Source organism: Cupressus sempervirens, chromosome 3 (assembly GCF_028749045.1).
Source record: "Cupressus sempervirens isolate cs-2001-9-10 chromosome 3, ASM2874904v1, whole genome shotgun sequence".
Taxonomy (NCBI): domain Eukaryota; kingdom Viridiplantae; phylum Streptophyta; class Pinopsida; order Cupressales; family Cupressaceae; genus Cupressus; species Cupressus sempervirens.
The window spans coordinates 722,623,947-722,686,210 of NC_143120.1; the positions used below are offsets into that span (position 1 = coordinate 722,623,947).

Here is a 62,264-nt window from a genome sequence, read left to right on the forward strand (position 1 = left end):
CATCAGATGACTTTTTTATTTAATTTGAATCATGAATTTAATGTAAGGATCATGCATTGGGATGCATGAATATTGTTAGGAGGTCGGCCTTCTCTTATGTAAAGATCTAGATTTTTTTTAAGTTGTTTTGGCAAGTATAAGTAGAGGTGTCTAGGCTTAGTTTAGGCAGTGATTAGAGAATTTGGAGATAAATGTGAATGATCATAGAGGAGCAAGTTTAGAATTAGAATTTCTAGAGATCGTGGAATCATTTTGTTGATTGTAACCTAGAAGGCCTCACATTCGGCATGTTTACAGATAATTTGATGAATCAATAAAGATAGTGTTCTTTCTTCTCTTCTTGGTGGTGTTCTTTGTTATTTTCTTCTATTTTGTTAACTTTGCAAGGTGTTTGGACAATTAGGTGTGCATTTGGCCCTAATTTTCCAACCATCCCTATGTCAAGTGGTATCAAATATTGAGGTTTGTCCTTATGGAGATTGCACTATGTAGAAACCTGCTCTATTTTTGTTGTAGGGTGACAATTCTATCAATTTGACCTATAATTGGTAGAGGGTTACAATCTTGCAAGAACTTATTCATCAAAATGGTTTAAGGTAGGGTAAATGTTGATAATGCCATATTGGGCATGTTGAGGCAGATTGCGCCCAGATTAGATGTTATGGAGACAACCCAAAGAAGAGCAGCACATCTTGATGATGAAGAAATAGCACCAAACCCTAATCTAGAACCTGAGGAAGATCAAGATGTGGAAAGCATTAGCATGAATGATATTTCTTTGGGGGAGTATCCTAAGCATTTCCAAAGTATGTGGATATTGCTAGCATGTTTCATTCATGACTGTGTTTTTCATTGATGACAATATGGTATGATTTATGTGAAGACTAATAGAGTAGAAAATAGACAAGGAGGTTGTACGGACAATGTACATATGGTAAAGTGAAGTGTGGTTGAGGATGTGTTCTATATTGTGTTCGAATGATGAGGTTAGGTGAATATGAAGTAAGTCAAAGACATACAAAAGATATGACTAATTTACAGAAAGCACTATATAGACAAAGTACCTGATAAGAAGTTTCTGATGATTGAATTGTATCTCCTAAAAAAGATAGAATCATAATGTGAAAATTTATATGGTGACATAGAATAGTTTGATGATGATGTTAGCAAGAGCACAAGTTATAGAATCACACATGTGAGAAGTTGTAAAGACTCTAAGTCGGCAGTATTGTGTGATTGTCAAATAATTAATTATCTTAATGTGGTCCTATTATAATTAATTGGGAAAGCCTCAAGGCCGACTCAAGGAATTTTTTTGAGGACAAGGTATAAAAGAAGGTATTTTCCTTTATTGTTAGCAAGAATCATGATTGAGATCAAGTGAATAAGAGAAGATTATTTGCTAAATGTGAGTAAGAAATCCAAGGGATTATTGGATGCAAAGTTGTTGGTCTAGTATTGAGATCAGAAGAATAGCAATAGTTTGGTTGATAGGACAAAGGAAGGGGAAGTACAAGTCTAGTTCATTTCTATTATTCTATAAACAGTGGGTTCATTGGTCTGACCCCTAAAGCTGTTTGGACAGTGGGTCTATATGCCTTCTAAAAATCCTAACAAGATTGGCACAACTCCTAATAGGGATTCAAAGTCTCCTAATAGGGACTAATATGTACTAAATGTTTTTACTGACTCCTAAAAGGGTGCATCCTCTAACAAGGAACATTTATATTAGTATATCATTTTTTGGGTACCATCCCCACCAGCGTTTTCCCTCTTATCAAGGGTTTCCCTAGTTAACATATCTAGTGTTATTGTGTATGAGTATCTTGTTATGGTTAATGATTATATTTCTCATATGGTTAAGGATTAATAAGGTTGATAATTATTATAATAGTTGGATAAATTATTCACCCCCCCCACCCCCCCCCCCCCCCCCAGTTATATTGGTGGACTTTACATTCTAACGGTTGGTATCAGAGCATCAGGTCCTTGAAGAGAAAGCTTAATAGCTTTAGGAGAATAATGGCAATCACTTCAAAAAAGAAAGCCTAAGGTTTGATGGAGGTAATTTTGACATTCATAAGATGGAGCTTCTTGGAGAGATGTCAGAATTGTGTACAAAATAGAGCATTGAGTTTTCAGATTCATAATCTTTTTGTTGCAAACAAAAGAATAGAAGCATGAGTAAAGAAAAATCCATATCTAAAGAAGAAAAGATGATCAAATAAGGTATTGATCTACTTATGAAAGAGAGCCAAAAGGTACGAAAAACTTTTTTTGTTGGACATGTAAAGATTTTGGTCATTTTTCATTCATATGTCCTAAGAGAATAAGAAAAAATAGAAAGAATTCACTTTCTGATGAGGATGAAGAATTTAAAACGGGTATGGAATGATTAGTGAATGATTATGATGATAAAGATAATGAGCTTGAATTGGTTAAGAAAGATGAAGTAATAGAAGAGATAGCTTTGGTGACTATTGTTGATCCAAAGGCTAACCATGAGAATATAGAATTATTCTTTTAGACTAACAATGACTTGAAAAATGATGTACAATTCATTGAGAAAAGAGGAGAATAGAGATCTAAACCAAGAGAAGAAATAAGAGTTGAGTTAGCAACTCCTACACCTAATAGGAACCTGACAAAGAATCACCCTGTAGAGTAGATCATTGGAAGCAAAGACATAGGAGTGATGAAAAGAAATAGATTAAATGAGGAATTATGTATGATTTCTCAAGTGGAACCTAAGAGTGTAGATCAAGCATGCAAAGATGATCATTGGACTCAAGCAATGAAGGAAGAACTAGATCATATTGTGAAGAATGAGACATGGGAACTGGTTCCTAGGCCTAAAGACAAAAATGTTATAGAAACTAAATGGGTATTTAAAAACAAGATGAATGAACAGGGAGAAGTTGTGAGAAATAAAGTTGGACTAGTATGCAAAGGTTATTCACAACAAGAAGGAATAGGTTATCAGGAAACATATGCCCTTATAGCTAGAATGGAAATAGTAAGAATGTTTTTAGCTTATGCATCAAGTAAGAAGTTCAAAGTGTATGAGATGGATGTCACATCAGCCTTTCTAAATGGAGAACTTGAAGAAGAATTTTGCATTGAATAGCTTGAAGGATTTCCTTTGACAGAAGATAAGGATGTGTTATACAGATTAAAGAAATAAATGTATGGCCTAAATCAAGCATCTAGAACCTGGTATGCAAGATTAAAAAGTATTTGGTAAAAATTGGATTCACTAAAGGTACAATAGATAGTAATCTATATTTCAAATAAATTGAGAATGGTTTGTTGATCATTGTGATATTTGTTGATGACATAATCTTTGGAGGTAATGATGAAGCAAGTGATCAGTTTGCTAAAGAGATGAAGAATGGATTTGAGATGAGGATGATTATTAAGATGAAGTTTTTCTTAGGTTTAAAAATTGTGTAAAATAATCATGGTGTTTTCATTTCACAAGCTAACTATTTGAAAGACTTGTTGAAAATATTTGGCTTGGAAAGTTGTAAGCTTGTTGGTACACCAATGGTAACTAATCACAAGTTATCTAGAAAAGATGAGATGCCTACACACTTGAGCAGAAGAAGTATAGATTAATGATTAGAGGTTTGCAATATCTAACTCACACCATACTAGAATATAGCAAAAGCAGTTTGGATTGTAGCTAGATTTCAAGTTGATCACAAAGAGTATCATTATGCAGCAATAAAGAGGATATTCAGATATTTGAAGGGTACACCTTATTATGGTTTATGGTATGATAGATCAAGTCATTTCACTTTATGTGCTTATACTGATGTGTATTGGGTGGGAATTATGGCTGACAGAAAAAGCACTAGTGGTGAAGCATTTTTTCTTGAAGGAAGATTGATTTCTTGGTTGAGAAAGAAACAAGATTATAATTCATGGAGTATAGCTAAAATAGAGAATGTGGCAGCAGCAAATAATTGTAATCAGGTCATTTGGATGAAGCAGATGTTGAAGGATATTGGGATAGAATTTTTAGATCCTATTATCATACATTGTGATAACACAAGTACATTGAGTATGTCTAAGAATCATGTATTGCATTCTAAGACTAAGAATATATCTATTAAGTATCATGTTTTGAGAGACAAGGTTGCAAAGAAAGAAATCATATTATAGTATGTAAGTACAAAAGGTTAGATTGCAGATATCTTTATGAAGCCTTTGCCTCAGGATATGTTTGAGTACTTGAGAGGTATTTTTGGGGTTATGCCCCTACCTACTTCGAAGTAGATGATGTAGAGATTGCAACAATCTAGTGGTACAAAGCACTATTTTTTGACTAGACTAAATTTTGATGCTTCCAGTATGGGGGAGTATTTAAGATGAGCAAAGTCATCTAGGATTCTTGGTAATTAGTTTTGAACACTATATTTTGACACTTGAGCTAGTTGAAGACTTGGAGAAAATGATTGACATAATGAAGCCTTTATCATTGATTTCAATAAGGGAGGAATATGCATGAAAAAAATCTCCTTAGTACTATGGGGAAGAGATTGCATAGGGAAGAAATGTGTGTAGGGGAGAATATTATCTAATGAAGGGAAGATTGACGTATGGGGAAGAGATTGAGATCTCCTATGTATGAGATAAAAGTATTGTTGATGTCAATGGGAATAACATTGGATGGGGGAGAAATTGAGAGTTTTTTAGTGTGTGAACAACTAATGTGAGTAAGAAGAGGTGCAGAACAAAGAAGTGTTCTAGAGGATTTCAAATTTGATTGATGAAGAGGATTTGAAAAGAGGAGAACAACAATTGTTATAGCAGAGTGTTGGTTTGGTATTCTTGGAACTTAGATGTTTTTCATCTATGTTACTATCAATGCCAAAGGGGGAGATTGCTAGCATGAATGTTAATGGTATTCCTTTAGGGGAGTATCCTAAGTATTGCTAGAGCATGTGGAGATTGCTAGCATGTTGCATTCATGAAAATGTTTATCATTAATGATAAGTATAATTTTTGTGAAGACTAATAGAGTAAAAGACAGAGAATGAGGTCGTATGGACAATGTAAAAATGGTCAAGTGAAGTGTAGTTGAGGATGTGTTTTACACTGTGTCCTAATGTTGAGGTTACGTGTGCATGAAGTAATTCAAAGAAATAAAAAAGATATGATTGATTTATAGTAATCAAAACGAAAATAAAGTATCTAATAAGTAGTTTCTGATGATTAAATTGTATCTCCTAATAGAGAAAGAATCATAATGTGCAATTGTATAAAATGAAAGAAGACAATATGATGATGATGTTAGTGAGTGTGCAAGTTCTAGAGTCACATGTGTGAGAAGTTGTAAATACTGAGCCAATAGTACTATGTGATTGTGAAATAATTAATTTTCTTAATGTTGTCCTATTACAGCTAATTGGGAAAGCCTCAACGCTGGCTCAAGGAAATGTTTTGAGGGCATGGTATAAAGGAAGGTATTTTCCTTGATTATAAGCAATAACTTTGATTGAGATCAAGTGAATAAGAGAAGAGTATAATTTGGTAAATTCGAGTCAGTGATCCAAGGGATTATTGGATGCAAAGTTGGTGATCTAGTATCAAGATTAGAAGAATAGAAGTAATCTGGTTAATAAGATAGAGGATGAGGAAATACAAGTACAATTAATTTCTACTATTTTACAAGGAATAATATAGAGATAATTTGGACAATGGGTTCATTGGTCTTGCCCCTGAAGCTATTTGGACAGTGTGTCCATCTGCCTTCTACAACTCCTAACGGGGTTGGAATCTCCTAATAGGATTTAAATTCTCCTAACATAGATTGATATGTACTTAAAGTTTTTATTGACTCCTAACAGGATCCATCCTCTAACAAGGAATAATTATATTAGTACAACATTTTGTGGGTACCATCCCCACTAGGGTTTTTCCTCTAATCAAGGGTTTCCCTAGTTAACGTATCTGGTGTTATTGTGTATAAGTATCTTGTTATGGTTCCTGATTATATTTCTCATATGGTTAAGGAATAATAAGGTTGATAATTGTTGTAATAGATGGATAACTAATTCAATCCAAGCAACCAATGATGAGAGAGGAACAACAAAAATCACTCAGTCAAAAGAAAAGAATTGAGTCTTATGAATCTACAACCACATTTAATATAGTAAAATGGTAAAAGAAACCCATGTTTGGAGAAAAAAAAATTATACATAGATCAACACCCTTGCCAATTGAAATCATGTTAGACTTGTGCAAAAAAAGTCTATATCACTACCGAAAAATATTTAACCATGTTCTTTCTCTAATGACATCACTATAGCACCAATGATGGTCTTAAGAGAAACAAAAAATAAACAGATAAAATGAATATAACTTAGGGATTTGAGAGCTTTTTGAGTCATTTGGATTTGGGCCCTTATCCAATTATAAAACCAAAGCTAACAAAACTTTATTTTTAAGCCCTTAAAATTTTCCCACACTATTCTTTTTTAAAAATGACTAACATTCACCAAAATTCTAAGAAAAATATGACTTGTTCAAATTCAGGCAAACATTGGGCAATTTTATTTTTTTAATGAAGTGTATCTTTCATCATAAAGTTTCATCAATTTTTGCAATCAAATGGGTTGGTGCATCTATGCTAATCCTACGATAATCTCATATTTTGACATTGTAATCATCCACACAATTGGCCTAATGGTCTTCTATGGGGTCCATCCTTAAAATTAGCATCAATCACCTTGTTGAATGTTCCAATTGTGTCCAACTTCCCTCTTTTGGTTTCCAACTCATCTAGTAGGCACTCATTCCATTCTAAGCATATTGGTTTTTCCTCTTTGATTCTTTGAACTAAGTAAGCTCAAATAACATTAGGGAATTTAAAACATGGTTTATGATTGTTCATGATCAATCAATTTTGATAACTATATTCAAATTTCCATTAGACTAATTGGTCTAAGGGATACCTAAGACAATTTAGGTTGCAAGGTGCAACTAGCTACCCAATGTATGTGAAAGTTTAGAATGGAGTGAAATAGTTTTATAACCGTCTTGATTTGTGCTATTGCCTCCATGGTTTTCCTTTAGAAGAAAAATTACAAAAAGTTGCAATCAGATACGAATAGAAATTTTTAGGGAAACGTTGCAGTCATGCCCAATGGAAACATAAAAACTAAAAAATATGCCTCAATCGCTTTTTTAAGAGATCTCGAATAGTCTATAACGAAGACCCTCATTTTGTCAAAGTGCTAGCCACTGAAAATAACCCTCATGCTAGGAAATGTAAACAATGAGATTGAGCGAGACTTTAAGATAGAGATTCCTTTTTTTCAAGTTAAAGTTCAAAGGACACATAAAATAGAGACCAGATTATGCATAGAAAAATGAAAAGGAAGCCGACATCAAAACTATAAAGCTAGTATTTATACCCAAAATGGTAAACCCAAAGCTAACATAGATCTTTTTCAAAAGTAGAGATATATAACAGTTGAGAAACTAGTATGTGTTGTGCAGAAAGGAGGAAGCCCTCATTTCAAATAGAAAGAATAAACCTACATATAGAAGCTACCAATGGCAAAAGCCTAATTATGATTTTAACCCTCATTGCAAAATGTGCACAAAGTTGTTCCGGCTAGAAGATAAATAATGAAACACATGCAATAAGCATGTAAACCAGAGTTATGTTGTCATGATTAAAATAATAAAAACCTTATTTTATCATAAAAGACATGGTGTCAAACACAAGGATTCTATCTTTTCCATCCAAGCAACCAATGATGAGAAAGGAATAACAAAGATCATGTAGTCAAAAGAAAAGAATTGAGTCTTATGGATATGCAAACCATATGTAATACAGTAAAATGGTAAAAGAGACCCATGTTTGGAAAAAAAATTTATGCATTGATCAACACCCTTACCAGTTATATTCATGTTAGACTTGCGCAGAAAAGGTTTGGATCACTACCAAAAAAATCTCCAACCATGTTCTTTCTCTAATGGTGGCGCTATAGCAACAATGATGGTCTTAAGAGACACAATAAATAAACAAATAAAATGAATATGACTTAGGGATTTGAGAGCTTTTTGAGTCATTTGGATTTGATCCCTTATCCAATTAAAAAAAACAAAGCTCATAAAACTTTAAAAAACCCTTAAAATTTGCTCGAACTATTTTTTTTAAATGACTGACATTCATCAGAATTCTGGTAAAAATATGGTTCCTTGAAATTTTGTCAAACATTAGGAATATTTAAAAAAAAATTGAAGTATATTAGACAACTCGTCTAATTATGCATCTTTCATCATAAAGTTTCATCAGTTTTGCAATCAAATGGGTTAGTGCATCTATGCTCATCCTGCAATAATCTCATATTTTGACCTTGTAATCATCTTTACAATTGGCCTAATAGTCTTCTATATGGGCCTATCTTTAACATTAGCATCAATCACCTTATTTAATGTTCCAATTGTGTCTAACTTCCCTCTTTTGTTTTCCAACTCATCTAGTGGGCACTCATTCCATTCTAAGCATATTGGTTTTTCCTCTTTGATTCTTTGAACCAAGTAAGCTTGAATATCATTAGGGAATTGAAAACATGGTTTATGATTGTTCATGATCAATCAATTTTGATAACTATATACAAATCTCCATTAGGACTAATTGGTCTGAGGGATACATAAGGCAATTCTTAGGTTGCAAGGTTCAGCTAGCTACCCAATGTATGTGAAAGTTTAGAATTGAGTGAAATGGTTTCTAACCTTCTTGATTTGTGCTACTACCTCCATGGTTTTCCTTTAGAAGAAAAATTAGAAAAAGTTGCAATTAAATATAAATAAAAAAATTTAGGGAAATGTTGCAATCATGCCCAATGGAAACATAAAAACTTAAAAATATGCCTTGATCATTTTTTAAGAGATCTTCAATAGTCTATAATAGAGACCCTTATTTTGTCAAAGCACCAGCCACTGAAAATAATCCCTGTGCTAGGAAATGTAAACAAGGAGATTGAATGAGATTTTATGACAAAGAGACTCATTTTTTTAAGTTAAAGTTCAAAGGACGCATAAAATAGAGCCTAGATTATGCATAGAAAAAAGAAAACGAAACCAACATCAAAATTAGAAAGCCAAATTTATACCCTATTACACTTGTATTTTTCTTCACCCTTAAAGTCAATTTCTTAAGTCTTGGGAGTGCCTAGGTTGAAGTTGAAGTTTAACCTTTGAGTCAATTCAAGTTCAAGTTCAAGTTTTGTCACTAGTGCGAAATGTTAAAAGTAGGCCGGTCATTCTCCTAGTCGTCAGCCTTTATATTCACATATGGGAAAGTTGAAGTTGAAGTTGAACCTTCGGGTCAATTTAAGTTCAACTTCAAGTTCAAAATTCAAAATCGGTTCAGTTCAACTTCAAGTTCAAAATTTGAAAGGTCATTTTGTTATGCATAAAATACAAAGTAGATGTGATATTATAAGTTGCTCGAAAGTCCAAGATCCAAGGCCAGAAGAGGGTGGTGGATAATGAGATGTACAACAAGGAAACTCCAACATGTGATTCATGTGCAGGTATTGGTGTATATATTGTTATAAGTTTTTATATAGCCTATAACCATAGATTTCTGTCAGTATAAAAAATAACAGTCACAATGTGGGGGGCATAACTTTTAGCTCCACCATTGGATCTTATTGAATTTTGGATATGTTGTCCACAATCAAGTTTTCTCAATCTGTACCAAAGCAATCAAGTTTTCTCAATCTGTACCAAAGCGATCTTCAAAATTTGGCCAAGGTCAAAAGTTACAATGGACTGTATGCAAGTATGGCAACATACGAGCAAATAGAAATGTGTTGCAGTTAGAAAAATAGTCATGTTGTAGGGGCCATAGCTTTTAGTCTAACCATTGGATTGAGCTGAATTTTGGATATGTCTGAGGAAACATAATTATCTAAATTCTCTCCAAGTTGTTTTGTAAAATTCATCACGGATGGAAAGTTATAACTATTTAAGTGCAGTAGTATATAAATTACCAATGACTGTCACTAAGATAAAAACAATGATTTTTTTTTAAAAGCTAAGAGGAATGATAAAGAGTACATTTGAATGATGAATCAGCATAGTAGTGACAGGTGTCCATAAGAAGAAACTTGGAGGAATGTAAGCAATATCATAATGTTTTATTAAATATTATGTTTATCCTTGATGCATTACCCTTCCTCGCTAATAGATAATAGAATACGTCATTCTATTTAAAAAGCATATGAGGACAGAACAAGCGGGTGAATATTTGGAGATGCAAGCAGTTTCAAGAAACAGTTATTCAAACTAAAATAGAACTAACAGAAGGAGAAGATAAATAAACCACAAAATGATGGGTGGAGGGTTCTTCTTTTTCTGGTTTGCAAGTTCTACAGCTGCTACAAGAAAAGGGAGTTCTAGTTTGTAATATGGAAGGGAGAGTTGTTTTATTTTCTGCAAACTGATTGTAATGGAGGGATGGACTAATACTCTTGTTATTTTGTTATGTTTCTGAAATAAAAGGAATATGCATGTATTTGATCCTATGGTTTGTGCATTCATATTCTAGTTTTAAAAGGATCTTGTGGTCTTTTATTTCTTGTTTTAGATACAATCCTACATTATTACATTAGATACGTGATGTACATAATCTTATGGTCCACATGCTTATATTTTGCATAATGATATTTGCAACTCTTCCTGTCTCTTTTGTAATGCGGAAAGTCAAATAGGTGATCATAGGGTTATTTATTTTCTTTCTCTCTTTAGGTGTTAATCTAATAATCGCATTTATTCGATATTAATGGATAAATGTTAGAAAACCCTTCGTGTCTTCAGGTTAAAGACATAATCAATTTGTTGCATTCATTGTATATCTTTTATGAGGGAGTTGTACTTCTCAATTCCGAGGAAGATTATCAATGAAATGATAATCTATCCAATTGTTAGTATATTTTGTTCTTCTTTTAAAGCATATTGAGTCATTGTTTGCATTTCTATCCAAAGGAAAAAACTATTTACTAACATACCCAAAATGGTAAACCCAAATCTAACATAGATCTTTTTCAAAAGTAGAGATATATAAGAGTTGAGAAACCAACATGTGTTGTGCAAAAAGGAGGAAGCCCTCATTTCAAATAGAAAGAATAAACCTACATACAGAAGCTACCAATGGCAAAAGCCTCATTAAGATTTAAAGCCTCATTTCAAAATATGCACATAGTTGTTCCAACCAGAAGATAATTAATGAAACACAGGCAATAAGCACGTAAACCAGAGTTTTTGATTAAGTAAAACAGGTTTTGAAGAGTGCCTGAAACCTTGTACAAGCCTAAAGATTTTCAGTGAGTGCATAAACAAAAGTTACAACAAACAAACACAGAACTAGTCACCCCCCAGTCTAAGGGAAACTTTGGTGACAAAAAGCTAGTCACTAGCCAAAAGAAAAGATCCAGCAAGGAGGCAAGGCCAGATACATCACGATTCGCCCTTTGATTTAGAGCCTCCCTTGCATGATCGAAGATTCATTTCTAAAGGGGGATTAGATGGCCTAGTTTTCTTTCTTTTTACTACATTCTAGCTATCCTCCACCTCAGCTGCCTCAACAATCCAATCCCCAGAAGAAATAGAACAATGGAGCCTAAGGGAATCCGAGAAAACAACAATCTCCCTAGAAGAACCCAAAGCTAGTTGGCCCCCCACTGAAACAAGAGAAAAGTCCATAACAGGAGCGAGGCCAGGAGAGGGTACAGGGTCTTGGCCCCCAATAGGACCAAGAGGAACAAAAAACTCCTTCTCCATCAGAGAATCATTTGCAGAGTACACATCCGCAAACAAAGGTAGAACAAAGGAGGTCTCTAACAAAGGGGCCACAGGAGAGCCAATCAGGACAGCAAATGTGGCAGCCACCAAAGATTCTTGAGGAGAGTCACCATCCCCAACAAAGGGAGCTTTGAGGATAGTGTAATGATCATCTGACACATCCTTCCACCAAGAAGGGGACTTCTTCTGTCTAGGTTTTTCAGAGCAACAAGGTGACCAATCTTGTGGCACTTCCTGCATCGAAAAGGGATATCTTCATAATCAAGACACTAGATCCAAGATCCAATTGGAGAGGCCAAACAAATCTTCGCTAGGAGACCCTTGGAGATGTCGACCTCAACTAGGATCCGAGCATAAGTGGTGCAATAAACATTGGAAGAAGCATAATCCACTAGCAAGAAATCCCCAATTGCCTCCCCCACCGCCTCTAAGACAGAATTCACCCAAAGGTGAAGGGGAAGATTCGGCAACCTGACCCACAAAGAGACCTTGTTAAAGGATTCCGTCAACGGGTCAAAATTCGGGAACCAAGGTTTAGCCATCAAGGGATATTTCTCTTCCCAAGAGAAACCCCGACGAAGAATAGCATTTCTATCTTCAGTTGAATCAAACTTCACAATGAAAAAGCCCCTAACAACTAGGTATATCTAAGTTGTACCTGAGATGAAGGGTTCCCATAGACGACCAATCCATGCATGTAGGTCCAAAAAGGAGGGCCAGAAACCCTTAAAGTGGAAAATAGCGGTAGTAGAGGAGAAACTAACCAACTTTTCAAAGATATCCTCAACAATGTTTGGTTCTAACTCCAATACCAATGATTTGCCAACAGCAACAGGCTCAACAACCCGAACCCTGACCTCGCCTTCGGGCCACCAATGTCGTTTGGGAAGCCCGTCCTCATGACGTCGTGTAGTTTGGCCTCAAAAGTAGCCACATCAGCAAAACAGCCTCGCAAACTAGAGGCCGTAAAACCCTTAGAGGCATAGGGTGAGACCGAATCAACCAAAGCACGAGCACCAACAGGAGAACCCTTCCCATCGACGGTGCCATCCCCCGTAATAGACCCCAGCAAAGGGAAATCATCAACAGCAAAATTGGAAGCCGAAACAGGGAGGAAAGAATCCACGTGCGCGGAAGGTTTCAAATTTCTGCAAGAGCGGGAAGCCATTCAAAACGGAAGAACTTTTTCCAAAAAAATTATTAGCTTGCATGTAAACCAGAGTTATGTTGTCATGATTAAAATAATGAAACCCTTATTTTATTATAAAAGACATGGTGTCAAACACAAGGAATCTCTCTTTTCCATCCAAGCAACCAATGACGAGAGAGGAATAACAAAGATCACGCAGTCAAAAGAAAAGAATTGAGTCTCATGGATATGCAACCATATGTAATATAGTAAAATGGTAAAAGAAACCCATGTTTGGAAAAAGGTTATGCATAGATCAACACCCTTACTAGTTATATTCATGTTAGACTTATGCAGACAAGGTTTGGATCACTACTAAAAAATCCTCAACCATGTTCTTTCTCTAATGGCGACGCTATAGCAACAATGATGGTCTTAAGAGAAATGGTAAGTAAACAGATAAAATGAATATGACTTAGGGATTTGAGAGTTTTTTGAGTCATTTGGATTTGATCCCTGATCCAATTTAAAAACCAAAGCTTAGAAAACTTTTTTTTTAAACCTTAAAATTTTCCTGTGCTATTCTTTTTAAAAATGACTGGTGTTCGTCAAAGTTCCAACAAAAATATGGTTTGTTGAAATTTTATAAATATTGCACAATTATTTTTTTTAAATGAAGTGCATTAGACAATTCATCTAATTATGCATTTTTCATCATAAAGTTTCATTAGTTTTGCAGTCAAATGGGTTAGTGCATCTATGCTCATCCTATGATAATCTCATATTTTGACCTTGTAATCATCCACACAGTTGGCCTAATGGTCTTCTATATGGGGCCGATCATTAAAATTAGCATCAATCACCTTGTTGAATGTTCCAATTGTGTCCAACTGTCCTTTTCTAGTTTCCAACTCATCTAGTGGGCACTCATTCCATTCTAAGCATATTGGTTTTTCCTCTTTGATTCTTTGAACCAAGTAAGCCCAAATACCATTAGGGAATTGAAAACATGGTTTATGATTGTTCATGATCAATAAATTTTGATAACTATATACAAATCTCCATTAGGACTAAGTGGTATGAGGGATACCTAAGACAATTCTTAGGTTGCAAGGTGCAACTAGCTACCCAATGTATGTGAAAGCTTAGAATTGAGTGAAATAGTTTCTAACCTTCTTGATTTGTGCTACTTCCAAAAAGAATAACTAACGAACTTCCAAATTAATAATGAGACATGAATCGAGAATAATTAAAAAATCAAATTTTGAAATTACAATCACAATCTCTATAGCTTATTGTGTAGAATAGTTGTTCAAGACCATGCATGTGACAACCTCCCCTCTAGCCTTCTTTCAATAAGGTGAATCTAATCATGCTTGACACAAATATTGTTTCAAAGAAGTTAATGCACCAATGATGTTTTACAATGTCAAAAAAGTTATTGCAAAACTTGTGAAACCAAATGTCACCAAATCTCTCATGAGTATGCACCCTCACCAAACGTAAAACCCAAAGATGGTATTAGATATATTTTGTGATCCTCCTTGCATCTTTCACAATTGTTGTCAACTAGTCAAGTTCTCCTATGTCCTCCAAAAGGAGGTCAAGGACATGCAACAAGAAATGTCCAAAGAAGAGGGGTGCCTTGCATGGAGGGTTCTATATGCCGCCACATATGCATAATAATTTGCACCACTTTCTCTACTTTCACTTCCATGGCAATGCTCTCCAATATCAATGCCAATTTTCTTTTGCATTTTTCACCTTGCTAAAGGTATCAACCAATTTCAAGAACTCCACATTGTTCTTGCGAACAACCAAAAAATTAATAATGCTACGATGTTTTGCTTCTATAGTATAATACCTCACCATTAGCATTGATAGTTTAACTTTAAACTTCAAGTAAGCATATTAGCCCCAAAAAAAGAAAAGAATAAATAAAATGATGCAAGCAAATTCCTCTTCATTAGAAAGTGAGTAGTCTTTGTTTGGCTCAATGACCACGCGATAACAAGGCATATGGGACATTAACATCTCATGTGATAATGCTTTGATCATCAATGGTGATAAGTCTATATGTCATCTCCCCTTGTTAAAAGTTTCATAAGAATATTAGTGACAATGTATCCATCCACAATTATGATATAATGAACAGGAAAAATAATTTAAATTTAAAAATGAAATCAAGTAGACTATTTACTAACCTCACACAAGAATCCTTGCGAGAAGGGGCCTTGTACCTTTTTCTTAAAACTATCATTGTGTTAACCAAATTTAGCCAATAAAAACTCTCTTCCACATTCAATGTGATGTTGTCAAAGAGCCAAAAATCAGCAAATGTAGTGTATGTTTTCTTATGTGCCTCCCTATTCCATCTAGTGGTCTCTAATGATGGATGTGCTTGTGTTCCAACATACAAAATAACCACATATAGATTGGGTCTCAGATGGTGATGTAGCAACAAGCACTCTACTAGAAGAATCAGAAGTGGTAGGCAAGGGGGTGTTAAGTTTGCAGGCATGTGTATCACAGCAAAAGTTTGTTGTGCTCACTAGTGTTGCTTCTTTGATGTCAATTGAAGCACGTCAAAATTCAACTATCATTACTCTAAAGCTAATGTTGCCCTCTCCCTTTACAATATTATCTTTTAACAACTACAAATGTGGCTTTAATGTCTCTTTTTATCTTTCTATGGTTTTATCACATATCTTGGACTCATGTTTGGGAAAGTTGCTAAGGTGATAGCTGAGGTGGTTTATGTCTCTACGAATTACTTTCTCACATTTAACGCAAATCACTATCATAGGGTCCAATCCTTGATAGGCATACCTCAAGTCCTACATCTATCACCTTTTAAGTGGATGCATATATATCCAAATGGTTCTAGCGATCAATCATTTTGTACTTGTCATTGTTAACTTGCCAATACAAAATGAAAAGACATAATTACTATTTTACTTAAACAATTAAGCAAACTATCTAAATTAGTTTTAATAATTTGAGACAGCATTCAAAGTTTGATTATTATTTTTTAGAACTAAAGATTCTTTAAAAAGATAGTGAAAGATTAAACAAAATTTGTCAAAAATAGTATTAAATCTTGTTCTGACGACACAAAATCATTTTTAACTACTTAAGTATTATTTGTTATTTATCTAGATACAACATAAAATAAGTTAAATATTTATAAAAATAAAAAATAGAAAAAACTTATTTTTCTTCAAAACCACTTCAAGAATCAGTTAGCAGAGCTTGGAAAACTATTTTTTTCCCTCAGCCAAATAGATGCACCCTACGAGTATGCCACCTATGGTGTCAAGTATTGAAAAAACTTTTTATTACAAAGTAATCTTAAACATGATTTAAAATATCCACTTTGATCTTTGCAGTCAAGGGAGCAAATTTCAATAATCAATATCTTTGAAATACAATTGAAAATGAGCATCAGGGTTTCCAAAACAAGATATACTGAAATTATGCAGCTGCTTATGTTATTTAAATTAGTCGCACTGTAGATAAGTGGTAAGGTATAAAAATGTTACTTCTATACCCTAATTTTATGCCAAACTCATTGAAATCAGAAACATCAGAAGCTTCTACGTTCTATATTCTAAATTCTGATGAACAGCAGAAATAGACATTACTCATTGACACTGCCTTACAGAAATAAGTCATAGATTCCAATTCTATATGTGCTACCATTAAGTCATCTCTCTTTCATACATATATTTCATGAAATCAAAGATCCAACGAATGCTGCTTCCTCCATAAAACATTAGAATGTGACACAACTGTAAGTGGCAGCAAACAACTTATGCTGGTTTTTCATAGGTAATCTTATTTCGAAACTCAGCAATTTGATAGCGGATCAGATCAGCGGCATTAGGCTGCACAAACATGTGAGTGCTGTCGAGCACCTGTATGATGAATTTCTCAGAACTAGGCTTTGAAGCATTCAAATTAGCAATAAACTGAGCCATTGGTACATCACTGCAAAAACAAAATTGAAATTAAAAAACCCATTTTAACAAATAATCAGCAAATCAAAACAAGAGCATTGAACTGACCCATAAGTTGTGCAATAGCAGAGTCTAAACATAACAATGAGTTGATCTCAAATTTTCAACTGGGTTAAATGGAAAAAAAGGAAATGAGAGAATTAATATCAAACTGTTTCATATTCCCTAGATTTGTCCAAGCAGATAATAACCTCAGCTGGAATAATCTTAAAATTCTTAAAAGCAACTTACCAAGTAACTAAAAGGCCTTTGATAGCATTCACCATCTTCTAGTGCTTATGTGTATATCTTGCCAAAATACATGTACCAAGAAAGTTTCTGTAACCAAAAAAGATTCATGCACAAATATTGAGGATCATCAAATGCATATTCCCGACTGTAAGTTTCATGTGTTGGGCATGCATGCTACAACACCTGATGTACTGTAATGAAGAAAGGAAATTACATATTCCATTTGACAACAATTCCTATTTAATTGAGAACTCCAAGCACAAGTACATTTCTTTGTCCAGATACTTCACAAACTTGTACAGGCTACAACCCAAAGTAATGGGCATTGATGATGAGGTTTGCAGCCTTGGACCATGAAGTGATCTAAATGGAATGATCTTTTTAAGAAATTTCAATATGATATGCAACTTTCCTGTATGGAACAAAGTTCAAACCAACTCCACAGAGATTCAATATTTATTAACAGTTTGTTTTATTACTTAGTCAATACTCTTGTGAAGGAAATGAGAAAAAAATATCACTCAACTTTTAAAGCAATTGTTCACATCTATATCCATTTGGAGTTTCATGATTATTTCAGATCTTTATCTTTCTTAAGAACATTTTTCTGATGATTTGTAGGTTTCAAACTTATAGGAAGGTTATTATAGTCCAAATATGGCATAGGACCTGCCTTTCACTAGGCAATTGAAACTGAACTTTGATCTTAATGAATAATGTTCTTGGATACATCAAGGAAAACATTACAGACCATGAGAAAAGTAAATGATACAGATGAGTGGCTTGCGTATCTAAACTCTCCACTCCTTGCCCAATGCTTCTGTACAAAACTGACCAATGTGAACTTAAATAGATTTGTATCCTGAATGAAACTTATCGGAGCTTTATCAACCAAGCCAAGACTGTCTCTCCCTGAGTATGTGGCAGGTTCAGTGGCACTCATTATTACAGTCCCTTTATCATTCTCGCCGAGGCCTCAATAGATGTACAAATCAATTAAATTCCTTATGCATTCTACAAAGTGAATCGAAATGAAGTCCTAAGTTGTATCTTAGAATGCCCTTGAATGTGGGTTGGCTATAAACTGCGGGTTGTAGCTTGTGCACTGTTGAGAAGGACAGAGATGTTACAACTTCCCTTTTCCTAGAATAAATTTCATCCTGCTTCTCCATCAACACATCCGATGTACATCATGATCATGTTTGTTAGTAAAATTAGGAAAATAGAGCTTATAAGGCCTCAATAGAAAAGAAGTAGTTCACCTATAAACATTGATGACAGATCCAAGATTTGGCTCCTAGCTAATCCATGCTTTACAACATGCATTAGAGACAAGTGAGCTCAATAAAACATATGGCTTAGGGGAATGTTGGAAGGTCAAACCGCAGCATAGCAAATACAGACTTTATAAAGGGTAAATAGCTCAATCATTGTGCACATTGGCATGCTGAAGGGAGCTCCTATGTTTGAGCACTCAGTCAATAACATTTTCAATACTATATCAAAGCAAGGCTTGGTGAGCTCAAGTGGATGTGTGGCCTTAAATAAGGCATTTGAAGATCAATCCAAACTCCAAGAAATAAAACCTATGAGGGGTTTTAGCTCAGTGGTAGTTGTCAACCAGATGATGCAAGGTTCTAAGTTAAAGACCTAGATAGTCCATATTTTTCAACAATCCTCAGCTATAACCAAATCAAAGGAAGATTTTACGATTCTAAAGCCTATTTTTGATCAAGGAGAAAATATAGTTAAAGCATCTTGATCTAGAATAAATTCTCTTCACCTTGCCACTGTTAGCCAGGGATGCATCTGTTGATGTGAGTATTAATCGACTACAATATACAGAATCAAACACAATGTTTCAGAATGAAACACCAAATATTCAATCATCTTGATATAAGGTCATCTCTCATGGTAAGCTTGCAAGGTAAGATCATGAAATGGCTTCAAGGTTCCATTAACTGTGGATACTCGCTCAGTGAAATGATGTGATTTGTTGGTGATCATTAGGGACTTGTTCATTCATTGCATATTAATTGCTTGCATTTCTAAAGATTTGACTTCATAATGTATAATGAAAATATATTTTATTTTCCAGTTTCCACTTCAACTCAAACTTCCACTTCTATTTCTATCTCTAACTAAGGATGAAGGGAAAGTATGAAAGGAAGTACTAGATGTAGCTTAATCAGCAACTTCACCCACTTAGTGCAAGCTTCTAAGGAACACATAAATGGTTTTCAAATCAATACCTCCTCTTTAATCCCACCAAATGGATGCAAACTAAAAATTGAATATCAATTGAAGTTCTTCCGATCATCAGCTAACTACACGAGGCACACTTGCAAACAGCAAGAGGCTAGTGGCCCAGATTTGTCATTTCAATAAAGCAAACATCCACAATTAGTTTCATTTAACTAAACTACTTCAACATGAAATAAAGTGTACTCCAAGTGAAAGATTGAGGACCGTGCAATACTTCAAAGCAATACTAAGTAATTCACCATGAAAAACCAACAATGAATCATCAATCAATTTGATAGCATCATAGAAACAATTTGATCAAGTCTCTCCCTTAGCTACCGTACATTTACTCCTAGCTCTCTCCAAGCTCTCTAGCTTCTAACTCTCTACTCTAATGAATTATAGCTGTTCAATAATAATGAATGGCCAAGATCAATCCAAAATGGAGGCCCAAGATCAGTCCTAGAAAAACCCGATTAGGGTTGCCATAATATCAACCACTTACATGAAGGCAATACCAAGTGGACCAATAAAAAAATTACAAAGCTTTTGATAGCCAATGAGGAAATTGGACACCTGACATAATGTGATTAACTATACTTGAAATTGGAATTTTCTGATTGGAGAGGACAACTAGGTGCCACCTCGTCGCCTTTATCTTGTGGATCTAGTCAATCTTTTGATGAGGAGAAAATATCTCCTAATACTCAACATCTAACTCTAATTAACAATTCTAAAATAATCAATTTATTGAGGATGATTGCGATGGCTCGTATTCCCAAATTGCTTCATCTTTCAAGTCTTCTCCACCCTTTGAAATTTTTCTCGTGGCTTTAACTTGAATCATTCACACCTTCATGAACTTGATCTTTATCTTAAACAAATGAAATCTCTCGTGCACTTATATCCAACAAATGCAATTGGGATTTCCAAAGAAAATTCAAGTTATTGATAAACTCCTCTAATCTCCTCTCTCCTTGTTGTCTTGAATTTGTCTAATTTGAACTTGCCTTCTCACTTGCAACCCTCAAGCTTGAACATGAAGCCTTGAAAGTTAAAACATCCCACTTGAAGTCCTATGGTCTCAAGCATTGTCTTGCTTCTCCTACAACAAAGATCATCTTGCAAAACAAAAGATAGGTTAAGCTTACAAAATGATAAGCACACATGGACGATATCGAAACCTTTATTGAAATAAATTTGCATTGTTATCAAAGTGGCGAAATGAAATTTGTTAATCTTAAGATCAAACCTTTCCTCCTCTTTTTGCAAAGTTTATCATATGGGCAAGAATTCAAATTAGATTTTGTTGCATTGTAATCCATCTTAATTGAATTCCTACCAACTAAAAAATTCATGTGAACCGACTTCCTTTGCAAACACCTAGCCTCCCTATATAGTCCATGCCTACGATTATAAATTTGGAGGGGTCCAACCTAATTAAGTTTTGGCCCTTCATCCCCTAGATGCTTAAATTGCTCTAGACCTTAAGATTGTTTTTCCAAAAAGAATTTAAGTAGACATTGAAGGAAATAATTTCAATTGGGAAATTGTGTTGCTTGGTAACCTGGGCGCTTGTTTCCATTGCAAGCTTAATGGGCATACATGGCGGGATTGTTCGTCCCTAAAAAGTATCCAGAAAGCCTTCAATGTCACTTCTGAGTTAAATGAATCTATTAACCCTTTGAGGATGGAAAATTCTGGTGAAAATAATAACTCTTTGTCTAACAAAATGGGAAATGAAGTTGTCTCCTCTTAATGTAAAGAGTATGCCTAGCAATGGTAATCTAGAAGGAATGTTTGTTACCTTGTCTAACACTCTCTTCAAAGAGGACTTTGATATAATACCTCCAAATGGATCTAAGGTGAGTGTCTTCCCTAACCCTTTCAATTGTCAACTTCAATATCTCTCGGTCCCTTGAGAGATTCAAAATGGTTATATGTCCACCAAAAACAATGTGCAACAAATTGTGCTTGAAAACATTAATGAAAAAGCAAAAAAGGTAAGGAGAAATGAACAACATTCTTCAAAGCAGATACTTGTGTGGATGATTTTTTTCATAGAATATTAAGTTAAATTTTTATCAATATTTAATTGATTATTTTTGAAAAATAATCAAAATATATATAAATTAAGAGAAATTGAATTGGTTTTTGCATTAAATCAAGAAAATTAATTAAATAGTGATTTTTTATAATAGAAAATTAATTAAATTTCAAAACAATTGAAATTGGATAAATCATGAATAGCTTCCTCAAGAAAGCTAAAAGCATCAAATTGGAAACTTTTTGGAAATCAAGAGAAAATGTGACAAGTGGCACAAAAAATTGGAATCTTGGGGACTAAGTAAAGCAGCGACCTAATTTTAGCCTACAGCTTTAATGGCAGCTTTTCTGAAAGATGGCTTATATAAGAAACTCGTTCATTCATTCCTTCTCACACAAAAGTTTGTAGAGTGGAATTCAAAGGGCTTGTGAGGAAAAACTTGAAGTAATTTCCCCAAGAAAGCATGAAGGTATTCAAAATCCTTGAGAAGAGAACAAATTTTCTTGCAGATTGTGAAAGGAGGATTATGAACTTCATCAAAAATGGAACTTTTTCAGTGAGTTGGAGAAATTTGCAAGTTTCTTGAGAAAAGTGTGAAAAGGGAATTCTGAGGAGAAGAATCTAGAAATCTTGACAAAGTTCCAAAATCCTCATCTTTTGGGGGAATTATTCCTGCTTTTTTGGTATCAACATTTTTTGTTTTGCAGGAAGGAAGAATGGCGAAACTTTGAGGAACAGAAGAAACGCGAGGACAGTTAATAAAGAATGAAAAGAGAGGATTCTACCCTGAATCCAAAATCATGTCAAAGTGGGTAGAAATTAGAGATACAAGCCTTGGTGGCCTAGATTTGAAAGAATTCAATCAGAGAATCTTTGGATACAACAACCATCATCTTACGCACCTAGCTACCAGAATCATGAGAAGTGGAATTGTTGTTGCAGCTGGTTTCCCTCTTGCCTTTCAGCATCCAGAGTTGATTGTGAAATGTGTCAAACACTATAGTCCCAGGGACAAAACAATCAAGGACTTAGACCAAAGCATTTGGGATTTCTTCACGCCCAAGGATGGTCATGAAAACATAGGAACAAGCACTCAAAGTCTACACTGTTGCAATTCAATTTTGTGAATAAATAATCAACAAGAAATGGTTGAAAAAGAATAGATTGAAATCATTCCAAGATATCTAAGGAAATAGTATAGCTCAACTTGAAGCAAGACTAGAGCGACATGATCATGATGCTTAGTCGCATTTTTGGCATACCTCATTCCTATAAATTTGAACTTGGATGTGGTACTTCATTGAGCAAGTGGCAGAAGAAGGTGATAGGATAGAATGGGTTGGACTCATAAGTGATAACCTAAATGAAGAGCACACAAGAAAGTTTTACATGAGCACTTATGTCATCTATATGCTAGCACGAAGGATGAATTATGATGGACTAAGATGCAAAAGACCGATTGGGAGCGGAACCCAACACCTCAAAGTTCATGAGTGCTGCCCACAATTGCATTTATATTCTAGGGATGATTATGTAAGGGTTAATGATGTCTTTTGCATGTGCATAGTGAGGACCTTGCAAAAGAAGTTGCATATAAGATATCAGTTGGCTCAATGAAGTTGGTGGAGGACTATGGCACTTAGTTCATCCAATTTCCAACCTTTTCATACATTCGAGTTCAGGGATTTTCCATGGAGCCACACAAACTTCCAAGGTACCTAATGGATAAGATGGTCTTGTTGGAACCCACTCGACAACTCACAGTCCATGACAAGATTCAGAAAGGGATGAGGAAGTTGGGATTGCACTTCCCAATTTCCATAGGAGAAGGAAAAATTGAGATGTGCCAATGTTTGAAGGCAGCAGAGAGATCATCAGATGAGCTCCACTTCTTTCGTCTTCCACTTTATCCAAAAAGGTCTGATTTTGATCCTTACAAAAAGAACGCATTAGTAGTGGGATCAAAGTACCAACATAAAGTTCACCTTGAGTATTTTGGGGCAAATGTTGTGTATGAGTATGAGATTAGAAAGAGGATGCATTCAAGATGTCATTGAGCATTGTTAGAGCATGCAACATATTCCAGGTTCCTGATTAGATGGAGGAAAATCCAAATGTGATGCGCAAAGGATTCAATCCAAAAAATGACAATTCAACCATATGATTGGAAAAATAAAGAGGTCACAAATCTAGACACCCTTTCAAGGCCAATTGTGGATTTTACAAAGTGGTGGATTGAGCGTAAACTCACTAAAGTAGTTCTGCCAGCAAATGGATTTACATAAAGATTAATTGGCCACCGATCACTCAAGGATGAATGACCAAGGCAAATATTTGAAGGGACTATTGAAGAAAGAGGAACTCTATCAAAACGTGTAGAAACCACGAAGGGGAAAGAGGTAGCTCAACAAAAGCGTCCTAGGAATGAGACAGATGTTCTAGAGCCTCAACAAATGAAGCAGAAATCTGGAAATGTTCCCTCTTCTACGAGTTGCACTCAGTGTTTAAGAGATAAAAACGTTTGAAAGGTAGCAAGTAGAGACGAGCATAAGAAAATTTGAGTGAGAAAAAAATTTGTGCAAGGAAGAAGAGATCAAGATTGAGCTACGGAGGAAAGTCTCGCTGCAATCTTAGAGCAAGAAATGATGAAGGGTGAGGCTTTTGTCTAGAAAGGAAGAAGAAGCTCCTACAGCAACGATACAAATTCCAACTGTAGAAGATTTCGCTCCTGAAGTGATGATGGATAGTCCAGGCGGTGAAGAGGAAATCAACTTTCAAGCGATCCAAAGGAAAGAACAATTGGTGATCCCAAAACATCGGAGTATACCCATTCTAGAATGGTTAAAGCAACGAATTCAAAAGAGTCAACAAAAGGAGGTTGATCCAACAATTGAATTACAAGAAATTTTGGACCAAGCAAACCAATCTAAAGAGCAAGGGAAAGCAAAAAGATTCACTAAAGTTGTCAAAGGAGAATCAAGGTCTAGAATTTTTGCAAATTGCAACTCCTACAATTGACAAGGGTAAGGATTAGATCAATCCATATGAGTACCATGTCCCAGAAATCAATCTTGGTCATGCCTCTCGTGAGCAAATCATATAAGAATTTGATGACTCCACTCAAGCTTTGAAAGATAGATTAAAGAAGCTAGAAGAAGGATAACAGAAACAGAAAAGAGAAATCAAAGCGTTGTGTCAGTACATCAACAACTTGCCTCATCCATTAAGGGAGGAGGGTTCATTGTTTGTCCCTCCGATGGGTATTTCAGCTGAAGTAGTCGATAATTTTGACAAGATCAAGCGGAGTGCTCAATGTGTGATGGTTTGGGTTGAAATAATTCGGGAAGATGCATTCAAACATGCGGAAGAATTGGTGCAAGTTCATACTAGGGCATTATTTGTACTCTTCAGGATCAAGTGCATAGAGGAATCATGAGAATATGAGCATATTTACCAAGATGAAATAATCTCCAATATTCAAAGTTTGATGGAGACCCAAACGTAAGCATTGATCAATGGTCAAGTTATCAGTGAAGGAGATGTCTATGATTTCCTTTGATGGTACAGTGCAGTGATCACAACTAAGGAAATGTTTGAGAGCTTCACCAAGGAATTCGCTTGATGCAAGAAGGTGGTTGACAACATCAATCAAGGGGTGTCCAATACAATTGCGTCCTTATTGTCACAAAGATTGGTAGAGGAGGAAATGACAACGGACAATTTGAAAGTCAAGTTGGAGGAGTTTTTTCAATTGAATTTTTTTGAAGAGATTATTTTGAGAACTTCATCCTCTCGAATACCATGCACACTACTCAGGACTTGCTACAAGATTGGGAGGAAAGTTTAGGTAAGGCAGAAAGAGCAATTGCAGTTTTAGAATTCAAGCAAGAATTGATAGCAAGCATCAGTACAAAAGAGTTGGAGATGGTATTGGATCGATTCCATGCCTTCAAGCGGGGGAATCAAGGATAGACATATTTAATGCATAGTGGGAGTTCTTAGTGGTCATTTATTCCACTCCACTCCCTAGACAGGCATGCATAGTTGGCATTTATTACCCACTATAGTAGTGGATTCCTTATTGCATTAATGTAGATTCCTTTCCTTTTCCCTAACCCTAATTAGGGTTGATATGGCACGATCTAGGCCATTGGTTATTGTGATCATCTAGGCTATCCGTTGTAATCAAGGACCTATATAAAGGCCTCATTTCTCATTTGTAAAAGGAGGATTTTCTAAGATTGTTGCTATGAGCTACTAAGATAATAGAGTTTTCATTGAAGCTTCGTGAATACTTGATGTATCTTGGTACTTGTTTGTTCTCTTAAATTCCTTCATCTAGATTTAATTTAGTTTTAGTGTTGCGATTGTAATGGAGAAGATGGTGTATTGATGAATTCCTTTGGTTCATCCTTTTGACGTTTTGGTGATTCCAAATTGTTGTGCAAAGTTATCCTAAACCCCTTTCATGCATATGTTTAACTTCTATCATTCATATACATTGTTCTTTATGATGGTGTATGTGGTGGTTTGAAAATCTTTCGCATAACCCTTGAAGATTGCACAAGTTCAAAAGTAGTTGTGTTATAACTTGACGAAGCGAATCTCTATAAATTGAAGAATTTGTCCACTAGAGTACCATTTGTTGTTATCACTACCCTTAGGAGTAGAATAGGATTCCTAAACTCTATCTCATTTCATTTTCGCATACTTTGTGAAAATCCAAAAAAGTACTTCATTGCAAAACCTTTAGATAGCTCCCACATCCAGTATGGCTTGAAATGAATTTGAGTAAACATGCGTAAGGGATCTTGTGATCATCAGAAAATCACATCAACCACCGAGCCTATCCATAGTCAAGACCTAACGTTGAAGGAAAATTGAAGTCATTGTATGATTTTCTAGTAATCTTCGCATACACAAGACTTTATTCAAGAGAGGATAAGTTATTTGGGTATTTTGTTCTACTATTTGGTGGGTTATAAAACATGCATCAACAGGACTGATTTCAGAATTTTCTAACTTTTAATTTTATCCCTAAACTTCATTCCAAGACATTGGCTACAAATGGAACTTGGAATTGAAATGCTAAGAACAATGTCCAAGGACAATGCAAATGAACAAATTAATTCTTAAATGCCCCAAACTTGCAAAAAGAAAACAAGACTTTGAAGGTTTATGTTTACCGTACAGGTAAAATAAATGAACGCATAGACAGTAGATATGAATAGCAGAACTTCTTATTATTATTCGCATATGCCAACCAGTACATTATGCTTGAATGATAAGATGAATACAATGCTTCCTGAAGGGGTTATAAATACTTTCCGAAGAACTTTCCCGAAGGAGTCCGTCGACCACATACAACATGTCGCTACATAACAAAAACCTTTCCGAAGGGACCCGTCGGCTACATAACAAGAACCTTTCCGAAGGGACCCGTCGGCTGATACACAATTTCCTTTCCGAAGGGACCTGTCGGCTGATACACAATTTCTAACGACGACAGTTTAAAAAATTTTGAGGACTAATTCTGAAAACCAAGTATGAGGACTAGATATAATCATACTTCAAAATCATGAAACCATGCCTTAGATGTCTAGATTTGGACTTCAAAATGCATATGTCAATTTTCATCATTATAACCTTAGTTCTAATTTTCTGAAGACTGACGTATAACAAATCTGAAAATGTCATAAAATCCATCCAAATACACTTCAACCAATGACTAAGGGTCCTAACACAAATATGAAGACGTCTTATGAGTTCAAACATGAGAAACAAGCCACTTTTCCCTAATGTGAAATTTCTAATTTCTGAAAACTATGAGACATTCCACCTTTACTGATGCTTTTTTCCCTCAAACTTGGTGATTTGGTGCAAGATTAATGCCCCAACACTCAGCAATGGATTCTATGAACTTTCTATGATTTTTGAAAAATATCGAACCTCTTGGGAAAGTTTCAGACTTAAGTCAGAATACATTTGCATTCCCAGCTTGTATTTGGTTTTGGGGTTTGAATTTGATCCCTCTAAATGGTCTGCAATGAATGCCTACAGGGATTAGTGACTTGCAGCTGTACACGATTTTTCAAAAAAAGAAAATAGTTGAACTTCTCATGGGTTTCAGAGTTTCAAGTCTGCAGACATCACACTTACAGCTCTCTTGGTTGCCTTAGCTTGGTCTTGAAACTCAGATTTGTATCCTTCAAAGAACCTTCAACAAGTTTCCATGTGATTTGGTGACTTAAAAATTTCTAAAGATTCTTATAAAAAATAGCCCTTATGGTAGAAGTTTCAGAATTAGATGTGAATACATTCATGTTTCCCATAAACTCATCATTTGGATGCTTACCGTGGTCTGGAAAAATTCTGCTTTTCTTCCTTCACAACTTTCTTGCTGTTTGATTTCCTTGTCTACCTCTGATATTTTCCTCCTTGATGAGTTCAACCTTTAGCTCTCTTTCCTTCTTCCTTTAACCAGTTTTAACTCTTGGAGCAAATCCCCTCTTTGCTTTGTATTTTTTTTTTTGTTGTAGGAAACTCTTTTAAATTGAGGATTTTGGTTGAAATCTTAAGCCGCACAGCCAATGTGGGATTAAGAATATCACCTTGAAACTTGTGTATACAGTAATTTATTTAACTCCTCTTATAATTTCATTTTATTTCACCAAGGGGAAATCAACCAGCTTAGGGACTGCATAATCCTTCAAATTTGCCTAGTCCCAATTTAAATAATCTTCCTTGTCCATAAGGGGGAGAATCATCCCTCATAGGAACTAATATAATCCCAATTCTTGACATTTTCACTTAACAAAATGACTCTCAAAGGGAAAATGACACTCATCTTGACTTGGGGAAATTTAACATGCATAAGGACAAGTGGAGATTCTTCGTCCATATGGACTTTCCTTTCCCTAGCTCAAAAATATTCTAAATATAGGATTCAAGGAAATATAGTTCAGTTACACAACACCAGGTTGGACATTTTGTGAGTGATTTATGGTCAGAGGCTTTGCAGATTAAACTCGATGACTTAGTCAGTAGCAGGCTCGTTGCAGAGCATTCTAAAGAAGGGGGCACCCTTATCTGTTCTTTTCTAGATAAATTTTGGCTACTCTTGGTCATTAACATTCTGCAAATCCAGGGAGGGCCTCCGTAGCAGCAAAATGTTTTGAAGAATTTATGACCACAAGACATGTACAGCCTTCTGTAGAGTACTTGAAAGAACACCATTAAGGGAGGGTATTAGAATATTTTTAGTGTCCTAGGTTTTTTCTATATTTAGCTCATTATTCTAGAACCTCATTTAGGCTTTATTTTTAGTTTTCTTAATTTGGTCTATTTTTAGACACCATATTTATTTAGACAATTTTTCTTTTTAGTTAGAGCTTTTATAGCATCTGTATCTCTATATATTTGTGTATTATTAATATAATTTTATTTTACTTTTTAAAGTTTCAGCATATCCTTGCAATTGTAATCAGAATGAATTTAGAGTAGGTAGACAACTTGAACAATTGGAAAATAGCAAAAATCGAGGGAAGGCAGCTGATGACAGCAATTTCATTGTAGTACAATATTTAGCCTATCAATATTGGCTTCTATTGTGTAAGTAAAAATAGACTCAAATAAATTTAGAAATAGAATCATGCCAAAACTCCAAGCCAGGTCAATATTTTAAAAGTCTCGGAAATATTTTCTCCTTTAGACAAGAGTTCACATAGGATATTGTCTGAGCTTGGCTTGCTTGTTCCCCTGTACATAAGGTTTGTGTGCACATGAGTTGACTTTCTCACCAAAAAGTTTGGGCCTGAATGTGTGTTTGATGTTTCTAAAAGAAAAGCGAAAAAAATTCAAAAGAAGGGGTTTGTGTGCTAAAGAAAATATTTGAAGTCAAAATATTTTGCCTGATTATATAATTTGGACAGCTTCCTCTGAATATCTCAGGAATATGGCTTGTGAGGGATAGCTAACTAATGGTAAAAGAGCCTATCCTAAAACCCTTAAAATAATGGGTCTCTTAAGAAACCCTGAAGACAAGGAGCAGGAAGATTAATATGAGAAGTTTCACAATGCGTGCCTCCCATCTTAAGACAGACTTTTAAAATTTCATTGAATCCATCATAAGGAATCCAAAACTTTGAAGTTGGAAGGAGTGATTGTATGAAAGTGCAAGGCAAGAGGAAGAATCCAAGGGGTAGATGTGGACAGCACAGCATGAAGAATGGTTCACGATCCAAAGCTACTACTAATGGAAGCAGAAATATATTCGATGTCACCTCTAACATATTGCAACAAGAATCCTGTTTAACATGGCATGACCAATTTGTTATGTGAAGATCACACCTGGTGGACCTATTGCAAAGCAAGAGGACCAAGCACCAGATTTTGTTGAGTAACAAGGATCACTTCTGCAAATGTACTAACATGGCCATTGTAATTGATGTCTTCCAAATGCAGATTTGGATCTCATATAAATATGAGAGGAGGAGACATATGTCCCTATAGTTAATCATCATCAGTTAATAAATAACTATATGTATAACTCACCTTTAAGCATATATGTAATATTAATATATTAACTATATATATAATATATTATTATATTATTATATTATATTACATAAATAATATATATTATATATATAAGATAGTTATCTTGAAGATAATTTACCCTCAATGAGGTATCTCATGATAAAATCAATCCAGCAGAAGCTACAATCTTAACAACAAAGTCATGTCCCGTAGAGACATGACTCTACGTGGCCAAAGGTTACGTAGGGTCATGTCCATATTTGATCACCGTCAGTGTATGTAAGAAAACACAATTGGTTTGCTGCTCAATCAACAATCACGTGGTGGTAAGACAATTACATTCAGAAACTCCATAACATAATAGTCTCTTCTGATTATAAGAAACCGATTTGTTAATTAAAGTCATTTATAAATAAATAGACATATATATTCTTATCAATAACATGAGACATAAAACAATGTTCATATAAATCATGAATACAAATACTCAATGTAATGATGCTATACTGCAACAGATTCAAGTTGTAGAGCTCAGCCCTTCCAATGACCCTTGCAACTCGCTTGGTCCACCTATTTAGAATAGCTGCAAATATGATGAGTACATTGACAAGGATGCATGGAGGATGAAGAAGATGGAAATGTTTGAATTTGGACACAATAACTTATAAGCACCATAAATGACAAATTTAATAAATTAGCTTTTCTTGGTTGGCCCTGAATTTCTGCCTAGAAACACAGTAGTGCTTTCTGAGATATACTTGAACTTATTAAAAGTATTAAAACTTGTTAAATAATCACTTTTGGTGGGTCTCTTTTCTTTCTTTTGCAGCCAGATTAAAGAGAAATCGTCATGGAAATGAACAAGTAGAATTGCAAAGAGTATTTTTTGTTTGAAGCTCTGGATCACAATCCACATGTTGTGGTTGTTTCTTGCATAGCTTGTTGTAACACTACAAGAAAGTTTGAGATAAATTTTCACCAAGAATCCCATGTGTACCAATGGATTAAAAACTGGTGAGAAACAAAGAGAAAGCAAAGAGAGAAAGTGGAAGAAAGCAAACTAGCTTTTCAGAATTCCTAAATAACTTTCTAAAACAAATAAAATTCCATTGAAAGAGAGTGAGATTGTAGAAAAATTTGCTATAAAGGAAAGCAATTTAAGAAGTAAAGAGTTGTCAAACTAATTGGAAGAAAGCAAACTAGCTCTTCAGAATTCCTAAATAACTTTCTAAAACAAATAAAATTCCATTAAAAGAGAGTGAGATTGTAGAAAAATTTGCTATAAAGGAAAGCAATTTAAAAAGTAAAGAGTTGTCAAATTAACTGCTATTATTTTACTTTTCTTACTACTTGTTGCCCCACTTTTCATCCTCTACCCAAGTAGTAAAAGTGAATTCTTGTGTCCTAGTAATTTTCTTTTTGTGTTTGAGTCCAAGTCTCAGCCCCTTAGGTGGAAAGAGTTTTCATTGGATTTTTCATTTTCCCCTTCTCCACATTTCATAGCCGGGTGGTTCTCCTTTTTGAAAGAGGGATTTTGCGGGTAGCTTAGTGCCTAATCCGATGGAAATTCACCTTGCTAATTCAAAGATCACTAACAAAGTATATCTGCTTACGGTTTATCATTTTCTCAATAAAAATAGAAGCTTGCGGGAATCCAGACTCCATCTTCTCCTCATCAGGTTCTCAACCCATGAAGACGATTTTTCGCAAAGAGCTCTAAATGATGCATACAGGTCAAAGTAAGAAAACAGCGAAGTGCCCCATGGCAAAATCAAGTTCCCTTTACAATTATCTACCTCAGGAAATGTTCAGGATTCGTCATAACTCTCATAATCATTCTAGGCAGAAAACTCAAAACCAACTTCTCCTCGGCGGGTTTTTAACCCATGAAGTAGTTTTCCGCAAAAGGCAATTCTAAAAGAAAGGAAACAAAAGGTGGGTCCCTAATGAATTTTCGCACTCCTTTTAGATATTTCTGAACCCAAAGAAGACAATAGTCTAAAGGTAAATTAAAAAGCGAAGCCTAGGCGAAGAAATGGAAATTGTCTTCTCCTCAACGGGTTTTCAACCCGTGAAGACAATTTCCCAGATTTTAAAGAAAATCAAGTTTGTAAGCGGAATGGACTCACATTTTGTGTGCAAGACATCTCAAGATGATAATAGAAATAATCTAACCATTGCAGGAAAGAGTTATTAAGCGGAATTCAACTCAGCGGATATTTTATCACGAAGAACTCTATTGGTAACTTCCCGAAACTTAAAGGAAAACGGGAAAGTAAGTATGGAAAGATAGAAAGTTACCTTGGGCCAACGGTACAATGAAAAGACACCAAGATATCCGTTAAAATCATGCATTTATTGTTTCAACGGATCTCTCCAATTCATTCATGTGGCACGAATTCTGAAGATCAATGGATGAATTGAAACTCCTATATAGATGGAAACATGAACAGTTACACAAACTATCGCTCTTTCTTGAACTGTTATTTTTTTAGTTTGCATAACTTTTTCAAAAAGCCAGTATCTGTGCATTTGCTATTCTTTTTCTTTTTCTAGATTCAAAATTCATTTTCAAATAGAATGACAACTAGATTTGCGGGTTTCGACGGGTTGAACGGAATTAAGTCTTCACTGTAGAATTTCACAGATACTTCTCTCCGTTTTTATGACATGAAGGATTTTCAAAAGAGAGTGAACTCGGAGCTGATCCATCCCACTACTAAGAAACTCCAAGGATGCGGGCTAGTGGAGGCAGTTGGTTTTCCAGTTGCAGTCCAAGCTTCGGAATTAATCTATGAATGCATAAATCATTACAACCTGGACACCAAACAAATTGTATTGTCAGATGACACAGTGTTGATCTCCATTGATAGGCAAACTGTGGTGAATTGCCTTCGAGTTCCAAAACGGGAAGAATTTTCATATTTGACATTTGGAGAAGCCATTTCCGAGTTCTCTGCGAAGAAGATGATTCGGAGAAAGGAGATCATGCAATCATGGTTCCAAAAACCACTGAGTGCCAAGAGTAAGGTTCCTAAGACTCTATTTGGGACTAATCTCAAACTTGAGATTGTCGACATCATGGTCCTCTTACACAGATTGAAAGGTGAGGTAGAAGCTTTAAACTTTGTTAAGCAATATTTCTTTTTGGTTCAAGTCATCTGCTCTGACACCCAATATATTGATTGGGCTCACGAGGTAAGCGAGATTCTATCCAATGCTCTTCGTGTTGCAAAGTTCTACAACACATTCTACGTGTCCTCTTTCCTCATTTACATGTTAGCTTCTCTACAATTATGGCTAGGCCTCCCAAGGGTGGAAAATTTTCCCGATGATGTGAAGTCTTATGAATTCTACCCATGTTTACAATTGGAAAATAGTTATGCAACGTATATAAGAGTTAATGATGCATTCACTATGAGAATTTGCAGGGAGCTACAAAGATGTCCAAAGAGGAGATTTAGCCCTGAAGCCATGGCGGCCATTAGCCAATTTGGGAGTTATTTCATTTAGTTCTCATCCTTTTCATATTTTCATCTCGCAGCTTTTGACTTGAAGCTGCCGAGATATCCTAGTGATATGATCGTGTTGATTGAGATCGTGCAGCAAGCAATCCAAGTGAACGTGTTAAGTGGGAGTTTGAAGAAGAAAGAGTACGAAGTTTCCTATGAAGGTGGGAGCTTTTAGTTGTGAGTCTCGTTCCGATGCAAAGGACATGCTAAAGGTGCTCAAAATGAAATATAAATTGGAGATGTATGAGGTCTTAAGGCCTATGTTTGATCCGAATGGATATGCAAGGGAGGTGTTGCAAATTGGAAGTGTGATCAAACACATCACCACCATTGAAGACTACTAGGCTGATTGCAAGGATGAGTTTGAGAGCCGTGAACGTGCTTTCGCCAGGCTTACAGTGGACCAAGTGAAGATGTATAATGTTAATATTGATGTTGAGGGAGTAGAGGATGATGGACAGAATATGTACAGTAACACCTATCTGACAAAGCTAAGAAGCACTCCTATCAGCTCCGAACCTTACGAAGATGCAAGAGAGGAGTTAGATATCATGATGGCCCGGATTATCAAAAGGATCGTGAAATGGGTCGAATAGACCACAGCCAGAAGGAGTCAAAGTAAAAGAACACCTGCTCAAGCTTCTCCAATAGCTGCAGTGGCTTCCTCCTCTCAAGGTGGCACATCAAGTGTAACTCTGGCTATCACTCAAGGACCGGCCCAACCATTAGATGGAGGTGACCAGCCTCCCGACAAAAGTATCCCCTTGGCTAAGACTTGTTAGGACGACTCCTTGCCGATGATTGGAACTCCATCCGAAGTTGAGAAGAAGAAAGTGGAAGAACCAAAAGATGGTGCGGTCACCTTAGCCCTCTCACCTCATAGCAGCCCAGTTCCATCCATAAGTGCTGCACTTCTCCTACCAAGTAGCCCTCAAGTGCAGGTAGTGGACTTAGGAGATGGAGGAAGTAGTGATAGCGAGTCTACTGAGTTGGACGAGGCAATGAAGAAGACCTCAGAGGTAGAGAAAGGCCAAGATTCCTCAAAGCTTGCTTCACAAACTCCGAAGAATCCTTTCTCTTTGACTACAAGAACAACCACCCCAACCAAGAGAAAGATGTTTAGCATTGACTCTCTTGGGACTGCCTCCAAGGTAATAGGCACTAATTCATGGTTGGAAGACACTCTGGATAGGAAGAGACAGAGGAAAGATGAAGGTGCCCCCAACAAGGACACCTCATCTCTTGTTGTCCACTCTAGATCAGCACTAAGTAAGGTTAAGAAGCAGAAGACCTTGTCCATCCTCGAACAAGACCTTGAAACAGGGCACTAACAATGGAGATAGCAAAGCCTACCAAAGAGGGAAAAATCGAGGATATGTCTACTGATGATTTTACTTTGCATTCAGTGGATCTCGAGGAAGCCAGAAATGATACCAAAGTTGGCTTATGGAAGTCAACAAATGAGGTGATTGAAGGACAGTTAGAAAGCCTTAAATTGTCAAAGGTCAAGATGAAGGCGAAAATACAAGAACTGAATGGCTTCATCAAGCAATTGATCACCCCATTGGCGAGCATCTCCAAGATGCCTATTACCAGTGATCCTACTGCTGCGGATGTTCAAGCGCTCATCTCTCAACTCCAAGAAGACAAACACTTTGGGCAGATCGGTAGAGAGTGGAGTGGGAAACTCAAGTTGGAGGGACTCTCCATTATTGAGCAAATTGGCAATGCTATATTGAGGCTGGAAACAGAGAAGGATAACATTTCAGCGAATAGAACCACCTTGGTTGCGGAGAAGACTAAAAGTGAAGATTGCGTCACTCTGTTGAAGATGATTATCCACATGAAGGTGAAGGAAGATGTCGAGGCGAAGATCTTGCCTAAGGGAGATGAGCCTTTACGAAGATCTTGCCTAAGGGAGATGAGCCTAAGTGGCTTCAAAGCATGCAGTTCAAGTCCGAAATGATTATGGCAGCAGAGGAAGGACTTAAGGAAACTGAAGCTAAAGTGAAGAAGGACCAAGATAGAGATTATGAACTCTTGAGAGGTTTGCATACAGACTCGCAGACTAGTGGGCAAGGAAAGGGAATCATTAGAGTAATTGTCATGCAAACAAATTTCTCCAACTTCATAGATAGTCTAACAGAGATATCTTTCGATCATCAGAATAGAGTTTGCGAACTCCAAAAACTTGGTGGATGTGTACACGTGGCCATGGAGGAAATGCAAGACCATTTGAGTGTTGTCAAAGATTTGGCCAAAGAGCATTCTAAATGGCTCTTAAGATATACTAATGTACATGTTCATAGGCATGAAGAGTTGGTTCCAATTATTGTTGCCACTAAGGCTTATAGGACAAAAGCAGAAAAGGAAAAGAAGGCGAAGTGATCCATATTCTACCTCTTTCATATTTTGATGTAATCATTGTAAGGGACAAACTGGTTCTTTGCCATTTGTCATTTTAGAGGAGGTGAACCGATTAAACTTCCTTTGTAACGATCATCTTGAAATCCTATATGTATTGGAATAAAAGATTAATAAAGGGTCGACTAATTTTTGGTGTGAAATACTTGATGTTGCAGAGCCAATTGAATAGTATTTTGTGTCAATTATTTTCTGTTCCATTCTATTAGTTGTTAATTGTATGCTTTCTGCTTTATCTAAATTAAAACAAGGAACAAACAGAGTTTCATTCCCCTGTTTTGAGGCAACGAACTGAATATGATAAGTATTGTCATCGTAGGTTCAAGAGAGATCCCTTAGGGCCCATTTGGTCGCAGGCATAGGAATGGAGAATAGGCATGTAATATTGGGAATAGGAATGGCTATTCCAATAACAGGTATTTTTTGGAATGGGTATAAGCTCATTTTAGAGGCAAAATGGGAATACGTATTCCTATTCCCTGTTCCAAGTGACGAAACAAACAGAAAATGGAAAATGTATTCCAACTTTTCTATTCCTATTCCAGCAACCAAACGAGCCCTAAAGGGCCCGTTTGGCGAGCAAAATAAGAATACGTATTCCAAAAAAATTGAATTCCTTGTTTGGATGCACCAAAACAAAATTGGAATACGAAGTAAAATAGGAATACGTATTCCAATTTTGGCCCAAAAAAGGGGTTTTGCAATTCCACCCAAATAGGTGTTATTGGAATACGTATTCCTATTCCACTTTTTTTTATTTTAGAAAACATAAATTTTGGGGTCCGCGAATTCCCATCAAATATTGGCTGAACCAAACGGAGAACAAGAATACATAGCCCCATTTTCTATTCCAAAATACGTATTCCAAAATATCTATTCCTATTCCGCTCGCCAAACAGGCCCTTACGTATTTTCCTTCAAGTTAATCTTTCTTTCTTTGTATTTATTTTCTTACTGAATCAGTTTAGTTTGGCTAGTATGCAATATTGAATCGTTAAGCCTTATGGGTTCATAAGATGTGTGGATTCGTAAGCTTAATTAATCTTTAAATACCATTTCTTGCCTAAGTTAGATCCTGTTCAAGCCTGGCTCGATTTACCTCTCATGTTCTCGGGTTAAGAACATACCCCACTTTAGATTTAGGAACAAACATAATTCATTGCAAATCTGCAATAGAGAGCTGTACCTAATAATTCAGAGGAAAGTTAGTCTTTTGAGAAGCAACTTTCCAACTGTTGTAACCAGATATTGTTCATAAATTTGGGCATCTAAGAGTTAAATCAAAAAGAACAATTTGTTTACCAACGCTACTTTGTTCTACATAAGTTTATGTTAAACGAGAAAAAAGAGTTTAAATTAAGATTCCAATCAAATCTTGAATCAAGAATCTAAATAAGATAGAAAAGGTAAGGAAAATATGACAAAGCAGAGTCATTATATTCTTTATGGCTCTATCCACGCATTCCATTTGCTATTTTGTCTTCAGTATTAATCAGTAAGGAAGAGAGTACAGAACACGACAAGTGATTAGCCTATTGAGTAGACTTTAAGTTGCAACATTCTTTTAGCTTTATAATTAGTTTATGTAAAAAATAAGCATGAACTGTAAATGCAACAAAACGAGGGCTCCGCGCTTTATATAAACTGAAAAGCCATTATTGGCATGTCTTAACATAGAGACCAAAGCCCTCAGGTGATATAAATCAATCTTAGAGTAATAATAGTGTTCTGGCTTAGATGAATGGCACCATTTTTACATTAAAAATTTCAGCTTTACTCAATTACTGGCTCCTGATGTCTACCAACTCCTACAATAATCATGGCTCATCAAGCATTTCTTTGCGGAAATTTTTAGGTCCTTTTTCCTGACAGAGAAGTAGCAGCAGCCACTTCTGCATCTTGTTACAACTATTTTGAACTGGCATGATGAGATAAGGATGTTGGTGGCACTATAGGTGCATATTCCATCCCTAATAAGTATTTCATGGCCACTACGGATTTTGCACTTGAGGCAACTGAATAAGAGAGAAAAGAGCCCGCAAGTGTTGTCCAAGACAAGAATCAAAGCCCTCAACTCCTCTAAGTCCTCTCCTGCTGTATATTTTGGGGATAAAGTTCTAGAAGAGGATTATTTCTCTGAAATGACCTAATTGGCTTCTTTAATCATTTTTAGCACAGCATTCATAATCTGCACCAATAGCTATCAATTTCCTGGTGCCCTCATATGGAAAGTGATCTTGAAAATACATTTCTGTGAAGGGAACCTTTATTGTTGTTTTTTAGTTGACGGGATGAGCCAGGATAAAAGTTTCTACAAAGAAATGCTTGAGGTGCTGCAATGACACTAAGAGTCAGTACTCATTGGGAACCACCAACTATACAAGGCTTATCGCAGTGCTGAGGTTTTTAAGTTCAAAAAAATGGTGTCTTCTAGCTAAACAAGCACAAAATTTTACTTAAAGATTGATTTATTTATCCTGAGAGTTCTGGTAATTATCTTATAAGACATGTCGATAATGATTTTCCGTGAATTTATAAGTCTCAATCCCTAGTCTTATTACTTCTACAGACTTATTTTCAATATTAAAAAAAATTAAAGCTAAAGAACTTCAAATCAAATTTTGTGACCTCTACCATGAGCACGGAGATGGAAGAGTATTTCTAAAGATTTGGTAGCACGTGTACTACTTCAAAAGCACATGTAAGAAATTATTTCTTGGCTTGTTGTCCTCTGTTTTTGCAAAGACTAGGACCTTAGTAATCAAGCAGAAGAGACCAGCCTTCCTGCTTCTGATTCCAAATTGAAGATCTTTTAGTAGCTAGGAAAAGGCTCTTTGGCTGTGTGATCTCATTTTCAATAGACACTCTTTCTTTTTCTAAGTCCCACCAAGGACAAAAATATACGACCTACTCCTTTTTTTGGGAATCCAACCGAGGGCAGATATGAGATCCTGATTTCACTGTTGCCTGCTGCCAGAGTAACGCTTGCTACTAGAAATCGTCATTAACCATCTTAAACAAGTTGGGTTGGGTTTACAACGAAATTACTCGGCAAATTATTCAAAACTTAAGGTTAATCCGATATAATAAGCCCTCTGTGTCGAAGGAAAAGGCCATTAAAACTGAAGATAGCACACACGGCCTAACCTAACAAATTCCGAGGAAAATCTCTTGAAACTGCATTAAGTATTATATTCCAAAAGTAGCACAAAATGTTAAAACTCAGAAGGAATAAGATCGAAAAATAAGATAACGAACAGACACAATTATTCAAAACATAGTGAAATGCGTGATCTTGGTGAAAGAAAACTTAAAGAAGGAAAAGAAAAAGAAAAACCCTACATACCTTTTTCAGAATAAATCAATCATGACAAGGCCTGGAATTTGATAGATTTCTGCAAAAGCAAAGGGCGCAATGTAACTGTCAATTGGTCGGTTATTCGTTATTTGAAATCTTATAAACGTAGGAACAAATATAGTCAAAGATATGATATAATTTCAACTTTATTTTGTTTTATTTACATTTATACCTAAAAAATCATTTTTGTTTTCATCTTTTTCCTATTGACATTTATTCCTAAAACATCATTTTTGTTTTCATTTTTTCCTATCGTTTAGATATGAATTTGTAGTATGAGTAGTGTTTAATGATTATACTTTAGGAATGGCTTATTTTTCCTATTTATTTAAATGTTATGAAATTTTACAATAAAAGATTAATATGACATAATAGTATATTTAATAATATTAAATTTAAATTTGTTTGAATGTATACTGAAGTATACTTAAAGAAAATTTCTCGCATAAAGTATCTGAAATAAGTATAGGCAAGAGTCTACAACACAACCCTAAATTGTCTTTTATAAGATATTACAAATTTAAACATAAATAGACAAAAATTCTCAATTCTTGATTCCTATGACCTCCAAACTATAGGAAGGATCTCATATAAATAGACCTCTAGTCAATTCAACAAATTAGGAGGTTGTTTCTTTGAAGCAACACTTTCCTAAAATTACTAAATAATATTTTATAAATAACTTAATATTTTAATTAACTGAATATTAATAATGATACACTAAACATAATCAAATCATATATATATATATATATATATATATATATAAGGATTGTGGAGTGCTTTGAAGACTACAAAGCATCTCTAGTGAATAGCTTCACCTACAGCACGAACTTTGATACAATGGTTTCAATCTTCATGTATTCCTCAACTGATTCTCATTTCCTGTATAAAAATAATAATAATTTTGGAAGTAAAAGCAAAGATAGAAGATAAACAAACATTAACCATAGTAGTGGTTTATATAGCAAATCTCATTAGCACCCTAAAATCAAAAATTCTTTCCATATCCAAAATGTACAAAGAATGATCTTATCTGGTTGTATGTGTGCTTGCCAAAAATGTAAAATACCTCAACTTGTAACCAATATCGATTGGCAGAAATCTATAAACCTTTGCCAGTTCTAGTTTGTACTATATAAGTTCCCTCTATTTGTTGTGTTTGAATGCTTTTCCATTTCCATGTCTATTTTCAAAATCACATCAAATGTGCCTGATATGGAGTCATAGATTTTGGTTTGGACATAAGTGATTGGAGTGGTTGAAAATACCAAAGTGTGTATTGATTCATGAGTAGGTGTGTTATTTGATTTGCACCATCCCATAATCCAAAGGAAATTTTGGAACTATAATAGTTTGCATAGTTGTTGATGCAATATTATCAAGAATCCCTTCATAGTCAAAGTCAACAAATGATGCATGTCACTTGTCAATGGCAATTACTCGTATTATTTTGCTTTTCCTTCAAACTCCCATTTTCTAATCTCAAAATTCCTCCAAGCTTTTAAGTTGAACAGTTGATTTTCACCAATGCCAGTTGTCATGTCATGGTCTTTAATTTGGAAATACTTATTAAATGTTTTAGAAGGATGGAATATACAAGAATGATGCTTCTATAATTTTTTACTAAACTTTGTATGCAAACGCCCACATTGATAGGCTGATAATAAGAAATATCTTCAAAACACTTCCCTATCTCAATAGATTATGAGAATGATAAAAGGAAATGACAAGAGACAATTTTGATCACTTGATCTTATTGTTTTTTGTCCAACTGACTTAATTCTATGACAAATTTTGAAAACATTTTATCCATTTCAGAATGTGCTCTTTTGTGTTAGGTCAATTTCTCTTACTTTTTGATATATCTTATATTAAGTAGAAGTAGGTGCAATAGTCACCTAAATTGATTTGTATTTATGATAAAAAATAAGATGCGGAAATTTTAACTCATTTAAAATAAAAATCTAAAATATCTTAGGTGTCATTATTTAGGTGCTTTTGTTGTATATGTTATACCTATTTCAAATTTGATGCTATATAAATTTGAAATATTTGAACGGTTTAATTACAATAATTTATAGAAAATAAAATTTATGATTTTAATATATATCAAATTTAAAATTTATATTGATTTAAGAGTGATCGATGCAATGAATTTATGTAATTTTTGGTGTAAATTGTGTAACAGTATATAATTCAATTTGAGATTTTCTATATTGGAGGAGTGATAAAAATTAAAAGAAGTGTTGTTTGCAATAGAGGAACTTTTTTCAATAGATACATTTGATTATATGCATACTCCCTAAAAGCTAAAAGAAAATTAAGAAAGGGAATAAAACATGCTAGATAGAACAATTTTGAGCTTACTCTTATGGATTAAGTATCTGAACCTTTAATACAGTATTTTTGTGTTTTGTATATTGTATTATTTGATCTAATATTTTAATTGACAAAACTTATTATAAACTAGCAGTTGCACCTAAAAGAGGTGCAATGTTTTAGTCAAGAAGTACAATATTTTAGTCAGAAGTAAAATATATTTTGTATTATATTATTCCAGCCAAAAAAGTAATCAAAAGGAATGTGCAATTCTCTCCTTTTTTTCCCTTCTAATTGAAAGATTATACCGATAGGAAGAAAAAATGTATAATTTCGAAAAGGTTGACTACATAGTTTAATATTGGAAAATTTCTCATTCTCTAATAATGCATATTATATTTTAATTCACTTTGTAATTGTGATACATCCACACATTTGCACAGTTTGAATTTACTGATTTATTTTGCTTATGTTGTATATTATCTCTCAATAATTTGTGGTGACCTTGTTTCCCTTCTCCTTTTTCTTCATCTACTCCTCACCATTCTTCCCTCCTCCTCCTATGCCTCTTACTCTTCTTCTCCTCATCCAATCTTCATCTTTCTCTTCCTTGGGTTCCTCCTCCTCCTCCTTATTTTAGTATTATATTCTTGTGCTTTTTTATTAGGATTATCTTGAATTGTTTTCTACCATAGTCTATTTTTTCTAATATTTTAACATTGCCATTTTTATTATGCTGAGAGGCATATACAATGGGAGAAACAATTCCCAGCACAAAGAATATTCTAAGGAATAATCCGTGTAAGGAAAAAAGATTTGGTGAGAGTTACAAACGAAATAATAGCTGGCCGAAATAATAGGCAGCCAAATGGAGGCCGAAATAATAGGCAGCCAAATGGAGGCCGAAATAATAGACCCGAAATAGTAGGCCCCGAAAAAATAGGGCCTGAAAAAATAGGGGCGAAATAATTTCAATATGATTTTTTTTTGTTAAATATAATTTTGCATGCACATTCATACTTATTTTTTGTGGGGAGTGGGGGAATTTGAAACAAATTTGTGGAATGTGAAGAGACGTCTGTTGGGAGATATGAGGAGCCTCTCAGAAGTTATAAAACCAAGGCTCATCATTTCATTTTCATTTTATGTTTTTGTAGGAAGGAAGAAGTGGAGGTTATTGGAGGATTAGATTGGAGTTTTTGAATATGAGTAGATTGAAGTTTTGGAGTAACATTTTTGTAGGTGAGATTTCTATATCAATACAATTTATAGTTTATTAAAGTTAATGATTTATTTAAAGTAGATAAATCATATATTTAGTATATATTTTAACATTATTGAATTATAAAATAAAATAAAATTTTCAAAATAATAGCTAGCCAAAATAATATTAAGCCAAATGGATGTCGAAATAATAGAACTTGAAAAAATAAGGCCAAAAAAATAGGGCTGAAATAACTTAATTAAAATTTTAAATATAAAACATTTTTTTTTTGTTAAATATATTTTTGCATGCACATTCATGCTTATTTTTTGTAAGGAGTGGGGGAATTTGAAACAAATTCATGGAATGTCAAAAGACATCTGTTGGGGGATATGAGGGTTCTCTCATAAATTATAAAACAAATGCTCCTCATTTCATTTTCATTTTGTGTTTTTGCAGGGAGGAAGAGATGGAGATTATTGGAGCAATTAGAGTTTTTTAACAGGAGTAGATTAAAGTTTCATATAGTTTAGCCTTGTATGTTTGATTTAGCTTTAGGATTCAAAAACTTTTTGATTTAGATATTTGATAATACATTTTTTTTGCAGATTTTTAATGTGCATGTTTCAATTTAGTTTTACATTTGCATGTTTTACATTAGTTTTAGATTTGCATATTTCAAAATACTTTTGGTTTTCATGTTTAGATTTGTATGTTTCATAATAGTTTTATATTTGCATGTTTCAAAATATTTATATTTTTAATGTTTCATAATTAAATTTAATTGTTGATGCGGACAAGAAGGTCACCTTATCAATAAAATTTGTATTTTATTAAAGTTAGTGATTAATTTAAAATAAACGAATCATATATTTAGTTTATATTGTCATTATTTAATTAGATTATATATGTGGCTACTAAATATATTAATTAAGAAAGAAAATCATAAGTCTAAATAGATTCCTTAATGATAGGGAGATTTATTGATTACAATTCTTAATCATTGCAATAAAAATTGCATTAGCATTATTAAAAATTCAACAATATATAATGTTCTCACATCATCATGGAGAAATATTTTTTATAAAAATTGACTCTTATATAGTCTTTCACACTTTTAATATCATCTAAATTGTTGTGTTGGGACTTATAACTTCCCTTTCATGAATTAATTTTTCCACTATTTGAGTCATTTGTATAACATATATCCCAAATTTGACCATAGTTGTACTCCAAATACTCCAACACTATACCTAAATCTCATACTTCCCTTAACCCTATCCCTTATTTTAGTGTAACATTTAACCACTTACTAACCCTAACCATAACACTGAGTGTCATATAAATGAAATTGTAAACCTTAGATCCTAACTATAACTCTTACTCTATATATGATTGTACTAATCATTTAGTAAATTATATACCTTAGTGTAACCCTATATGCACAAGTATCTAGAAATAATTTTTTTTTTATAAGTGATAATATGTGTATACACACACACACACACACACAGAGAGAGAGAGAGAGAGAGAGAGAGAGAGAGAGAGAGAGAGAGAGAGAGAGAGAGAGAGAGAGAGAGAGCATATATGTAGACAAGAAGGAGCTCATATTATGTTTCTTATAGAGGCATGTTTTATGTAGAGACAGAGAAAAAGAGATTATGAGGTGTATCTAGAGAGTAGGCACAAAGAGAGTTAGGGTTAGGGTTAGGTTTAAAATTAGAGTTAGAGTTGGGATTAGGGTTAGGGTTAGAATTAGGGTTAGAAATATAGTTAGGATTAGAGATAGAGTTAGGGTTAGGGTAAGGGTAAGAATTAGGGTGAGGGTTAGAATTTGGGTTACAAATATAGTTAGGATTAGTGTTAGGGTTAGAATACGAGTTAGGGTTAGGGTTAGAGATAGATTTAGAATTAGAGTTAGAATAAGGGTTGGAGTTAGAGTTAGGGTTATATTTAGGGTTAGAATTAAGGTTAAGATTAGAATTAGTGTTAGAGTTAAGGTTATGATTACTGTTAGGGTTATGGTTAGGGTTAGCATTAGGGTTAGGGTTAGGGTTAGTGTTAGGGTTATGGTTAGGATTAGCATTAGCGTTAGGGTTACAATTAGAGTAAGAGTTAAAATTAGAGGTAGTGTTAGTGTTAGTCTTAGTATAAGAGTTAGAGTTAGAATTAGAGTTAGAGTTAGGGTTCAAGTTAGAGTTAGAGTTAAAGTTAGAGATAGAATTGTGATCAGGGTTAGATTAGGGTTAGGGTTAAAGTTACCTTATTAGATTTAGGGTTAGGGTAAGAGTTAGGGCTAGGATTAGGATTAGAATTAGGGTTAGTGTTAGAGTTAGAGTTATATATAGTGTTAGGGTTAGGATTAGGGGTAGGTTTATAGTCAAAGTTAGGGTGAGGGTTAATATTGGGGTTAGGGTTACAAAAAGAGTCAAAGTTAGAGTTAGGGTTAGAATTAGGGGTAGGGTTAGAATTAAGGATAAAGTTAGAGTTGGAGTTAGGATTAGAGTTAGAGTTAGAATTAGATTTAGGGTAAGAATCAGGGTTAGGATTAGAATTAGCATTAGAGTTAGAGCTAGGGTTAGAATTAGGGTTAGGGTTAGGGTTAGGGTAAGAATTAGAGTTAGATTTATAGTTAGGGTTAGAGTAAGGAATAGAGTTATAGTTAGGGTTAGAATTAGGTTAGGGTTAGAGCTAGAATTGGGGTTAGGGTTAGAATTAGGGTTAGAGTTAGGGTTATATAGGTTCGGGTTAAGATTAGGGGTAGAATTAGAGTTACAATTAGAGTTAGAGTTAGAATTAGGGTCAGGGTTAGAATTAGGGTTACAAATATAATTAGGGTTATAGATTGAGTTAGAGCTAGAGTTAGGGTAAGGGTAATAATTAGGGTTAGGGCTAGAATTAGGGTTACAAATAAAGTTAGGGTTAGGGTTAGGGTTAGATTTAGAGGTACGAGTTGAGCTAGATTTAGAGATAGAATTAGAATTAGAACAAGAGTTGGAGTTAGAGGTAGGGTTAGAATTAGGGCTAGGATTATGGTTACCATAAGGGTTATGGTTAGAGTTAGGGTTAGCATTAGGGTTAGGGTTATAATTAGTGTTAGTGTTAGTGTTAGTGTTAGGGTTATAATTGGGGCTAGAATTAAGGCTAAGGTTAGGGTTAGGGTTAGAATTAGAGTTAGAGTTAGGGATCAAGTTAGAGTTAAAGTTGGAGATAGAGTTGGGGTTAGGGTTAGATTTAGGGTTAGGGTTGGAGTTAGGGTTAGCTTTAGGGTTAGATTTAGGGTTAGAATTAGCATTAGAGTTAGAATTAGAGTTAGGATTACAGTTATAGTAAGGCTTAGGGTTAGGGATAGAATTAGGGTTAGGGTTAGAATTAGCATTAGATTTAGGATTATAAAGGGTTAAGGTTAGGGTTAGGGGGAGAATTAAAGTTAGAGATAGAGTTAGAGTTAGGATTAGGGTTAAACTTAGATATATATACTTATATATATATAAATATATAAACAAATAAATCGATACTAATTTTATCAAAAATAAAAAATTATATATATATAATGTCGAGAGTCATCCTTCTCAAGGCACCTATTTTAATTCAAATCGTATCCAACACAAAAAAACCATTACGATTTAAATTAAAATAGGTGCCTCGAGAAGGATGATTCTTGGCATTTTATATATATATATATATATATATATATAAGCTAGTTGTGTATTTGTTATAGTGTCTAATTTACTATTAAAGGTTTATTTTTGGTACTATATAACAATTTATTTAAATTTGTGTTAACTTTATCATAATTATGTGGAAATATAATTAATTTTGAAAATAGTTTTTTTTTTTTTTTAATTTGACTTTATTGTAATTTAAATATGATTATAATATTTTGATGAATTAGTATTCTTGCTACTCTTTACATATGTTTTATTAAACATAGACTTGTATTATTTATTTTATAAAATCATTGTTTTTTTTTACAATGTAAATATTTAATTTCTCATTTTACATTTTCAAATTATATTTGTTTTTTAAATTAGATAAATATTTATAAGAGGAGAAACTCTAATTTATAACAATGATTTTTTTCTACCCATTAACTATTTCTTTATATAGAACATCATGTTATGTGAGTTAAGTTGTTTTTTTTTTTTTTTTTTATGGAGATCTATTACTTTAGAGCCATGTTTTGTTATAAGTTTTGATTTTATATTTTTATAAGCTTTTTCTTATTGTATAAAGTCTTGTAAAAGATTTCTTTTTTCAAAGTTCTTCTATGCTCTTTCTTATCATAAAAGTTTTAGAATATTTTTAAAATCCCTTTTCTTATTCTCATCTCACATTCTAACTCTTTCTTGTTGTACAAGATTTCAAATTTCTCTTGCAATTCATCTCCCCTAAAGAAAACACTTTTCTAAACAAAAACATAGATTCTAATGGTACTCGCATGTTCCACAGGGGCTCACAATGTGAGAACAACCCACTGTAGTTCCTTAATTAGTTCTTCATTCCCTCTACCAAATATACTTGTGTCTTCCTTTTCTCAAGAATTGCTACAAATTTGTCCAAATAGAGAGAGAAATAATTTAATAGTGATGGACAAGGTGAGTCCCTTTATGTTTGACAAAAAATACTACATCAATTTGATGGAAGGGCCAATCTTGTTTGACTCTGACTCAACTCTTCTCAATAATTATCAGACTTCCACAATAGTTAAGACTTTTGCAGATGACCAACAATAGTTTTTCAAGTGATTTGTAGAGTCATACATTAAGATGTCCATGATCATACATTAAGATGTCCATGATCAATGTGAAGGTTGGGTATTCTTAGGGTAACATCAGGCAGGAAAGTATGCTCTCTTTTGAATAACATAATCATCCTTTAAGTTATGTTATACCCTACCGAAAAAGTTGAACTGAAAGTGGAGCTTGCATTAATTTTACTTCTACAGCATCAAGATTCTAGATTTTTCCTTGCATAATCCTAAATATAGGAATTATGAAATATTTGATATGGTAAGTGGAATTTTTTTTATATATTGATGATCTCATATATAAATAGTATACAAGGCTTTTTACAAGTCATAAAGATGTGGCTTTTTGGATAGATGTCTACTATTAGTTGCCACATTAAATTTAGTTTGATCTTAGCTATCCCCACCAAATGCTTGTTGAGATCGACTACTACATTTTAATGTGGTTTTCTATTTTGGAACGTTTGTTAGGAAAGGAAGAAACTACTCATTGAAAAATTAATAGAACATTTACCAATGTAAAGTGAGCTTAATACCATAAGACAAAGATAAATGCTTTTTTTTCATATACTACCGATCAATACTAATCTACAACCTATCGATATAATACAAGATAGGAAACTGAACCAAATAGATAATGTTGATTGCATATTATCATCCATAAAACCCCATAATCCCACCAAGGTCCTATGAAGAAAATTTACATTCAATCATACCCAATTGAATGAGACTAAGAGATTAAGTGTGTTTGACACTTGATTCCAACTCTCATAATCTTCTTTTCACTCACTCAAAAGCCACAAAAGTATTTTTGGTACCAAAGGAAGAAATAAAGAAAAATATATTAACATCAAAATTACAACACCACACCTTCCAATGTTTCACAAGATGTGTTGTTCAAATGGGGGTTTTGCACGTAGTACAATACCTCATTATTGGAGCAATACTAAATATAATGTCGCTTCTTTGTTACAAACAATTAATTGATTATTTGTGGACACTTGATGAAAGGGACATCTTATTCAAAATACAATTAAGCAAATAGTAGAGTAGGCAAATTTATTGACATTTAGCCTATGTTAGATAAGATTAGATCATTGATTGGGCATAATTGATATGGTTAAAATCTACAAGTCATTTTCATTTCCATCAAGTTTGTTTGAATCCTCTTTGACTTGAAGCAAAAAGGGGTCAAATTTTGAAAAAGGGCTCATAGTTTATGGTGAGTGTAAGTCTCTCTTTGAGGGCTTGGTCCTAGTGAAATTAATAACCCTTATGCAATTCAACAAAACTTATTTATTAATCCTACATGACTTCATCATATTTTTTGTTTATTGTTTTCCATCTTTTACAATAAATATCAAACTAAAAAGCACATCGTGCAAATGGTTTTCCAATCAAAATTTGTACATATTCAAAAATTAAAAAATAATATCAATGTAAATCACACGGTGTCCCCATAATTTAATCTCATTTTTTTTCAATTTACAGTATGCCATTTTAATGATAATACACCAGCATCTCTTTGTTAAATAAATTTATTGTTTCATTATCTCAATTTTGACTAGGCAAAACAAATTCATACTTTATTTAAGTTTTTTTCTTATGAAACATTCATATTTATGCAGTATGGACACAATATCATTTTGTTAAATTTATGTCCATGTGAGACATCGAGATTATCTATAGGGAGTAACATGTTCTTATATCTTCTTTGAATAGATGATTACATATGTGTTTGGGTTGATCTAAGTTGCCCCCAAAACCATTCAGTCAAATTATGTTCAATTGTGGTGATGTTATAATATAGACCGAATTTGAAGGCTTACTCTTCCTTACCACACAAATGATTACTTCCATTTGTCTTTTCCTTTTCTTCTTTGGAGTGTTAGATTGTTTCTCAAAATAGAAGAGAAAGGGATAAGGGTAGTGTTTCCCATTAAAAATGCAAAGATGGTGAGAACTATTGAAAAGTCTTAAATGAGATGAATAATTTCTTGTTCTTGTCATTGATGCATCACACCAACTCATTTCTTCTCCATGACATCCAAATTTCTACTATTTTTTTGAACACTATAAACTGACAAATGTGGGGAGTAGGCATAAAGAACATGTTCCATGGCTACAAGATGATGTCTTTGGATTTTTTCAATGGGCCAAAGCATTGTCATCAAATTCACAACAAACCTTCCTTCAAAAAATATCATTTAAATGTTGGAGATTAGGACATTCTATGATAGAAACAGGACTTCATTTTCCTATCATGTGTGCATTTAGTTTAAAGCCTTGTTTTGTTATAGTTTTTGATTTTATATTGTTCTAAGCTATTTCTTATTGTATAAAGTCTCGTAAAAGATTTCTTTTTCAAAATTCTTCTATGCTCTTTCTTATCATAAAAGTTGCAGAATATTTTTAATATCCCTCTTCTTATTCTCATCTCACATCTTAACTCTTTCTTGTTGTACAAGATTTCAAATTCCTCTTACAATTCATCCTGCCTAAGGAAAATACTTTCCTAAACAAAAACATAGATTCTAATAGTACTTGTATATTCCACAAGAGCTCATAGTGTGGGAACGAACCCACTATAGTGCCTTAATTAGTTCTTTGTTCCCTCTATCAAATAGACTTTTGTCTTCCTTTTCTCAAGAATTGCTACCAATTTGTCAAAATAGAGAGAAAAACAATTTAATAGTGATTGACATAATAATGATGGCCAAGGCAAGTCCCACTGTGTTTGATAGCAAATACTACATCAATTTGGTGGAGGGCCAATCTTGTTTGACTTAGATGTAAATGTTCTCAATAACTCTCAGACTTCCACAATAGTTAAGACTTTTGCATAACAATAGTTTTTCAAGTGATTTGTAGACTCATACATTAAGATGTCCATGATCATACATTAAGATAACCATGATCAATGTGAAGATTGGATCTTGTTAGGGTAACATCAAGAAAATTTTCTCTCTTCTCAATAACATAATCCTCCTTTAACTTTTGGTATATCCTACTGGAAAATTTGAACTAAAAGTGGAGCTTACATTAATTTTACTTCTACAGCATCAAGATTCCAGATTTTTCCTTCAGTAATCCTAAACATAGGAATTATGAAATATATGATATGGCAAGTGAAATTTTTTATTTATTGATGATCTCATACACAAATAGTATACAAGGCTTTTCAAAAGTCATAAACATGTGGCCTTTTGGTTCGATGTCCACGGTTAGTTGCTACTTTAAATTTAGTTTGATCTTAGCTATCCCCATCAGATGCTTGTTGAGATCGAGTACTACATTTCAATGGGGCTTTCTATTTTGGCTAGTTTGTTAGGAAAAGAAGAAACTATTCATTGAAAAATTAACAGAACATGTACCAATGTAAAGTGAACTTAATTTCATAAGACAAAGATAAATACTTTTTTTCATATACTACCGATCAATACTACTCTAAAGCCTATTGCTATAATACATGATAGGAAATTGAACCATATAGATTATGTATTGATTGTGTATTGTCATCCATAAAACCCTATAATCCTACCAATTTCCTATGAAGAAAATTTACATTTATTCATACCCAATTAAATGAAACAAAGAAATTTAGTGTGTTTGACACTTGATTCCAACTCTCATAATCTTCTTTTCACTCACTCAAAAGCCACAAAAGTATTTTTGGTACCAAAGGCAGAAATCAAGATAAGTATAATAACATCAAAAATACAACACCACACCATCTAATGTTTCACAAGATGTTGTTTAGATGGGGTTTTGCACCTAGTGCGGTACAATACCTCATTATTGGAGCAATGATAAATATAATATCACTTTTTTGTTACAAAACAATCAATTGATTATTTGTGGACACTTGATGAAAGGGCCATCTTATTGAAAATACAATTAAGCTAATAGTAGAGTAGGTAAATTTATTGACATTTAGCCTATGTTAGATAAGATTAGATCATTGATTGGGCACAATTGATTTGGTTAAAATCTACAAGTCATTTTCATTTTCGTCAAGCTTGTTTGAATCGTCTTTAACTTAAAGAAAAGCAAGGGTCAAATTTTGAAAAAGGGCCCATAGTTTATGGTGAGTGTAGGTCTCTATTTGAGGGCTTGGCCCCAATGAAATTAATAACCTTTACACAATTCAAGAAAACTTATTTATTAATCCTACCCAACTTCATTAAAATTGTTGTTTATTGCTTTCTAGCTTTTAAAATAAACTAAAAACTAAAAAGCACATCATGCAAATGGTTTCCCAATCAAAATTTGTAAATATTCAAAACTTAAAAAATAATACCGATGTAAATCACACGATGTCCCCATAATTTAATCTCAATTTTTTTCAATTTATGGTATGTCATTTTAATGACAACACACCAGTCATCTCTTTGTTAAATAAATTTATTATTTCACTATCTCTATATTGACTAGGAAAAACAAATTCATATTTTATTTAAGTTTTTTCTTATGAAACATTCATATTTATGCAGTATAGACACAATATCATTTTGTTAAATTTATCTCCTTGTGAGATATCAAGATTATTTGGAGGGAGTAACATGCTCTTATATCTTCTTTAAATAGATGATTATATATGTGTTTAGGTTGATCTAAGTTGCCCCCACAACCATTCAATCAAATTATGTTTGATTGTGGTGATGCTATAATATAGACCAAATAAGAAGGCTTACTCATCCTTACCATATGAACAATTACCTCCATTGGACTTGTCTTATTCTTCTCTAGAGTGTTAGATTGTTGCTCAAAATAGAAGAGAAAGGGGTAAGGGTTGTGTTGCCCATTAAAAATGCAAAGATGGTGAGCATTGTTGTAAAGTCCTAAATGAGATGAATAAGTTCATGCTCTTGTCAATGATGCATCACACCAACTTATTTCTTTTCCTTGACATCCAAATTTCTATGGTTTATTTGGACACTATACACCGACAAATGTGGGGAGTAGGCATAGAGAACATGTTCCATGGTTGCAAGATGACATCTTTGGATTTTTTCAATGGGCCAAAGTATTTTCATCAAATTCATAACAAACCTTCCTTCAAAAATATCATTTACACGTTGGAGATCAGGACGTTCTATGATAGAAACAGGGCTTCATTTTCCTATCAAGTGTGCATGATGACCATGGTGAGGGATGAAAAATCCTGATAATAAAGTAAGCAAGAAATACATAAATTGAAAAAGTCATAAAAGTTCAAATACGCTCTACATTGATCTTGATCTTTATTGGCATCCCAAACTTGTGCAAATTTCATAGAGGTTGGATATAAGTCCCAGACCTAAATGCCGGTGTACAAAATTACTATTATTATATTTGTGGTAGCCATGGAAAAAATCCTATGCGAGTAAGACATCATGATTTCCTCTGGGCATGTTCCCACATTACTTAGCCTATCGACAAAAACAAATATGAATTTTTTTTTAATTAAACATCCATTGATATTACTAGCACTTTTACCCCGAAAGATCCAATGGTCAAGTTGATTGTACACTCCAAAATAGTTGGGCCCCTGCGATAGAGTAGGGCATAGAATCTTAATTTGAATTTGATGAAAGATCAACCCCACAACTCCCTAGAATCACCTACATGCAAACGCCTGTCATAGAAAGAGAAGCAAAGACTATGGAGGCTGGAATTCTAAGATCCATAGATGAGACATTCTAGATGAGCAAAAAGAGAGATTGCTATTATCAAAAAGTGAATTAATAAATTACAAAGAGATCAATCCTTATAAAAGGAGATCAAAACCCTAACAGGTAAAACCTAGGTTGCATGATAATAATGAACAAAATAATTAATTATTATATGCCTAAAGTTTATCTTAAGTAAACTAGAGATAATAAGTGACTTAATAATTAAATCAAAATGATTTAATTAATAAGGCAATATCTTATTATTCTAACACCCCCTTTAAGATAAACTTAGGGAGTATGTAATGTCTCGTTTCAGGACATTAAATTTAAAACCCTGACTGGGTATATATTTTCTATTTTTTCTCCCCATGCCTCCTACCAACTTTATTATTCTGTATATATTTTAATAGCAGAAGTTACAATCTTTCATAATAATAATCATATTATATTAATAATAATATAAGATTACTTATAAAATATTATTATTTTAATATTATAGTAAATATGATTACAATATAATATAATATAATATTACCTATAAATATAACTTGATTATAATATAATATAATATCAATATAAAATGTTACATTATTATAACACAGTATTAGTTATAATATTATTTTAATATAATATTACTTATAAATATTAATTAATTATTAGTATTACTTTATATATAATACTTATTTAAATTATATGTCAAGATGGGGATATCACAGTCCTCCCCTCTCGAATTTGCTTGTCCTCAAGCAAAATCATTCATACATGAGCTCTTTCATAGATACAAAACATATTTACATATAAAAGACCTAAAACATTTATGAAATATACATCTTAATAAATGAAAACACGAGACAAACATGGTGCAAACAAATGAAGACATGAAGCAAACACAATGTAGACAGATGAAGACACAAAGCAAACACGATGTAGACAAATGAAGACACATGTTATGCAATTCCTTGATTGTGAGCCTAAAACCACAAATAATCATTAGTACACATTTACATATAAATTTTCCTTTTTAGGATTTCCTTATATCAATCCCCTTATTAGCTATTTATGGTCTCAATTTAGCAACTTGTCAATCAAAAGTATAGTTCATTTATTAACTCATCATTTCCTAAGTACGGGAGGAGAAACTATAATAGGGTGCTCTGTTACCCAATCATGGGCCTCACCGTTCTCCCTCATTATTGTTATCTCTCTCTAATCATCATCTCCAAGATAGTGCCTTTGTATGATGTACCCCAGAGTATTCGCTCCACCATAGGCCTTACTTAGAACCCTTGGATGATGCAGCCCAATGCCCATCTCACCACAAGCCTTACCTAGTACCTATGACTGGTGTCACCCAACCCATTCCACCGCAGGCCTTATCTTATCTTAGAAGATGATGATCTTATTGATTTTACTTAACAATATTATTTGTGATAATGATTGAAAACTAATCTCACTTAGAATTTAATATTAGATTTTTTTTTTTTAAACTTAATTCTATTCAATCATTATTTAATGGTAAATATCCAATTCGATAATTATTTGATTATTACCTATCAACTTTAAAAAAATCAATTTCATTTGATTAGAATAATTGATAGTAGGTATTAGACTATTCAGTATTGATCACAATAGCAAAATGTGTCAATAATAAGAAAGACACTGACAATTATTTCATAATAATAATATATGTAAAAAATATATGACTTACCTCCATACCTTATGTGATGGGGTGATGATGTAGGAGTGTGTGATGGTCTTTGTCTCTCACTCCACATTAAGGTGTTTATCCTTCAATCATATACATTTTTCCATCGTTGATATTAATATGACTTTGATTACTTCACAATGATTATATGATGTCCCAAATAGGATCTTCTCTTGATTTTCTTTTCTCTCTCAATTTAAAATATGGTAGATGATTTATGAATGTGTTCAAAACTTCTTTGCTTTGCAAAGGCTAACTTCCTCGCATTTTCCTTTTTATTAAAGTTTTCTAACATAATTGTTGCTTGATAAATTTTGGTGGTGAGTTAGGAGTTTGAAATAATCTTTATATCCACTTTCCACATTTATTTCCCTCTATGATGGGTCCCTCTATTGGTGGCCTGCAATGTCTTTTCACATTCTATTATATCTTATTGGCTTTGACTTGCTTATGATTCAATTGTTAGCTTGTTGTTTTATTCTTTGAGCCGTTCGATGTTGTGTGTCTACTTGCTTGTATATTAGTTCTTAACAAGGTATGTCAGGTGTTTATCTACCTTTGTTGAAGTCACTAAAGATAGTGAGGAGATAAGAGTACGTTGTTTTGTTCACTACCCGATGCAGATTATATATTAATATTGCAGACCCAAACCATTGATCTTCATCGAATTTTTTTTCCATTTGATGGCATGTTTTCTTTACATCAAAATGGGAATAGGTTTTGATAATGTTCAATAGTCCATTTAAAAAATTTCCAGAACTATATTCCTTTCCTATTTAGTCAAATGCCTGAATGTGCATTCATATTGTTCACTCGTTTTCTCTTCTCGAGAAGAATATCATGGATAATCTTATTCTTCGATTTCATTTTATCAATGACCATTTTTTAAATGTAAAAGCATGATTCCAAATATGAGCCTATTGTTGTCTCATCCAACAATGACGGCTATCAGTTTGAATGGTGAGAATTTTTGTATCAAATGCTCTTTGATTCACCAATTCACATTTCCCCACCAAACTATTATGTTTCATTTCTATTAACTACCTCTCATGGTTGAATAAATTATCTTGGTGTCCCAAATTCAACACCAAATTTTATAATTCATGATGCTGGGAGACATATAACTCTAAAGCCTTTCCATACAAAATTGTTGTATTTCCTCTTGAATTGCTTGCTAAATTTAACAGATTTCATTTTCCAAGATTTTCCATAATTTAAATGACCAATTTTTCTTGCAATCTGATGGTTGTGCTCATTTAAAAATCTTTCTCATTGACCTCTTCCAAACATTTTGTGATTCTCCATTGATAGATCTTACAATTATCGACACCATTTCGAAAAAGTATTTGGAAAGAGTTGAATTCTTTCAGATTCTAAGGTGAATGTCATGTATTACTATGAATATTATCCATGGGTAATGAAGGAATATTATGTGCAATAAATTGTGAGGTGGTTGGTAGTTGACAACATGATCATCTACAACACATGCTTTAATTTACCAATACACAGGCCAATGATATTGTAATTGTAATAATTTTATACATGCACAGGTTGTGTAGGAATCAAGTCCCACTCATGATTTTCTTCAAAGAATTATTTCTCCAAAGGTTATTTGCTAGTATCATTTAGGTAATATAAATTCTTCTTTCTTATTTCAGTTCCCTTCCCTACAATGACACTCTCTTCCTATGATGTCTTCCACAAACATTGTATGCCATGCAAAGTGGTATTAAAACACCTATTCTGAACAACAAGCATTTCGTGTGGGACTCAGAGTTTGTGTGGAACTTGTTCCATGCATTGCAATGCATGCACTGGTAGGATTGAGATTTGTGTGGAATTCGTTCCATCACATATTTGATCAAGGCATGATATAGGGCTTGTCCATTCCAAGCATCGATGACATTAAGCCATTCATACACACAGATGGAACTTCCAAATGCTCAAGAATTTAAAAAGTCTAATTCATAGCCTTATCAAATGTCTATTTGAACTTTAATTTCAAATTTCCATATAAAGGGTCCTATGAGATCGAACTGCTCTAATACCACTTGCAATGTCTCGTTTCAAGATATTAGATTTAAAACTCGGATTGAGTATATATTTTCTATTTTTTTCTCCCCATGCCTCCTACCAACGTAATTATTCTATATTTTTTTTTTAATAGTTACAATTTTTCATATTATATTAATAATATAATTATATTAATAATAATATAAGATTACTTATAAAATATTATTATTTTAATATTATAATAAATATGATTATAATATAATATATAATTATATGATTATAATATAATATAATATTACTTATAAACATAACTTGATTATAAAATATTATATGATTATAATATAATATAATGTTTATAAATATGATATGATTATAAAATATTATATTATTATAATATAGTATTAGTTATAAATATTATTTTAATATAATTTTACTTATAAATATTATTTTAATATAATTTTACTTATAAATATTATTTAATTATTAGTATTACTTTGTATATAATACTTATTTAAATTATATGTCAAGATGGGGATATCACAGAGTAGCTAAAAACCTAGAAACTATTGCTGAAATAAAATTTGGGTCCAGATAACAAGGCCTGATGAGGTACCCAATCACAACCAAATTTTTGTAAAGAGGAGAAATAGAGAAAACCACATGGGAAAAGCCTTGCTCCAAAAAAAGATGGAAAAAATATTGAAGAAGATAGGAACAAAAGGATGATCATGAAGAACACCACTAAAGCATGAAGCTGCAAATACTGCCAAACTATCTATTTGAAGAACCTCCACTGTATAGAACATGACCAGGTAGAGAAGACTAAGTTTGAAGAGTTGATCAATAGAAGATGGAAGGTATCTTCATGGCCTCCAAAAATAGGAGTGAAAGAATTTTTGTACATGGTAAATGACCCATCTCATCAAAATGCATAAGTATTCAGCCACTGTAATTGCTTAGTACATAGGATCAAATACTAAATGCATAGCTCACTCCATCAAACCAAGACAACAATAGAACTAACATAACCCACCTATAATGCTAAGAGATAAGACATGAACATTGAAACTGAATGCAATATCTCTTACAGAAAGAAGAACCAGGAACATCGAGAGTGCAAAAGAAGTACAAACACCTAGAATGGCATGTGTCATTGATACATCATGAGGTTAATGTTGTAGAAGGAACACTCACTTGACAAAGGAAGATGATTAATATGGCCAACATGAAACCCCTCAAGGCACTTTATAATGTAGTGTGAGTACAATAAAACAGAAAGATGTGCAGGATCCCAAAATGCAATAAAATGACACTTTTTCTCAGTACGTTTGCAAAAATACTACAAAAGGATGTCAACAAAGATCAAAAGAGACATAAGGCTGATATAGGAGATAGTACAACCCATGAAAAATCATCTAAAACAAAAAAAAAAAATTGATCCCTACACCTGAAAGAACCAAGATATCCACCAGAGTGCAAAAATGAAAAAAATTGAATGGGATGTGCCTGGCGTAGAATCTGGAAAATGAAATGTCTAAAAATATGTCTCTCAAAGTGCAAAATAGAACTTCTAATTTTTACAACCAAAATAGGAAACCAAACAACATCAAAAATCCAAATAAATTGCACCATCACAATGGGGTCGAAATTAGTTTTTTGGCACTTCTTTTGGATCAAAAAGTAGAGTACGAATGAGCAAGTTATGGCCAAAAAACCACATGTAGGTCAAAAAAGTGCTAGAAGGGCAAAATCATTTTTACTACCTCGAGATCCATGCCAAAATGCCTTGAAAAGTGTGCACAACAATACCAAAATTGTCTTAGGAAGTATGTTACTTCTATATCAAAATTATCTCGATTTATGTGTCAAAAACTTGATTTGGGTGCAAAAAATTCTTGATTTTTGTGCCAAAAATACAAAATTGTCGCATTAGGAAATGTGCAAAATCCCTATTTTGGAAAAATATTGATTTGCAGGCCAAAATTTAGAAGATTGTTGCCTTGGAAATGTGCCAAAGACACCAATTTTTCTTTAAATTATATTGATTTGTGCACCAAAAAATGAAAATCACTGCCTCGAGAAATGTACAAAATCATTGCCTTGGGAAATGTACCCAATCGAGGAGCAAAATTTTTTAGCCTCAAATTCCACCTGTTTCCAAATTTTACATGACAATTAGGTTTTTTGGGCACTCTGAGCTCAACGGTGATGTATGTTTGGGCTCAATGTGACCCAAAATTAGTGATCCCCTAGATTCAAGACAAAATAACTTTGAAAAATGAAACACTCTAAAAGAAAAAGCATAGATCTGAAAGCCAAGCCAAACTTTTCATAAACAAAATATGGGCATGAAGATTTGGAGCTCTAATACCATGTTGAAGTTGATGAAAGATCAACCCCACAACTCCCAAGAATCACCTACATGTAAACACCTATTATAGAAAGAAAGAAGACAAATTTATGGAGGCTGGAATTCCTAGATCCATAGATGAGACATTCTTGATGAGCAAAAGAGAGATTGCTATTATCAAAAAGTGAATTAATAAATTACAAAGAGATCAATATAAAAGGAGATCAAAACCCTCACAAGTAAAACCTAGGTTGCATGATAATCATTAATAAAATAATTAATTATTATATTCCTAAAGTTTAGCTTAAGTAAACTAGAGATAATAAGTGACTTAATTACTAAATCAAAATGATTTAACTAATAAGGCAATATCTTATTACTCTAAAATCTTATGGGATACTATTTCCTATGAGTAGCTAGTACATTTTTCTTCTATGTATTGAAAACTCAAGCCAAAACAACTGGTATGTTGTCAGATTTCCATGGCGAAGTACCTGAAAGTAAACAAGCAACCAATTGAATTTGTCTTTTCATTGGGATTTCTATTTTAGTGAACATATCTAACTTATATGTTGTTTAATATCTTTTACAAGAATTTATAATATGAAGGTTAGTTGCACTTGCATCATATACAATCTTCAACTTTTCCAATGTCAATCTCATTATTATGAATTTTTTTTAAAGGATTCTAATATATATTTTGAAGGATTCTATACAAGGCCTCTCACTTGCTATCGTAGTGTAATTTATGGATATGATAAGATAAGTTGGATTATAACTTACTTTCAAGTATATGTTGCAATGTTTTGATAATTATACAAATCAAGGATTTAGATAGATACAAACAATCCCTATATTATAACATTATTGAGCCCTAAGACTATACTGTTGTTAAAACTTATAACTGGACAAGCTACTAGAGTAAGTCTTTAAAGATATTAACTTATAGTTACACTAAAGGGGAACATAAGACAGAGAGAGTTTCAATTAGTTCAAGGATGTCGACTGCTAACTATTCTTTATCCAACTCATTGATATTTCTGTGAATACTAAAATAGTGATTTTCTTTCTTTGTTGGATGTTCCTCCACTGCCACTACTTGAAATTTATGATGGTCAGCAGTGACTACTAGTTAGACTTCCCTTTTGGTAGCCTATTATTTCGTAGTTGTAGCATTCCATTCACTTGTATTGTTTAAGAAACCTTTAAGAAAGTTGGGATCCTTGCTCTAAATAGGGGACTCTAATGTGGTTGGCCCCTCAAATTCCTTGTGCCCCTGAAATTGCAACTAAATAAGATGATGTTGTTGCCCTCTTCCTTCACTCCTAGGATTCAGAGAATGCTCATCTTTCTAGTATATCTGACACGATACCCAATCGTCCAACTAAAAATAGAGGAATACATTTCCCATTCAGAATAATATAAGAGAAAAGTAACCATTCATATAAGTACTTTATTGTACAGGTTCGCTCCATTTTGACAATCCAAAGGAAAAATTAAAAAAAAAAACACAATCTTCTGCTAATTTTATGATCACTCCTAGACTTATTCATAGTTGTCATTGCTTTGTTGACACCTTTAACACATACAAAAATAGAGGTATTGGCATACATAGCCTACAAGAATATATATATACATACATACATACATACATACATGTATGTAGGTATGTATGTATGTATATATATTATATATATATATATACACACACATATATACATATATATACATACATATACTTATATATATGTATATGTATATATATATGTGTATATACATACATATATGTATACACACACACACACACATATATACATATATGTATGTGTGTATATATATATATATATATATATATATATATATATATATATATATATATATATATATATATATATATATATATATATATATATATATATATATATATATATATATATATATATATATATATATACATATACATAGATATAGATATATATATATACATATACATAGATATATATATGTATATACATACATACATATACATACATACATATAATATTATACATATACATAGATATATATATATATATGTATATACATACATACATTATATATATATATATATATATATATATATATATATATATATATATATATATATATATATATATATATATATGTATGTATGTATGTATATGTATGTATGTATATACATATATATATATATATCTATGTATATGTATAATATTATATGTATGTATGTATATGTATGTATGTATATACATATATGTATGTATGTATATACATATATGTATGTATGTATTGTATGTATGTATATACATATATATATATATGTATATGTGTATATATATATCTATATGTATATGTATATGTATATAGATATATATATACACACACATATATATATATATATGTATATGTGTATATATATATATCTATATCTATATGAATATGTATATAGATATATATATACACATATAGATATATATATATATGTGTGTATATATATATCTATATACATATACATATAGATATAGATATATATATACACATATACATATATATATATATATATATATATGTATATACATACATACAATACATACATACATATTTTTGTATATACATACATACATATATATTGATATGTTTATGTGTATATGTATATGTACATACTTATGTACATATACATACGTATATATACATATATATATGTATACATATATGTATATGTATATGTATACATGAATGTATCTATATATGTATATATATTCATATATGTATATAAATATATATATATATATACATATATACATATGTATATAAATATATATATATATATACATATATACATATGTATATATATGTGTGTATATGTGTATATATGTATATATATATATATATATATGTATGTATTTATATGTATATA

At 33.3% G+C, this 62,264-nt stretch overlaps 1 protein-coding gene across 2 annotated transcripts; it reads right to left on the bottom strand.

Annotated features, from left to right (window-relative positions):
- Nucleotides 1–16,424: 16,424 nt before the first annotated feature.
- LOC149568808 (Nucleotide excision repair, TFIIH, subunit TTDA) lies at nucleotides 16,425–39,467 on the bottom strand. Of its 2 annotated transcripts, none has more exons than XM_089821690.1 (3): nucleotides 39,320–39,467; nucleotides 17,209–17,295; nucleotides 16,425–16,948 (listed from the first exon to the last, which is right to left on the bottom strand). In XM_089821690.1, the coding sequence occupies exons 2-3, from the start codon at nucleotides 17,241–17,243 to the stop codon at nucleotides 16,771–16,773; spliced, it is 213 nt and encodes a 70-aa protein (XP_089677816.1). In that variant the 5' UTR covers nucleotides 17,244–17,295; nucleotides 39,320–39,467; the 3' UTR covers nucleotides 16,425–16,770. The 2 variants fall into 2 exon arrangements, with proteins under 2 accessions (XP_089677816.1, XP_089677817.1); XM_089821691.1 differs by lacking the exon at nucleotides 39,320–39,467 and adding an exon at nucleotides 30,545–30,602.
- Between the last annotated feature and the right edge of the window lie 22,797 nt (nucleotides 39,468–62,264).

Excerpts from the sequence above, each read along its gene's own strand:
- LOC149568808 (XM_089821690.1), bottom strand. The coding sequence starts at position 17,243 with ATGGTGAATGCTATCAAAGGCCTTTTAGTTACTTG. Across the intron at positions 16,949-17,208 it reads AAAGGCCTTTTAGTTACTTG|TGATGTACCAATGGCTCAGT; the intron begins GTAAGTTGCTTT and ends TTGTTTTTGCAG.